The 72,089-nt window shown below is 39.5% G+C and overlaps 3 protein-coding genes across 5 annotated transcripts in view; all 3 read left to right on the top strand.

Annotated features, from left to right (window-relative positions):
* The window catches only part of atp6ap1la (ATPase H+ transporting accessory protein 1 like a), a 98,231-nt gene extending 84,714 nt beyond the window's left edge, over window positions 1-13,517 (top strand). For both annotated transcript variants that reach the window (XM_062037942.1, XM_062037943.1), the window contains 7 exons: window positions 858-880; window positions 948-979; window positions 1,101-1,169; window positions 5,247-5,401; window positions 5,476-5,526; window positions 11,448-11,685; window positions 11,754-13,517. In XM_062037942.1, coding sequence (XP_061893926.1) covers window positions 858-880; window positions 948-979; window positions 1,101-1,169; window positions 5,247-5,401; window positions 5,476-5,526; window positions 11,448-11,685; window positions 11,754-12,011 — 826 coding nt within the window. In that variant the 3' untranslated portion in view covers window positions 12,012-13,517. The remainder of the gene's footprint in view (window positions 1-857; window positions 881-947; window positions 980-1,100; window positions 1,170-5,246; window positions 5,402-5,475; window positions 5,527-11,447; window positions 11,686-11,753) is intronic.
* Window positions 13,518-19,176: 5,659 nt separating this feature from the next.
* Window positions 19,177-37,401, top strand: pde12 (phosphodiesterase 12). The gene is made up of 8 exons (XM_062037935.1): window positions 19,177-19,230; window positions 19,308-20,033; window positions 24,471-24,898; window positions 25,012-25,117; window positions 29,133-29,277; window positions 29,340-29,418; window positions 29,478-29,600; window positions 36,479-37,401. Exons 2-8 carry the CDS (start codon window positions 19,489-19,491, stop codon window positions 36,802-36,804), a joined length of 1,752 nt encoding a protein of 583 aa, XP_061893919.1. The 5' UTR covers window positions 19,177-19,230; window positions 19,308-19,488; the 3' UTR covers window positions 36,805-37,401.
* A 1,865-nt stretch (window positions 37,402-39,266) lies between these two features.
* Window positions 39,267-67,430, top strand: gmppb (GDP-mannose pyrophosphorylase B). Of its 2 annotated transcripts, XM_062037941.1 has the most exons (10): window positions 39,270-39,575; window positions 42,741-42,935; window positions 43,030-43,110; window positions 43,242-43,290; window positions 46,595-46,737; window positions 52,493-52,651; window positions 52,740-52,818; window positions 63,970-64,097; window positions 64,173-64,355; window positions 64,422-67,430. In XM_062037941.1, exons 2-10 carry the CDS (start codon window positions 42,807-42,809, stop codon window positions 64,551-64,553), a joined length of 1,083 nt encoding a protein of 360 aa, XP_061893925.1. In that variant the 5' UTR covers window positions 39,270-39,575; window positions 42,741-42,806; the 3' UTR covers window positions 64,554-67,430. The 2 variants fall into 2 exon arrangements, with proteins under 2 accessions (XP_061893924.1, XP_061893925.1); XM_062037940.1 differs by having other exon boundaries at window positions 39,267-39,575; window positions 64,173-67,430.
* The last annotated feature ends 4,659 nt before the right edge of the window (window positions 67,431-72,089 follow it).

Here is a 72,089-nt window from a genome sequence, read left to right as displayed (position 1 = left end):
GTACTTTTTAAAAAAATGAATCAAATAAAATAAGATAAATAAATTAAAAACATTTTCTTGAATAAAAAAGAAAGTAAAACAATATAAAAACAGTTACATAGAAACTAGTAATTAATGAAAATGAGTAAAATTAACTGTTAAAGGTTAGTACTATTAGTGGACCAGCAGCACGCACAATCATGTGTGCTTACGGACTGTATCCCTTGCAGACTGTATTGATATATATTGATATATAATGTAGGAAGCAGAATATTAATAACAGAAAGAAACAACCCTTTTGTGTGAATGAGTGTAAATGGGGTGGGTTGGTGCACTAATTGTAAGTGTATCTTGTGTTTTTTATGTGGATTTAATAAAAATAAAAAAATAAAAAATACAATTAAACGATACTGATAATAAAAAAACCGATACCGATAATTTCCGATATTACATTTTAACGCATTTATCGGCCAATAATTTCGGCAGACCGATATTATCGGACATCTCTAATTATTATTATTATTATAAAAGAAACCCTCCTAATTTTTAAGGTGTGGCGGCTTTTATTGTGTAAAGTAGTAGCAGGAGTAACTTCTTTATTCGTTTACGGACTCCGGTCAATTTCCTTTTGTCTTCACTTTATTGAACGGCGCATGCAAGTGATGTGGGGGCCACATTTGGGCCTCTGTGCGTGTTTATACAAAGTCTAATAAAGATCGCATTCCACTCGTAATCTAAACAGTCAGCTGGGAAAAACTGATTTTGGGAAAAAAATCCGAATAGGCCTGCAGTGTAAAAGTAGTCTTGAGTCACTTTATGGGAATGTTGAGGAAAAATGATCGGCATTTATTAACCATGAAGTCAACTTTTTCTTCCAGTGGTGCGGCACCTCCTGACCGTGGTGAGTACAACATACTCTCAAGTGTTCATTATCAGTCAAATTGAGTTTGAATGAGTTGTTTCCACAGATGCAGAAGACGTGGCTACAAAAGAACTGCAGGTAGGTTTATATCTATTCTATTTTACAGTACGTACACTTGTACAACAATCTAAGTAAATGTTCATTTCAACCATAAGTCCTTTTAAAAAAAGCTACTTTTGACTCCTTGTCGCCTGTCTAGTCTGCCGATGCACCGCGGAGGAAGTTACTTCAGACGTCCGGAGCTGGCGTTCCTTTCCCGCCCCTCAAGGTTCCGGTATCTCCAGAATGAATAATGACTAGGGATGTCCGATAATGGCTTTTTGCCGATATCCGATATTCCGATATTGTCCAACTCTTTAATTACCGATACCGATATCAACCGATACCGATATCAACCAATATATGCAGTCGTGGAATTAACACATTATTATGCCTAATTTGGACAACCATGTATGGTGAAGATAAGGTACTTTTTAAAAAATAAAAAATAAATAAATAACTAAATTAAAAACATGTTCTTGAATAAAAAAGAAAGTAAAACAATATAAAAACAGTTACATAGAAACTACTAATTAATGAAAATGAGTCAAATTAACTGTTAAAGGTTAGTACTATTAGTGGAGCAGCAGCACGCACAATCATGTGTGCTTACGGACTGTATCCCTTGCAGACTGTATTGATATATAATGTAGGAACCGGAATATTGATAACAGAAAGAAATGGGGGGAGGGAGGTTTTTTGGGTTGGTGCACTAATTCTAAGTGTATCTTGTGTTTTTTATGTTGATTTAATAAAAAAAAAACAAAAAAAAAACAAACAAAAAAAACCGATACAGATAATAAAAAAAACCGATACCAATAATTTCCGATATTACATTTTAACACATTTATCGGCCGATATTATTGGACATCCCTAATAATGACCTCCGCCAAGGGCAAAATATGACACTTTTTAAGTTTGTTTTTTTGGGGGGGGTTGCAGATACAAATGAATCAATGATCAATGATTGTTTTTGCCTGCCTGATCCAACAGATGGCGCTATTTAGTTTATTGCACAACGCTGCCATCAATGGACCGCTCATGAAATCTGTGGTGATATTTCCATTGAACGAGTCAAAGGGAATAGGTATTGCACGGTTACACCGTCGCTTCAGCCTTGGTGGAGGTTTGCACTTTACAGACTTCTATTCAACTTAGGGAATGTTTCTAAATGACATTCACTTTATTGCCAAAAGTATTTGGCCACCTGCCTTGACTCACTTATGAACTTGAAGTGCCATCCCATTCCTAACCCATAGTGTTCAATATGACACCTTTTGCAGCACACTTCTGGGAAGGCTGTCCACAAGGTTGCGGAGTGTGTTTATAGCAATTTTCCACCATTCTTCCTAAAGAGCATTGGTGAGGTCACACACTGATGACATCTATTAAACCAGGGGTGTCCAAAGTGTGGCCCCGGGGGCCATTTGCGGCCCGCAGCACATCGTTGTAAAAATACTAAAACTTTTTTTTTTTTTAAACATTAAAAAGTGGAATAAAAGAGCAAATAGGTGAAATGCAACGAGGAAAAAGTTGCAATGTGTTGACTCTAATAACACCACTTTTTAAAATAATTTCTCAAAAAATAATAATGAATCAAAATTAACGTTGCTATGAATTATTGACTGATTTAAAGGACAAAAAGGACATAAATACAACAAAAATATGAAAATTATATTTTTAAAAAAACATACTAATTATATACTATTATTAATTATAGTAATTATTCTATTGATTGTTATAGTAAATATACTAAACTAATTACACTATATATTATCTGAAGCTGATATAGAGATTTAAGTGTTGAATGAAAAAAAAAAAAAGCCTGACCTTTTTTAGAGTGGGGCACTTTTGGATCCCCAAGAATTTTAGTGGAATTTAATTAATTAATTAATTCATCATCATCAGCCATTGTCAGTCCACTGCTGGACGAAAGCCTCAGCATGTTTCTGCCATAGTGAACGATCTCTAGCTAGATTAAATTAATTAATTAATTTAATTTAATTATTTATAATAACAACTGTCTTTGCTAAAAAACAAAAAAACAAAACAAGAATAATAAATTCTAATCAATTTTGCTATGAATTATTGACCTATTTAGGGATCCAATTACTTCAAATATTCCACTTTGAAAATGTTTTTGGGGAAAAATATTGTATGTTTTGTATTTTAGCCCCAGAAACCAGGGTTTCGACAAAAAGCTCGTAAAAATGTAAAAAAATAATAATAATGAAGTAAAATTAGAGATTCAAGGCTTTTATGAAAAAAAAGAAAAAAAAAAGACTTATTTTTAACCTTTTTTAAGACTGAAACCCTTCTGGGTCCCTAGGACCTAACTTGAGGGAGCCCCAAAAATAAAAAATAAAAAGTGTATATTGTATTGGTTTTGAAAATGAAAAAATATCAAAATGGCCCCCGCCTGCTTTGATTTTTCAGTGTGCGGCCCTCAGTGGAAAAAGTTTGGACACCCCTGTGTTAAACAGACAAAGAAGCAAGGAATTAAACAGACAGAATTCAATTTAGCTCAGTTGAGGACTCTTTTATTTTACTCTTTGTACGGTCTCCCACCACGCTCTGACGAAAGATTGTACGCATCCTCTTTTATTTGAACTTTCCCTGATTACATGGCAACAGCTGTTTTTAAAGGAAGGGGGGGGTCGTAAACAGCCGTCGCCTTTGGTTACAAAACAGTTGAAAGAAAAGGTGCCTGGAGGGGGGTCTCTGCTTTGTAGATCTCGGGTCAAGACAAAATCTTCCTGTGGATTACAATACATCAAAGAAACTGACGCCTTCATGTCGCTTCCCATCCTGCGCAGTGGATGGGAAGCCTTTTGATTGGTAAGATCAAAGACAGCTTCTGTCTGCTCGCCGGGAACTCATTGAAACACAACGTTTTGTGATAACTTAGTGTCATGTCTGTGTGATCATGTTTGGTTTTAGTTATGTTCGGTTTTGTTTTTGGACTCTTTGTGCACTCTTGTTTGTTTTGTCACCATAGCAACCCATTCGTTTCCACCTGTCATGTCGCGCACCTGTCTCACGCTTTGCACTCGCACACCTGTCACTGATCATGTCACTGCTATTTAAGCCTGTCTGTTTCAGCTGATCGTCCTGGTGACATTATCCTAGCATACCATGCTACTTCTGATCTCCTTTCTACCTCTGCTACCTTTCATTCCGAGCCATAGTTCCATGTAGGGATGTCCGATAATGGCTTTTTGCCGATATCCGATATTCCGATATTGTCCAATTCTTTAATTACCGATACCGATATCAACCGATACCGATGTCAACCGATATATGCAGTCGTGAAATTAACACATTATTATGCCTAATTTGGACAACCAGGTATGGTGAAGATAAGGTACTTTTTAAAAAAAATAAATAAAATAAGATAAATAAATTAAAAATATTTTCTTGAATAAAAAAGAAAGTAAAACAATATAAAAACAGTTACATAGAAACTAGTAATTAATGAAAATGAGTAACATTAAGTGTTAAAGGTTAGTACTATTAGTGGAGCAGCAGCACGCACAATCATGTGTGCTTACGGACTGTATCCCTTGCAGACTGTATTGATATATATTGATATATAATGTAGGAAGCAGAATATTAATAACAGAAAGAAACAACCCTTTTGTGTGAATGAGTGTGAATGGGGGAGGAAGTTTTTTTGGGTTGATGCACTAATTGTAAGTGTATCTTGTGTTTTTTATGTTGATTTAATTAAAAAAAACAAAGACAAACAAACAAACAAAAAAAACGATACAGATAATAAAAAAAAACCATACCGATAATTTCCGATATTACATTTTAACGCATTTATCGGCCGATCGGCCTGCCGATATTATCGGACATCTCTAGTTCCATGCCGTAGTTTTCATGCTGTTCAGTGCCAAGTACGTTTTTGTTTATTGTTCATAGTTTCTGCTTTTGTGCAAGTTTTGTTTCATTAGTCAAGTTTGTTCTCCGCGCCTTTTGTTTGCTTCCTTTTTTGTAGTCTGTTAGTGTTTAAAATAAAATACGTACTTACATTCACGCCTTGCCCGCGCCAACTTTCCTTTGCATTCCCGGGAAAACACAACACCCCAATGACCACCTATTGACACTTTGATACAATTATTCTGACACTGATGTGGGTGGAGAAGGCCTGGCTCTCAGTCTCCGTTCTAATTCATCCCAAAGTCGTTCTATCCGGTTCAGGTCAGGACTCTGTGCCCCCCACACCATAATTCCTCCTCCTACTTTTGGCTATATAGTGTATTTTCAGACCGATGTATTTAATCAATAACTTGGGCTCCTGCAGGTGTTGTCTAACGGGAAGCCGTGCATCCTGTTCCAGGCCAGGAAGTTGTCTCTGCGCTACGAGAGACAGAAGCAGGTGGACCTGACCGAGCGAGCGTTTTCTCCTCACAAGGCCGTGGACACGACTCAGTCTGTGTGCCGCCAGGACAAAGCCACGTACGTCCTACGTGGAGCGTTAGCATTTCCTCCGATCCGGTCCGACTCTTTATCAGTTTGTTTGTCCTCACCAGGCTGGTCATGATGTTTGGAGATGTGGACGACTTGAAAGGCCTTTCCATCAGGTAAAGACTGATCCGTCAGTCGCAGTGACTTCAGTTTGGGATTTTTTCCTAATCAATAATGAATGGTCCAGAGAAAGCTAAGATCCCTTAAAGGCCTACTGAAAGCCACTACTAGCGACCACGCAGTCTGATAGTTTATATATCAATGATGAAATCTTAACATTGCAACACATGCCAATACGGCCGGGTTAACTTATAAAGTGACATTTTATAAATTTCCCGCGAAACTTCCGGTTGAAAACGTCTATGTATGATGACGTATGCGCGTGATGTCACTAGTTAAACGGAAGTATTGGTACCCCATTGAAGCCAATACAAAAAGCTCTGTTTTCATCGCAAAATTCCACAGTATTCTGGACATCTGTGTTGGTGAAGCTTTTGCAATTTGTTTAATGAACAATGAAGACTGCAAAGAAGAAAGCTGTAGGTGGGATCGGTGTATTAGCGGCTGGCTGCAGCAACACAACCAGGAGGACTTTGACTTGGATAGCAGACGCGCTATCCGACGCTAGCCGCCGACCGCATCGATGATCGGGTGAAGTCCTTCGTCGCTCCGTCGATCGCTGGAACGCAGGTGAGCACGGGTGTTGATGAGCTGATGAGGGCTGGCTGGCGTAGGTGGATAGCTAATGTTTTTAGCATAGCTCTGTGAGGTCCTGTTGCTAAGTTAGCTTCAATGGCGTCGTTAGCAACAGCATTGTTAAGCTTCGCCAGGCTGAGAATTATTAACCGTGTAGTTACATGTCCATGGTTTAATAGTATTGTTGATCTTCTGTCTATCCTTCCAGTCAGGGGTTTATTTCTTTTGTTTCTATCTGCAGTTAAGCCCGATGCTATCACGTTAGCTCCGTAGCTAAAGAGCTTCGCCGATGTATTGTCATGGAGATAAAAGTCACTGTGAATGTCCATTTCGCGTTCTCGACTCTCATTTTCAAGAGGATATAGTATCCGAGGTGGTTTAAAATACAAATCCGTGATCCACAATAGAAAAAGGAGAGAGTGTGGAATCAAATGAGCCAGCTTGTACCTAAGTTACGGTCAGAGCGAAAAAAGATATGTCTTGCACTGCACTCTAGTCCTTCACTCTCACGTTCCTCATCCACGAATCTTTCATCCTGGCTCAAATTAATGGGGTAATCGTCGCTTTCTCGGTCCGAATCGCTCTCACTGCTGGTGTAAACACCGTCACGTCACCGTCACGTCACGCTACTTCCGGTACAGGCAAGGCTTTTTTTTAATCAGCGACCAAAAGTTGCGAACTTTATCGTCGATGTTCTCTACTAAATCCTTTCAGCAAAAATATGGCAATATCGCGAAATGATCAAGTATGACACATAGAATGGATCTGCTATCCCCGTTTAAATTTTAAAAAATCATTTCAGTAGGCCTTTAACGCTGCTACAGAAAGAAAGAAAGAGAGGAACAATAGGTGAGAGAGAGAGAGAGAGACAAAGAACTCTTCCAGAACTTTATAGATTTTAAGAATGAAAGGAGAAGGGGGAGGAGAAATGAGCAAAACACATTATATCTACACTGCAAAAAGTGAAATCTAAGTAAGATGAAATATCTCAAATAAGGGTGATATTTGCTTATTTTCTGTCTGAAAAGATAAATCTTTTTATGTTCGAGTGTTTTACTTGTTTTAAGTGTTTTGGTCCTAAATGATCTCAGTAAGATATTACAGCTTGTTGCTGAGATTTGATGAGCTATATTGAGTAAAACATGCTTGAAACTAGAATATCAACTGTTGCAAAGCTGTGTCATCAACACTCACAAGTAGAAAACTACTTTTTTTAAAGTCATCATTTCTTATTTCAAGCATGACAAAAAAAAATCATGACTTTGACACAATTGTGTCTCATAATTAAAACAGATGACAGCCAAATGGACTTTGCTGTTTTATTTTCAATGAAACAATAGAAAATAGGTACTCATATAGTAGTACAGTTGGCACAGTACAGTAAACTGACAGTTAAAGGCCTACTGAAATGAATTTTTTTTATTTAAACGGGGATAGCAGATCTATTCTATGTGTCATACTTGATCATTTCGTGATATTGCCATATTTTTGCTGAAAGGATTTAGTAGAGAACAACGACGATAAAGATTGCAACTTTTGGTATCTGATAAAAAAAAGGCTTGCACCTACCGGAAGTAGCGTGACGTAGTCAGTTGAACATATACGCAAAGTTCCCTATTGTTTACAATGATGGCCGCATGAAGTGAGAGAGATTCGGACCGAGAAAGCGACAATTTCCCCATTAATTTGAGCGAGGATGAAAGATTTGTGGATGAGTAAAGTGCAAGTGAAGGACTAGTGGGGAGTTGAAGCTATTCAGATAGGGAAGATGCTGTGAGAGCCGGGGGTGACCTGATATTCAGCTGGGAATGACTACAACAGTAAATAAACACAAGACATATATATACTCTATTAGCCACAACACAACCAGGCTTATATTTAATATGCCACAAATTAATCCTGCATAAAAACACCTGCGTGTTTGTTATGCTAGCTCCTAGCTCCTCTGCTAGCTCCTAGCTCCATAGAACACGCCAATACAATTCAAACACCTGATCAACACACACAATCACTCAGCCCAAAAGACCGTTCACCTAACCCAAGGTTCATAAAGCTTATATATTTTAAAAAAGTTACGTACATACGCAAAAAAAAGTTGCGCACATACGGTCAAGCGATCAAATGTTTAGAAGCCAAAGCTGCATACTCACAGTAGCACGTCTGCGTCTTTGTCATCCAAATCAAAGTAATCCTGGTAAGAGTCTGTGTTGTCCCAGTTCTCTACAGGCGTCTGTGTATCGAAGTCAAAAGTCCTCCTGGTTAGAGTCTCTGTTATCCGAGTTCTTCCATCTTGACTGCATCTTCCGGGAATGTAAACAAAGAAGCGCCGGCTGTGTACTGTTGTGGCTGACTACGTTCGAAAAATACGTCCATTTCGCACCGACAACTTTCTTCTTTGCTTGCTCAGCTTCCTTCTCCATAATGCAATGAACATGATTGAAACAGATTCACGAACACAGATGTCCAGAATACTGTGGAATTATGAAATGAAAACAGCGCTTTTTCGTATTGGCTTCAATGTGGAAGGCATACCCGTGTTCGCCGGTCTACGTCACGCGCATACTTCATCCTCAGAGGCGTTTCGAACCGGAAATTTAGCGGCAAATTTAAAATGTGACTTTATAAGTTAACCCGGCCGTATTGGCATGTGTTATAATGTTAAGATTTCATCATTGATATATAAACTATCAGACTGCGTGGTCGGTAGTAGTGGCTTTCAGTAGGCCTTTAAAGCTGCAAGCAGCGTTGGTCGGGTCCGCATTTTGGCAGGTGCTAGTCCTAGGTGTCCCAATACTTTTGCCCAGTGGTAGTCCTGAGTGAGACCTACATAGAGGTTTTTGTTTCGTGTCTCTACGATATTCGTACTGGGAGTTAGAGGAAGTTGTGTCTGTGTTTTTTTCCTAGGTGCTGCGGCACAGTGGTTCTTTTCTTTGAAGGCTCGTAAAATCAAAACCGTAGCACTTATTACAACGCTTTCGCCAACTTTTAATCAGAAGGGTTCAATCTCTCTCCTGTAGTAGTTTGAAGACAAAACAACAAACGCGCTCCGAGGAGATAATGTTTGATGTTTGGTGACCGCTTTTTAAAAAAAAAATTGTTTTGAAGTGGGGATATCAAACTTCCTGTTGATTTTTGCTGAAGGATTTCAATCTATGAAATGTAGGTCTAAGTAAGACCTACGTAGAGGTTTTTGTTTCATGTCTCTAAAACGTTCCTACCGGAAGTTACAAGCAGTTTTGTCTGTGTTTTCCTCTGAGAAGCAGTTTTGTCTGTTTTATTCAAAAATTGCGCTAGAGCCAGTCCCAGTTCCACCAGTCCCGATGTGTGTAAAAATTTTGGTGAGTTTTGAAGTATTTTAAGGGGGTCAAATTACAGCTCAAAGAGGCAAAAACTTGTGTTTTTAGTCATTTTTTGTGTTGAAGGGGAAATTGCCAACTTCCTGTTGGTTTTTGCCCGAGGATGTGAAATTATGAATTGTAGGTCTAAGTGAGACCTACATACAGGTTTTTGTTTCATGTCTCTACAACCTTCCTAGTGGGAGTTACAGGCAGTTTGTTTTTGTTTTTTTCCTAGGGGGCGCTGGAGCGCAATTTTGATTTTGGGGGTTTGTTTTTTTTTTTTTTTTACTAAAGTGTGCTGTCCCAGTTTTTCTATGTGTGTATAAAATTTGGTGAGTTTTGAAGTATTTTAAGGGGGTCAAATTACAGCTCAAAGAGGCAAAAATGTGTGTTTTTAGTCATTTTTTGTGTTGAAGGGGAAATTGCCAACTTCCTGTTGGTTTTTGCCCGAGGATGTGAAATTATGAATTGTAGGTCTAAGTGAGACCTTTTTCACCACCATGGACCTTTTTCACCACCGCCGACCTTTTTCACCACCGCCGACCTTTTTCACCACCGCCGACCTTTTTCACCACCATGGACCTTTTTCACCACCGCCGACCTTTTTCACCACCGCCGACCTTTTTCACCACCGCCGACCTTTTTCACCACCATGGACCTTTTTCACCACCGCCGACCTTTTTCACCACCGCCGACCTTTTTCACCACCATGGACCTTTTTCACCACCGCCGACCTTTTTCACCACCATGGACCTTTTTCACCACCGCCGACCTTTTTCACCCCCATGGACCTTTTTCACCACCATGGACCTTTTTCACCACCATGGACCTTTTTCACCACCGCCGACCTTTTTCACCACCGCCGACCTTTTTCACCACCGCCGACCTTTTTCACCACCGCCGACCTTTTTCACCACCGCCGACCTTTTTCACCACCATGGACCTTTTTCACCACCGCCGACCTTTTTCACCACCGCCGACCTTTTTCACCACCATGGACCTTTTTCACCACCGCCGACCTTTTTCACCACCATGGACCTTTTTCACCACCGCCGACCTTTTTCACCCCCATGGACCTTTTTCACCACCATGGACCTTTTTCACCACCATGGACCTTTTTCACCACCGCCGACCTTTTTCACCAGCATGGACCTTTTTCACCACCATGGACCTTTTTCACCACCGCCGACCTTTTTCACCACCATGGACCTTTTTCACCACCATGGACCTTTTTCACCACCGCCGACCTTTTTCACCACCATGGACCTTTTTCACCACCGCCGACCTTTTTCACCACCATGGACCTTTTTCACCACCATGGACCTTTTTCACCACCATGGACCTTTTTCACCACCGCCGACCTTTTTCACCAGCATGGACCTTTTTCACCACCGCCGACCTTTTTCACCACCATGGACCTTTTTCACCACCGCCGACCTTTTTCACCACCATGGACCTTTTTCACCACCATGGACCTTTTTCACCACCGCCGACCTTTTTCACCAGCATGGACCTTTTTCACCACCGCCGACCTTTTTCACCACCATGGACCTTTTTCACCACCGCCGACCTTTTTCACCACCATGGACCTTCCGGTTCATGTCTCTATGACCTTCCTAGTGGGAGTTACAGGCAGTTTGTTTTTGTTTTTTTCCTAGGGGGCGCTAGAGCGCAATTTTGATTTTTGGGGTTTGTTTTTTTTACTAAAGTGTGTTGTCCCAGTTTTTCTGTGTGTATAAAATTTGGTGAGTTTTGAAGCATGTTAAGGGGGGCAAAGTAGTGCGCAAAGCTGCGGAATAATAATTAACCTTACCATTTCAATAGGTTCCTTTGTACCCTGTACATGCGAACCCTAATAAAATCCACTTGACATTAACAACGGCAGGGAAGAGACGAGTAAGGAGCACACAGAGGGAGGAGTAACGAGGGCTGGGTGTGTCTGCATGTTTGTATAGTCTGTAAAATCCAGTAGTCTTCAGTCTCAACATGTCTTCCTCACCCAGGCTGCAGCTGTCCAACACCTTCTACGAGGCGTCAGGCCGGTGGTGGTACTCCATGGACAGCCTCTCCCTGCTCTACAACGTCTCCGAAGAGGCCGCGTTCAACGCCAGCGAGGTTTACGCTCCGTCCTCTTCCTCCTACCACTGCGTGCACGTCAGCAGCCTGGAGCGCCACAGCGGCCTGCTGCGGCCCGGCGGCGAGCGCGCCCGCCGCTGGACCGTCACCTTCACGGACTTCCAGGTGACTTCCTCTTTGCCGTCCCCACCCCGGGTGCAAAACGCTGGACAGATTAGAATGTCGGTCCTCAGATTCAGGCGTTCAACGTGACCTCGGGGAGGTTCTCTGCGGCGAGCGACTGCACCACCTTCCTGACGCCGGCCATCTTGATGGGCCTGGTCACCTCGCTCATCCTGCTGCTGGTGCTGGCCTACGCCCTGCACCTGCTCCTCCACCTCAAGCACATCGAGCGCGACGACGACAGCAAGGCCGACGTCTACTTCCCGCAAGACCCGGAACAGTCCGAAGGCTGCTGTGTGGAAAGCCTAGCAGATAAAGATACTCCCTAAACATTTGAATGGGAGAGGCAGGATACTACTTACCGTCTTTTCCAAACTATACTATTTTCCTAAGCTTTGAACCCTGCGGCTTATACAAAGGTGCGGCTTATCTGTGGATTTTTCGTCGCTAACGGCTAAATCACGGAATTAATTAAGCCAGGGGTCAGCAACCCAAAATGTTGAAAGAGCCATATTGGACTAAAAATACAAAAAATAACTGGAGCCGCAAAAATTAAGTCTTATATAAGTGTTATAATGAAGGCAACACATGATGTAAGTGTCTATATTAGCTATAGTAGCCTACTATCAAAATGACTTTAAAAGTCTTATATAAGTGTTATAATGAAGGCAACACCTGATGTAAGTGTCTGTATTAGTTATATTAGCCTACTATCAAAATGACTTTAAAAGTCTTATATAAGTGTTATAATGAAGGCAACACATGATGTAAGTGTCTTTATTAGTTATATTAGTCTACTATCAAAATGACTTTAAAAGCCTTATATAAGTGTTATAATGAAGGCAACACATGATGTAAGTGTCTATATTAGCCTACTATCAAAATGACTTTTAAAAAAGTCTTATATAAGTGTTATAATGAAGGCAACACATGATGTAAGTGTCTTTATTAGCCTACTATCAAAATGACTTTAAAAGTCTTATATAAGTGTTATAATGAAGGCAACACATGACGTAAGTGTCTATATTAGCCTACTATCAAAATGACTTTAAAAGTCTTATATAAGTGTTATAATGAAGACAACACATGATGTAAGTGTCTATATTAGTTATATTAGCCTACTATTAAAATGACTTTAAAAGTCTTATATAAGTGTTATAATGAAGGCAACACATGATGTAAGTGTCTTTATTAGTTATATTAGTCTACTATCAAAATGACTTTAAAAGCCTTATATAAGTGTTATAATGAAGGCAACACATGATGTAAGTGTCTATATTAGCCTACTATCAAAATGACTTTTAAAAAAGTCTTATATAAGTGTTATAATGAAGGCAACACATGATGTAAGTGTCTTTATTAGCCTACTATCAAAATGACTTTAAAAGTCTTATATAAGTGTTATAATGAAGGCAACACATGATGTAAGTGTCTATATTAGCCTACTATCAAAATGACTTTAAAAGTCTTATATAAGTGTTATAATGAAGACAACACATGATGTAAGTGTCTATATTAGTTATATTAGCCTACTATTAAAATGACTTTAAAAGTCTTATATAAGTGTTATAATGAAGGCAACACATGATGTAAGTGTCTTTATTAGCCTACTATCAAAATGACTTTAAAAGTCTTATATAAGTGTTATAATGAACACAACACATGATGTAAGTGTCTATATTAGCCTACTATCAAAATGACTTTAAAAGCCTTATATAAGTGTTATAATGAAGGCAACACATGATGTAAGTGTCTATATTAGCCTACTATCAAAACGACTTTAAAAGTTTTATATAAGTGTTACAATGAAGGCAACACATGATGTAAGTGTCTATATTAGCCTACTATCAAAATGACTTTAAAAGTCTTATATAAGTGTTATAATGAAGGCAACACATGATGTAAGTGTCTTTATTAGCCTACTATCAAAATGACTTTAAAAGTCTTATATAAGTGTTCTAATGAAGGCAACACATGATGTAAGTGTCTATATTAGCCTACTATCAAAATGACTTTAAAAGCCTTATATAAGTGTTATAATGAAGGCAACACATAATGTAAGTGTTTATATCAGCCTACTATCAAAATGACTTTTAAAAAAGCCTTATATAAGTGTTATAATGAAGGCAACACATGATGTAAGTGTCTATATTAGCCTACTATCAAAATGACTTTAAAAGTCTTATATAAGTGTTATAATGAAGGCAACACATGATGTAAGTGTCTATATTAGCCTACTATCAAAATGACTTTAAAAGTCTTATATAAGTGTTATAATGAAGGCAACACATGATGTAAGTGTCTATATTAGCTATATTAGCCTACTATCAAAATGACCATTAGTCACAGACTGACACAACTCTTCATTGACAGAAATGTTGAAATGTAATATTTATTCTACACATTTTTACAACATTGTAAAACATTAGTAAAACTTCTCAGAGGGTGAGATAACTCCTGGAAATGACTGACTTAGAATGGCCAAAGGTATAGATGTGTGTGTCCAAGTTAAAGGAAACATCTTCTAATGGATTTTTTTTTACAATCTTTGCAAGCCGAGTAACGTTTGCTGTGGTCTGGAACAACGTGGAACTCAACTATGAGAAATGCAGCCAATATTACATCCAGATAATGTGTCACAAGACATGCAAATATAAACTAAATACACAGAGGACATAAGTAAAGGAAATTAAATGAGCTCTAATATAGCTACAAACGAGGCACGATGATGCAATATGTACATACAGCTAGCCTAAATAGCATGTTAGCATCGATTAGCACTCCAACAAGTCAATAACATCAACAAAGCTCACCTTTGTGCATTCACGCACAGCATAAAACCTTTGGTGGACAAAATGAGACAAAAAAGGAGTGGCATAAAACACGTCTTTCTGTGGCAGCGTCGGAGAAAGTAAAGAAACTGCGGTGAGTTCAAGGACCGCCGAATCTTGTAGGACAAAACGGTGCTCGCCAAATCCTCCCGTCAGTGAAGCATGTTTAATATAAAGAGTGGGATTTCTAACAAATAGGAAGGTTTGTGTCGTGTTTGTCCTCTTACAGAAACAATATTAGAAAATATATTTTCTCCTCTTCTTTTTCCATTTTGATGTATTTTTGAAAAAGCTACACTAGGGCGGCGCTAAATAGCCACATTGGGCTCTCGAGCCTCTGGTTGCTGACCCCCCGGATTAAGCAAAAAAACCAAACAATGTTCTAGGGTTTTAAGGTATACGGGTACTAATAAAGTAACGCGGTACTAATGAATTAAAAACCGTACTACACTGCTACTGCCTCTGAAAAATACTGGTGCTATTTCTTTTTTTTAATCAACGTCACGGCGCGCTGTCGTCATGACGTTCCGGGGCAGAGAGGCGCATGTTCGGCAACGCGAACGTGCAGAGTACTTACAAGCAGAGACCTTGTGAAGACATAAGATGCAGAATGGACGCATTTTGGCTTAAAAACAAACGATAAATGTGACGTTATAAACGCCGAAGAGATGCTTCAAAACATAGCTAGCTCGCGGCTAACGTCCATTCTTCTTTGATTGTAGTAAGAAACATGTATTGATTGTTAAAATGAAGCCAATAATTATTATTTTTTGTAATCCCCTTTATTTTGTACGGAGCCCCTAAAGGGACATGGGGGAAATTATTTTTTTTATAATTTTGTATTTTTAAAAAAATTTTTTTTAGACATGTATCTCGTGCGCACGAGAAACTTTCTCGTGCGCACGAGAAACTTTTTATAAAATTATTTTTAAAAAAAATTTAAAAAAAATTTGTAATTTTTTTTTTAGACATGTATCTCGTGCGCACGAGAAACTTTTTATAAAATTATAAAAAAATAAAATGAAAAAAAATTTTTTAATTTTTTTTTTAGACATGTATCTCGTGATACATGTCTAAATTTATTTTGTACGGAGCCCCTAAAGGGACATGGGGGAAATTATTTTTTTTATAATTTTGTATTTTTAAAAAAATTTTTTTTAGACATGTATCTCGTGCGCACGAGAAACTTTCTCGTGCGCACGAGAAACTTTTTATAAAATTATTTTTAAAAAATTAAAAAAAATTGTAATTTTTTTTTTTAGACATGTATCTCGTGCGCACGAGAAACTTTCTCGTGCGCACGAGAAACTTTTTATAAAATTATTTTTAAAAAATTAAAAAAAATTGTAATTTTTTTTTTTAGACATGTATCTCGTGCGCACGAGAAACTTTCTCGTGCGCACGAGAAACTTTTTATAAAATTATTTTAAAAATTTTTTTAAAAATTGTAATTTTTTTTTTTAGACATGTAATTTTTTTAAATTATTTAAAAAAAATATATATATATTATAAAAATGTTTTTAATTTTTTTTATAATTTTATAAAAAGTTTCTCGTGTGCACAAGAAACTTTTTATAAAATTATTTTAAAAAAAATTTTAAAAAATATTTATAATTTTTTTTTTACTTTTTCTTTTTTAGACATAGTTTCTTTTTATAAAATTATTTTGAAAAAAATGTATATATTATAAAAAATTTTTTTATAATTTTATAAAAAGTTTCTTGTGCGCACGAAAAACTTTCTCATGCGCACGAGATACATGTCTTAAAAAAAAAAAAAAAAAAAAATTATAAATATTTAAAAAAAAAAATTTTTTTTTAAATATTTATAATTTTTTTTTTTACTTTTTTTTTTTTTAGACATAGTTTCTTTTTATAAAATTATTTTGAAAAAAATGTATATATTATAAAAAAAATTTTAAATAATTTTATAAAAAGTTTCTTGTGCGCACGAAAAACTTTCTCATGCGCACGAGATACATGTCTAAAAAAAAATAAAACAATTAAAAAAATTAAAAAAATATTTTTTTCCCCATGTCCCTTTAGGGGCTCTGTAATTTTGAGATTTTAAGTACCGGTACCAAAATATCGGTATCGGGACAACCCTATAATGTACTCACATGATCTACTTTAAGAAACTGTTCACACTCGAAGTGTTGACAAAGAACAAGGGAGAAGAATCCTGATAAACTTTGTGAACCTTATTTTTTTTTAAAAGAGGAAATCTTATTTATCTCATAAAGAATGAATTAAAAGATCAATGACTTTTCTGTTTTGTTTCATCAGCCGCATTACAGACATGGTTTGGAAACAATTAAGGTACATTTACAAAATATTTCTGTGCAAATAAGCCATTTTGCAATGATTATATCTGCAGATTACAGTCCGGTGCGGCTAATATAGGAAAAAATCCTATAAAATTTTGTGGTTGCCTCTCAAGACCCAGCAATGCATTTTGTCCACTGTAAGGGACGAGCGTTTCACAGCCTTATTCCAGAAGCGAAACACTTGCTGGGCTGTGGAAAGGACATCTTTGGCTTGCTAGTGATGTACAATTTCTTGGAGTTTTTCCAATCAAAGAGAAGACGTGTGTTTTCTAAATACATTATTTGTTCTGCCCCTCAAATAAATGGGAACAAATATAATTTAATAGTTAATTTTTGTCCATTGTAAATGACATAAAACATAAAATAAACACACTGTATGATTTTTTTTTTAATTAATGCAATGTGTTAATAACTCTCAAAGGGATTATACACATGTACTTTTACCTCCATCCAGTTGGGGGCAGTAATGCTTTTTACAGTGCACTTGTATGTGGCCCTCGCTGATTAAAATAGTGTTTTCTAAATAAAGTATTTGTTCTGCCCCTCAAATCAATAGAAAAAAGATCATTTAATAGTTCATTGTTGTCCATTGCAAAGGACATAAAACATAAAATAAACACACTGTATGATTTGTTTTAATGTACTGTATTAGCAGGTATCAAAGGGATTATACACGTGTACTTTTACCTCCATCCAGTCGGGGGCAGTGATGCTTTTTACAGTGCACTTACATGTGGCCCTCACTGATTAAAATAGTGTTTTCTAAATAAAGTATTTGTTCTGCCCCTCAAATCAATAGAAAAAAGATCATTTAATAGTTCATTGTTGTCCATTGCAAAGGACATAAAACATAAAATAAACACACTGTATGATTTTTTTTAATGTACTGTATTAGTAGGTATCAAAGGGATTATACACGTGTACTTTTACCTCCATCCAGTCGGGGGCAGTGATGCTTTTTACAGTGCACTTATATGTGGCCCTCACTGATTAAAATAGTGTTTTCTAAATGAAGTATGTGTTCTGCCCCTCAAATCAATAGAGAAAGGATCATTTAATAGTTCATTGTTGTCCATCCACGCATAAAACATAAAATGAACACACTGTATGATTTTTTTTGTAATTAATGAAACGTATTAATAGGTCTCAAATGGATTATAGCTGTGTACTTTTACCTCCATCCAGTTGGGGGCAGTGGTGCTTTTTACAGTGCATTTATATGTGGCCCTCACTGATTAAAATAGTGTTTTCTAAATAAAGTATTTGTTCTGCCCCTTAAATCAATAGAAACAAGATCATTTAATAGTTCATTGTTGTCCATCCACGCATAAAACATAAAATAAACACACTGTATGATTATTTGTTTTATTAATGTACTGTATTCATAGGTATCAAAGGGATTATAGCTATGTACTTTTACCTCCATCCAGTTGGGGGCAGTAATGCTTTTTACAGTCCACTTATATGTGGCCCTCTCACTGATTAAAATAGTGTTTTCTAAATAAAGTATTTGTTCTGCCCCTCAAATCAATAGAAAAAAGATCATTTAATAGTTCATTGTTGTCCATCCACGCATAAAATATAAAATAAACACGCTGTATGATTTTTTTTTGTAATTAATGAAACGTATTAATAGGTCTAAAAGGGATTATAGCTGTGTACTTTTACCTCCATCCAGTTGGGGGCAGTGATGCTTTTTACAGTGCACTTGTATGTGGCCCTCGCTGATTAAAATAGTGTTTTCTAAATAAATTATTTGTTCTGCCCCTTGAATCAGTAGAAAAAAGATCATTTAATAGTTAATTTTGTCCATTGCAAAGGACATAAAACATCAAATAAACACACTGTATGATTTTTAAAGGGATTATAGCTGTGTAATTTTACCTCCATCCAGTTGGGGGCAGTGATGCTTTTTACAGTGCACTTATAATTTCCTAAATAAAGTATTTGTTCTGCCCCTTAAATCAATAGAAAAAAGATAATTTCATAGTTCATTGTTGCCCATCCACGCGTAAAACGTAAAATAAACGCACTGTATGATTTTTTTTTGTAATTAATAGGTCTAAAAGGGATTATACATGTGTACTTTTACCTCCATCCAGTTGGGGGCAGTGATGCTTTTTACAGTGCACTTATAATTTTGTAAATAAAGTGTTTGTTCTGCCCCTTAAATCAATAGAAAAAAGATAATTTAATAGTTCATTGTTGCCCATCCACGCGTAAAACGTAAAATAAACGCACTGTATGATTTTTTTTCTCGTAATTAATAGGTCTAAAAGGGATTACAGCTGTGTACTTTTATCTCCATCCAGTTGGGGGCAGTGGTGCTTTTTACAGTGTATTTATATGTCGCTGAAGAAGACTGTACAGCTAACTTCGTTGATCACATAAGTATGTTACCGCCTTGTTGCAAAGTTAATATCAAAGTAGCAGATATTCAAATGTTATTTTTTGCTTGTTGAACGTAGACGCTTCAGGTTTAATAGACATAGTTTAAAACACATTTCGCTGACTGACGACACCAGGAAGTAGACGGCCCCTCGCTGACGACACCAGAAAGTAGACGGTCCCTTGCTGACGACACCAGGAAGTAGACTGCTCCCTTTGCCGCCGACTCTCGCTACTTCCGGTGTAGTTCTCGGGGGCTTGATGTTGAAAAAGCTCCCCGCTGCTCTGCTGTGCTTTCCCCGTCGCCTGCTCTCCGTCAGCCGCCTTCTCGGCAGTATGGAGCCGGCGGTGGTGAGGTGCGTCGCCGGGGAGCCCAGGCTGACCATCTCGTTCAGCATGGCGGGCAGCCAGAAGCACATGCAGCGGGAGCAGGACGAGCCTCTGGGCAAGGTCCTGTCCCGCATCGCCTGCAACCTCGCCAAGGGCCAGAGCCAGGCCAAGAAGACCAAGAGGAAGGAGCGGCAGCAGCCCTCCGAAAGCCCGGAGCTCGCCGTGGTCAAGCTGCTGGTGGACGGCGGCGAGGTGGAGGACACGGTGGTCAACTCGGAGGCGTGGAGGGACGGAGCCGTGCTGCGGGTGGGGGACGTGGAGTACTTGGTCAGCAGGAACTCTCCCGCCTTCACCACCGCCGAGCTGCCCGCCTCCCTCTTGGCTGGATTCCCCGTGTGTCCCAAGCTGGAAGTGGAGTTCGGAGACCTGCAAGACTGCGAGTTCCTATGGTTCAAAGAACAAGTCCCAAATATAAGGTATTCAAGTCAAGGCAGTGTTGTTCAACCACTGTGCCGCGGTGAGATCAGAGGTGGGTAGAGTAGCCAGAAATTGTACTCAAGTAAGAGTACTGTTACTTTAGAGATGTATTACTCAAGTAAAAGTAAGGAGTAGTCACCCAAATATTTACTTGAGTAAAAGTAAAAAGTATGTTGTGAAAAAACTACTCAAGTACTGAGTAACTGATGAGTAACCTGTTCCTTTAATGATGACGCAACAAATAATGCACAAAAACATAAAAATAGCAATGAGCAAATTCAGAGCCAGGAATATCTCTTAAGCAACTAAAACAATAATATATATTAAATAATAATACATTAACTTAAAAAAAAATAAGGCAAATTGAGCCACAATAACTTAACAGCACCATAGGCTCAGTAGGCAGAGATTACAAAGGAAAATAACAAGTTAGCCTCTACGCAAACCATAAACTGATAGGTGTGGGCTACACCTGGGAACACACTGTGCACTTCTGATTGGTGTTTCTATGCATGCGTGAGTGTGTGTGTGTGTGTGTGTGTCTATGAGGCTGCAGTGCATTAATAGGTGAGGGCGGACCTACGTCACTTCCGCCTACCAATCCCCTAGCAACCGGGAATTCGTTGAAAACAAACCAGCTCACAGCGAACACAGCATTGACAGAAAAAGCATTTAACGAGCGTTGTGGCTTGGAAGTTGGCGTTAAATCCTTCATTTACGCATTTTTACTTATTCGCATATCGTGTGAAAAAACGAAAATGTATTATTTGCGTCAGACTCGTCTCAGTGAACTTTAAAGCTTCTCAGGCTTAGCTTAGCTTGCTAGTTAGCTTAGCCTGCACGCTACTAAGAAAGAGACGCGGAAGTTATCAACAACAAGATCAAGTGTTAGTGTATAAAATATTGAGAGATTTGAGGGCTACATGTATTGTTTAAGTACAACAAAGGAGAGTTTAAACAGAGAAGGGGGAGGCGGCAAAATAACCTAATAAGGAAAGTAATACCAAGATTACGGGTAAATAATACTGGAATGTCCGGCAAAAAACCCCAAAAGAAAGCAGACTGACCCCTAGTAGCCTGGTCCTTGTAAGTTGTAGCCTTATGAAGGCGCAGTATAGCAGGCGAATAATGTACAAAATATATGTCTTTGTATTGAAAAGTCTTGCAGACAGCATTTTGCAACTGTCTTGAAAAGTTGATTAAATGGCAACATGAAAATTATAGGGTTTATTGGTTTTTAAAAACCCAACTGTTAAGTGCAAATTTAAACGAAACCGGTTTTCGAAAAAAGCTAGCTAGGCTATAGACTATATAGTATATACCGCATGTTATTTTTGTACAACAACAACTTCAGCTGTCAAACGTTATAAGGTACAAATTCAACAAGTACAACATTAGCACGGACGGTATAGCCAAGTTGTGGTTAAGAAGGTGGATTTTTGTTCCTTATATTTACCAGAAACGAAGTGATCCGAACACACGACCCGGGACTTTGGGGGACTCCAGTGAGAACCGTCCTCGTTTTCCCGGTGTAAAGCTGCGAGCCATTTGTCTCGTCTCTGTGGGCTTTTATCGCGCTTTGGCAGAACAAAATACAACCTTTGTTTTCCCTGTTTCCAGTTGTGGTTAGCACAACCAAAAAAAACTCAGTTTTTCTGCATTTTGGAGGCAGAATGACGGGTTTAACCAGCGTAGGTCGACAGGTTAAAGAGTAATGGCAACGGTTTGTTTTCAACGCCAGTCTGGTTGCTATGGCTCGAAGAACCCGTATGTAGCTCAGTTGCCCGGATGTCGGCCCTCACTTATAAATGTCCCCACACGATGTACATTTGACAGTGATTCATAGCAGGGAAGCTAACATCAGCCTACGGTGACAGCCAAAATATCTACTAACGTTACTTACCGCCATGTGCTTCCTCAAATTTGACGTTGAGTTCATGTAAGCTTAAGCTTGTTGTTTTGCCGCTGAAACTTTATGTGCAGTTGATCATGTGACCGCCTGGCTCTGTTTGATTGGTGAAACGGAGTCAAACGTCACCAGTGACTGCATTTGATTGGTGAAACGGAGTCAAACGTCACCAGTGACTGCAGTTGATTGGTGAAACAGAGTCAAACGTCACCAGTGACTGTATTTGATTGGTGAAACAGAGTCAAACGTCACCAGTGACTGTATTTGATTGGTGAAACGGAGTCAAACGTCACCAGTGACTGCAGTTGATTGGTGAAACAGAGTCAAACGTCACCAGTGACTGTATTTGATTGGTGAAACGCAGGCATGCGATAGATCCTACTTTGAAGGTCTGTCTGACAAACCAAAACAAACAAAGCGTGCATTAACAGATGGATAAAAATCAGTAGCGAGCTGAATGTAGATAAATGGAGCGGAGTAAAAGTAGCGTTTCTTCTCTATAAATATACAAAAGTAAAAGTATGTTGCATTAAAACTACTCTTAGAAGTACAATTTATCCCAAAAGTTACTCAAGTACATGTAACGGAGTAAATGTAGCACGTTACTACCCACCTCTGCGTGAGATACAGTCTGGTGTGCCGTTGGAGATTATCTCATTTCACCTATTTGGGGTAAAAAATATGTTTTGCAAACCAGTAATTATAGTCTGCAAATGATGTGTTGTTGTTCAGTGTCGGTGCTGTCTAGAGCAGTGTTTTTCAACCTTTTTTGAGCCAAGGCACATTTTTTGTGTTGAAAAAATGCGGAGGCACACCACCAGCAGAAATCTTTAAAAAACGAAACTCAGTTGACAGTAAAAACTCGTTGTCACAATTGTTGGATATGACTTTAAACCATAACCAAGCATGTATCAATATAACTCTTGGGCTGTATTTATCAAGCTTCTTAGAATTACTCCTAAGAAGTCTGTTAAGAGTTGACTTAAGAGTAAAGAAATTCTTCACTGAAAGCTGCACTTAAAAGTTAGTTATCAAGCGTCTTACTCACACTTTCAGCGAAGTGTAGGACTGAATCTTAAGTGTCACACTCAAAGCTGAATTACATCATTACTATGTGCCGTAAACGCAATTTTAGATGACGTCATTTCTGTGTCCATAGAAATGACCAATCACGGAAGGGAATCCCTTGTCTAAGAATAAAGAAATATCTTAGAAATATTAAAGTGGACAATAGGAGCGTATATTTTGACAATAAACTACAAAATAATACACAACAAACAAACAATATTGGCAATGAATCAAAAATAAATGTTTCCTTTTCTTTCCAATTCATTAATTAGGCAACTAATTTGAAACTGGTGTTGTTGCAGATGAGATGACGCCCCTTATTAAATCTGTGACAAAAATAATACCTGCTTTGTCTAAACGATACCGTTTGATCAGTTGCTCGTCATCAAACAAAGCCAGGACATCGTTCCGCTCCCTGAACGTTCGCGCACGTCTCTCTCGCCTCAGTGCCATCCCCCGCTGGCAACTCCTAACCACTTAGGACACCTCTGAAGGTCTCTTAAATATCGTGGAGAGTAGGAGTGATTCTTAGACTTAAGAAAGTTGATAAATAGCTTTTATTCTTAAGTTTCAGAGTAGGACTAAATTTCGCAAATTCTCAGTACTTAAGTGTAAAATGGCACTCCAAGACGCTTGATAAATACGGCCCCTGGTCTCAAAGTAGGTGTACTGTCACCACCTGTCACATCACGCCCTGACTTTTTTGGACTTTTTTGCTGTTTTTCTGTGTGTAGTGTTTTAGTTCTTGTCTTGCACTCCTATTTTGGTGGCTGTTTCACTTTTTTTGGTATTTTCCTGTAGCAGTTTCATGTCTTCCTTTGAGCGATATTTCCCGCATCGACTTTGTTTTAGCAATCAAGAATATTTCAGTTGTTTTTATCCTTCTTTGTGGGGACATTGTTGATTGTCATGTCATGTTCGGATGTACATTGTGGACGCCGTCTTTGCTCCACAGTAAGTCTTTGCTGTCGTCCAGCATTCTGTTTTTGTTTACTTTGTAGCCAGTTCAGTTTTAGTTTCGTTCTGCATAGCCTTCCCTAAGCTTCAACGCCTTTTCTTAGGGGCACTCACCTTTTGTTTATTTTTGGTTTAAGCATTAGACACCTTTTTACCGGCACACTGCCTCCCGCTGTTTCAGACATCTACAAAGCAATTAGCTACCGGCTGCCACCTACTGATATGGAAGAGTATTACACGGTTACTCTGCCGAGCTTTAGACAGCACCGACACTCAACAACAACAACACATCATTTGCAGACTATAATTACTGGGTTGCAAAAAATATTTTTAACCCAAATAGGTGAAATTAGATAATCTCCCACGGCACACCAGACTGTATCTCACGGCACACATGGTGGTTGAAAAACACTGGTCTGGAGCTCAGCATAGTAACCATGTAATACTCTTCCATAACAGTAGGTGGCAGCCGGTAGCTAATTGCTTTTTTTTCCCGTTGCAGTGCTCAAACCTCCGGCGACGCAGCCGTTGAAGACATGGCCTGGACAGAAGTAGGACGTGCCAGAGTCTACGTCCCCACCAATCGGGACATTGGCTGCAGGCTCAAACTCTGCTGCACGGCCAAAGATGGACGCCGCAGAGGGCAGCTCAAAGAACTGGTCTCGGCCAGTGCCATCGAGGCCGGACCGGGCGTGTGCACGTTCGACACCCGACACGCGTACACGGCCAAGCAGGTGGACTGGCCGTCTGTGAGGGTGGTGTCCTACAACATCCTGGCCGACATCTACGCCCAGACAGAGCTGTCCAAGACTGTGCTGTACCCCTACTGCGCCCCCTACGCCATGCAGCTGGACTACAGGCAGAACCTGATCAAAAAGGAGCTGGCAGGATACCACGCTGACATCATGTGTCTGCAGGAGGTTGACAAAGGTCACTTGTCATGTCTATGGAATAGTTTGACTTATTAGACACAAGCAACAGGAACATTCTGTCAGATATCCTGTCATGTTTTTCCTGACGTTGTCGTGTCTTTATTGTTACAGGTGTGTTTTTGGACAGTCTGACCCCGGCCCTCGATGCCTTCGGCCTGGATGGCGTTTTTAGGGTTAAAGAGAAGCAACATGAAGGACTGGCGACTTTCTATCGCAGGTTTGCTACAATTTGTTCTTTTTATCATGGGAAGTAGTGTCAATTGAAGTGATCAATCATCCAACAGCTGTGTATCGAAACTTAAAGCAATATATTTTATATGTTAAACTTCCCAATATTGGCCCTAAAAATATCCCCTGCAGAGAAAAATATTATACCCCTTGTCTTAGGGCTGGGTGATGTATGGAATATACTCGATATATCGCGGGTTTGTCTCTGTGCGATATAGAAAATGACTATATCGTGATATTGGAGTATAGATAGATAGATAGATAGTACTTTATTGATTCCTTCAGGAGAGTTCCCTCAGGAAAATTTAAATTCCAGCAGCAGTGTACAGAATTGAGATCGAATTTGAAAAAGTAAATAATGGGGGTATAAATGGAAACAAAATAGAGAAATATTGCAATAGAATAAAAACAAAAAGCATCAATGAGAATACAAATATAACAGTAAAATAAGAATATAACAAGAGAGAAACTAGGCCGGGGGTCGGCAACCCGCGGCTCTAGAGCCGCATGCGGCTCTTTAGCGCCGCCCTAGTGGCTCTCTGGAGATTTTTCAAAAATGTATGAAGAATGGAAAAAGATGAGGGGGAAAAAAAATCTATTTTTTTGTTTTAGTAGGGTTTCTGTAGGAGGACAAACATGACACAAACCTCCCTAATTGTTATAAATCACACTGTTTGTATTAAACATGCTTCACTGATTCGAGTATTTGGCGAGCGCTGTTTTGTCCTACTAATTTTGGCGGTCCCTGAACTCACCGTATAGTTTGTTTACATGTATAACTTTCTCCGACTTTCTAGGACGTGTTTTATGCCACTTCTTTTTCTGTCTCATTTTGTCCACCACACTTTTAACGTTGTGCATGAGTGCACAAAGGTGAGTTTTGTTGATGTTATTGACTTGTGTGGAGTGCTAATCAGACATATTTGGTCACTGCATGACTGCAAGCTAATCGATGCTAACATGCTATTTAGGCTAGCGATATGTACATATTGCATCATTATGCCTCATTTGTAGGTATATTTGAGCTCATTTAGTTTCCTTTAAGTCCTCTTAATTAAATGTATATCTCATGACACATGTAATATGGCTTTTAATTTTTTGCGGCTCCAGACAGATTTGTTTTTGTATTTGTGGTCCAATATGGCTCTTTCAACATTTTGGGTTGCCGACCCCTGAACTAGGCATTAGTGACCATGTTATGAAAACGTATTACACTGTTATTGTTTTGCATCCCCCGTCATTCTAGTACCCCCCCCTCCCTCCCAGAGAGGAGTTGTACAGTCTAATGGCGTGTGGGACAAAGGAGTTTTTTTAGTCTATTAGTCCTGCTCTTGGGATGAAACAGTCTAGCACTGAACAGGCTCCTCTACGTTCTCACGCAGTTGCTTTTAGCTGCGGGCATTACACTACATCAGTGGTTCTTAACTAGGGATGATACTCAAAACCGGTTTTCCCGGATTGTTCGATAAGAAAAGAACAGAGTCCTCGGACTCGAATCCCTTTTTGAGAACCGGTACCCGTTATCGAGACCACTATAGTAAAGAAAAAGAGTTGGTTCTTTATTCGAATCCCTCGGAAGGAATCCCGTCCCGACCAGAAATGCTCCGTGTGACATCACAAGAAATGGCGTCACGTAGCTCAGTCATTAGGCGCAGATAGCGAAAGCAGGAAAAAAATGGACGGGAAAAAGCGCTCCAAGGTGTAATAAAGTTCAAAACAAAAGGTATAATCCAATGAATAACTTTACTGGGAGATTTGAGCAAACACATGAAGAACACTTTTACGACCAACCGGAAACATAGCAACCAGGCTAGCAACGCACCTCCTTTACGGCAGCTGTCGCAACGTTCTTAACACAACCGCAGCACATACATATATGACATCTCCCTTTTTTAACTTTTGTTTTTCTTTCCTTGTAAACAAAACAAAATCACACTGTATATGTGTTGTCTGTCTAATTATAAATAATGCAGACGAGGCGTGTTGGCTGAGTTCTTGACGTTTACTTTCACAGCGTGCTCATTCTTAGCTGCCGGGTGACGATATGCAACACTTTTCGGGGCTACCGCGCATGCTCGTCACTCCCGTTGCATGCTGGGTAGTGTAGTTGTTATATTCCCTAGCTCAGGGGTCGGCAACCCGCGGCTCCGGAGCCGCATGCGGCTCTTTGACCACTCTGATGCGGCTCAGCTACATACATGCCGACCCCCCCTGATTTTCCCAGGAGATTTATGGATCTCAGTGTCTCTCATAGATTGCTCCCAGGGAAAAAAATAATCCTATTTCCACTCAAATTTCCAAACAAAAGGGCATGCCCTAATTGCACTGCAGTGATTGTCCTCTATAGCATACAGCGTGCCAGTTCTGCCACATGTTGCATGTTGTTATTACTTGTACACACAGGAGACAGCAAAGCATACTTAGTCATCAGCCACACATCTTACACTGACGGTAGCCGTATCAAACAACTTTAACATTGTTATGTTACAAATATGTGCCACACTGTGAACCCACACCAAAAAAGAATGAAAAACACATTTCTGGAGAACATCTGCACTGTAACATAACATAAACACAACACAACCATTACCCAGAATCCCATGCAGCCCTAACTCTTCCGGTCTGGATTATACACCCCGCTACCTTACAACCCCCCCCACACATCAAACCCCCCCCCCCCCCTCTCCTTGCGTTGGTTGAGCGGAAGAGTTAGTGCTGCATGGGATTCTGGGTATTGGTACCGTCAGTGTAAGATGTGTGGTTGCTGAGGTAGTACGCCTTGCTGTCACTTACGTGGACAATCTGGAACTGCATTCTACGTGTGGTCAACAGGTGCGCTGTTAGGCCAGCCTGTAGAGGGCGCAAAATGCAGAGTCATCACGCTCTGATATTTGGGTGTCTCCCGTTAAAAGTGAGAGGATTGGCAAGTATGACGCCATCAAGCGTCATTCGTTCAAAACTCGCGGGCTGCGCTAACATCAAATGTCCACATTAAAGTGCGTGCCGGTGCGCGTGTCGGAGACCCCTGGTTAATATAGCACAAAGCATTTAAGCTCTGTATGCAGTGTTTTTCATTTTAAATTGTACATTTTTTTTTGTGGCTCCGATCACTTTCTTTAATTTGTGAAACTTGCCAAAATGGCTCTTTGAGTGGTAAAGGTTGCCGACCCCTGCCCTAGCTCATAACATCGTTCCCCCTATAAAGAAATAATGTTAACTCAATAAAGTGTATTTCTTTTTTTAGCTTTAACTTTTAATTTTTTAGCATTGTAACCACATTTGCAAATAGCTTTTCTCTTCATAGAATTTTCTTTCAATAAAGAAATAAGGTGCAAAAATGTCAAAGCATCATAACAAACAGTTATGTCAAATAGCAGCAGAATTGCACTTTTTGGAGAGCTGTATTATTTTCAGTTTTGTGCCCAAGGGACTGGTTTTATTTAACACTATATTATTATTTATACAACTATAGTGATCACAGAGACAGGTTGTTTTTGTGTTACTGTATATATTTGTTTTTCTGAAAAATCCCACTTAATATACTTTGGGTAACAACAGTCAATATTTATTTATTTTATTTTATTTTTTTGGGGGGGTAACAGTCAATATTTATTTATTTATTAGATTAAATTGTTTTCTTATATAATAAAAGTGAGCTTTTGTTAAACCAAATATTGTGTGTTTTTTTCCATATACAACAACCTATCTGGACTCCATAAGAGAATCGATAAGGAATCGGTTCGATAAGAGGATTCAATAATATAGCGCTAATTGAAATAAAAATTCGATTAATTGTGCATACCAAGTTATGTGTATGGCTGCGGAATTAGAGAAAAAAGTGTAAGATTAGCTGAAAAAGTTAGCATGTAAATGTTAGCATGGTAACATGTTTCACATACCTAGTTATATGACTGTAAGGTGTATGACTGCGGAATTAGAGAAAAAAAAGTGTAAAATTAGCTGAAAAAGTTAGCATGTAAATGTTAGTATTTTTTTCCCGGTAGGACAAAATTGAAGCTGCTGAGTCGCCATGACATCATGTTGAGTGAGGCGCTGACCTCTGACCCCATCCACGGCGAGCTGCTGGAGAAGGTCTCCGCTAACAACTCCCTGAAAGACAAGATGGTCAAGAGGTCCACTACCTTACAGGTGCCGACACGCTTTTTATTGTTGTCCTTCCTCCTTGTGACACTTGACCCCCCCGACTGCAGGTCAGCATACTGGAGGACCTCAGCCAAGCCGGCAGGAAGGTGTGTGTGGCCAACACACACCTGTACTGGCACCCTCAAGGTACAACCATGGTTATGTTCCGTCTCTTCTTCTTCAAGCTGACTTCCTCTCCTCGAAAGGGGGGAACGTTCGCTTGGTGCAAATGGGCGTGGCCATGCGACACCTGAGTCATGTGATGGAGGAGGTCGCGCCAGGAGCCCCGTTGGTGTTTTGTGGCGACTTCAATTCCTCTCCGACCTCAGGTGACGCCACATTTTAGGCTCCTGTGTATCGCCATCTTCTACGTGACGGCATTTTCGGTTCACAACATCAACACTTCTCATGTTGTTGTCTTGTACATGTTGTTATGTTACAGCCTTATTCCAAGATGGAATAAGTTCATTTTTGTCCTCAAAATTCCACACACAATACCCCATCATTTTTAATTTTGTAAATGTAGTAAAAATAAAACAACTAAAAAATGCCATGCACATAAGTATTGACAGCCTTTGCTCAATACTTTGTTGATGCATCTTTGGCAGTAATTACAGCCACAAGTCTTTTTTGAATACGATGCCACAAGCTTGGCACACCTATCTTTAGACAGTTTCACCCATTCCTCTTTGCAGCACCTCTCAAACTCCATCAGAGTAAATAGGATGTCAATCAATCAATGTGTACTTACAGGGCTGGCCCGTGGCATAGGCCGTATAGGCAAATGCTAATGGGGCGCCACGCCAGTGCCACAAATGTTGGAGGGGAAAAGAAAAAAAAAAGTTGGTACTATTATTTCTAAATACATAAAATAATCCCACGTTAATTAAAATGCAAAGTATAGCCTATTTAATAGAAATATTATTTGTTACAACATTACGCCCCCCCCAATTTGTTTATTTTTGTTGTAGACTGAAAACATTTGGGTTTGACATGAAAAGATGAAAATGGGACAAGAGATCAACATTTCAGCTTTTATTTCTAGGTATTTACATCTGGATCTGATACACTACTTAGATCAGGGGTCACCAACCTTTTTGAAACCAAGAGCTACTTCTTGGGTACTGATTAATGCGAAGGGCTACCAGTTTGATACACACTTAAATAAATTGCCAGAAATAGCCAATTTGCTCAATTTACCTTTAACTCTGTTATTATTAATAATTAATGGTATTTACACTTAATTGAACGGTTTAAAAGAGGAGAAAACACGAAAAAAAATGACAATTACATTTTGAAACATAGTTAATCTTCAATTTCGACTCTTTAAAATTCAAAATTCAACCGAAAAAAAGAAGAGAAAAACTAGCTAATTCAAATCATTTTGAAAAAATTAAAAAAAATAATTTATGGAACATTAGTAATTTTTCCTGATTAAGATTAATTTTAGAATTTTGATGACATGTTTTAAATGGGTTAAAATCCAATCTGCACTTTGTTAGAATATATAACAAATTGGACCAAGCTATATTTCTAACAAAGACAAATCATTATTTCTTCTAGATTTTCCAGAACAAAAATTTTGAAAGAAATTGAAAAGACTTTGAAGTAAGATTTAAATTTGCTTCTACAGATTTTCTAGATTTGCCAGAATAATTTTTTTGAATTTTAATCATAATAAGTTTGAAGAAATATTTCACAAATATTCTTCGTCGAAAAAACAGAAGCCACAATGAAGAATTAAATCAAAATGTATTTATTATTCTTTACAATAAAAAAAATTAATTTACTTGAACATTGATTTAAATTGTCAGGAAAGAAGAGGAAGGAATTTAAAAGGTAAGGTACATGTGTTTAAAAATCCTAAAATAATTTTTAAGGTTGTATTTTTTCTCTAAAATTGTCTTTCTGAAAGTTATAAGAAGCAAAGTAAAAAAAATTAATGAATTTATTTAAACAAGTGAAGACCAAGTCTTTAAAATATTTTCTTGGATTTTCAAATTCTATTTGAGTTTTGTCTCTCTTAGAATTAAAAATGTCGAGCAAAGCGAGACCAGCTTGCTAGTAAATAAATACAATTTAAAAAATAGAGGCAGCTCACTGGTAAGTGCTGCTATTTGAGCTATTTTTAGAACAGGCCAGCGGGCTACTCATCTGGTCCTTGCGGGCTACCTGGTGCCCGCGGGCACCGCGTTGGTGACCCCTGACTTAGAATATAGCCCCTTTTGTTTCAACCTACCCATTTTTCATGAGAGCAAAAGTATTGGAACATGTGACTGACAGGTGTGTTTTGTTGCCCAGGTGTCTTCAAATTACATTGATTATTCAAACAATAAATAGCACAGAATGTCTGAGCTCAGGTTCAGATTGGGTAGGATAGGTTTTGCCTGTGCAGACTGCATTTAGAGGTGGAAGCAACATGAAAACCAGAGAGCTGTCTATGGGTGAAAAGGAAGCAATTGTGAATCTGAGAGAAGATGGACAATCAATCAGACATTGGCCATAGCCAGTACCACCATTTGGAATGTCCTGAAGAAGAAAGAAACCACTAGTGTACTAAGCAACAGACGTGGAACAGGTAGACCAAGGAAAACATCAGCAGTTGATGACAGAAACATTGTGAGAGCTATATAGAACAACTGTTAGTGACATCAGCAACAACCCCCAGAGGGCAGGAGTGAAGGTATCACAATCTAATGTTGGTAGAAGACTTCATGGACAGAAGTACAGAGGCTACACCAGAAGATGCAAACCACTCATTAGCAAGAAGAACGGGAAGGCCAGGCTGGAATTTGCCAAAAGGTACAGAGATGAGCCTCAAAAATTCTGGGAAAAGGTTTTATGGGACTGATGAGACAAAGATTAACTTTTTTCAAAGTGATAGAAAGGTGAACATTTGGAGAAAGAAAGGATGAGCTCATGATCCCAAACATACAAGCTCATCTGTGAAACATGATGTCATGTCTGGGACGTCATCTTCATTGATGATGTAACACATGATGGCAGCAGCAAAAAGAACTCAGAAGTCTACAGAAACATTTTGTCTGCTAATTTAAAGAACGATGCAACCATGCAGCAAGATAACGACCAAAACAACAAAGGAGTTGATCAGGGGCAAGAAGTGGAAGGTTTCAGACTGGCCAAGTCAGTCTCCAGACTTAAAGCCAATAGAGCATGCATTTGACCAGCTGAAGAGTAGACTGAAGGGAGTAACCCCCCAAAACAAACAACTGAAAGAGGCTGCGGTGAAAGCCTGGAAAAGCATCACAAAAGAGGAATGCAACAGTTTGGTGATGTCATCAATGCTCACAGGCTTGATGCACTTATTGAAAGCAAAGGATTTGCAACTAAATATTAAGTCTTATTCACTTTAATCTATTTTATGTTTATATGTTCCAATACTTTTGCTCACCTAAAAATGTTGTGTTCCGTTACAAATAATGCTATCTTCTAAGTAGTGTATCAGATCCAGATGTAAATACCTGGGGCCGTACTTATCAAGCTTCTTAGAGTGCCATTTTACACTTAAGTCCTGAGAATTTGCGAAATTTAGTCCTACTCTCAAACTTAAGAATAAAAGCTTTTTATCAACGTTCTTAAGTCTAAGAATCACTCCTACTCTCCACGATATTTAAGAGACCTTCAGAGGTGTCTTAAGTGGTTAGGAGTTGCCAGCAGGGGATGGCACTGAGGCGAGAGAGACGTGCGCGAACGTTCAGGGAACGGAACAATGTTTTGTTTTTGTTTTTATGACGAGCAGCTGATCAAACGGTATCGTTTAGACCAGGGGTCGGCAACCTTTACCACTCAAAGAGCCATTTTGGCAAGTTTCACAAATTAAAGAAAATAATGGGAGCCACAAAAAAATGTTTTTAATTTAAAATGAAAAACACCGCATACGAAGCTTTAATTGCTTTGTGCTATGTTAACCAGGGGTCTCAGACACACGCACCGGCACGCACCTTAATATGGAAATTTGATGTTACAGCGGCCCGCGAGTTTTGAATGAATGCCGCTTGATAGCGTCATACTTGCCAACCCCCTTATTATTTCCGGGAGACTCCCGAAATTCAGGGCGTGATGGCACTGCTTTTGGCGCCCTCTACAGTCTGCCCAAACAGTGTACCTGCCCGACCACATGTAGAATGCAGCTTGAGCTTGGTCACGTAAGTGACAGCAAGGCGTACTAGTTCAACAGCCACACAGCTTACACTGACGGTAGCTGTACAAAAACAACTTTAACACTGTTACGTTACAAATATGCGCCACACTTTGAACCCACACCAAAAAAGAATGACAAACACATTTCTGGAGAACATCTGCACTGTAACACAACATAAACACAACACAACAAATACCCAGAATCCCATGCAGCCCTAACTCTTCCGCTCAACCGACGCACGGAGGGGGGGAGGGTTGATGTGTGGGGGGGTTTGGTGGTAGCGGGGGTGTATAATCTAGACCGGAAGAGTTAGGGCTGCATGGGATTCTGGGTATTGGTTGTGTTGTGTTTATGTTGTGTTACGGTGCGGATGTTCTCCAGAAATGTGTTTTTCATTCTTTTTTGGTGTGGGTTCACAGTGTGGCGCGTATTTGTAACGTAAGTGTTAAAGTTGTTTTATACGGCTACCGTCAGTGTAAACTATGTGGCTGATGAGTAAGTATGCTTTGCTGTCTCGTACATGTGCAAGTAAAAGCTACATACAACATGTGGCTGGGCTGGCACACTGTTTGTAAATGCTAGTATAAAGGACAATTACTGCAGTGCATTAATTTAGTAATTAGAGTGAAAATAGGATTATAATTGCCATGGGTGTTATCTATGAGAGTCACTGAGATCCATAAGTCTCCTGGGGAAATCGGGGGGTCGGCAAGTATGCAGCTGAGCCGCATCAGAGTGGTCAAAGAGCCGCATGCGGCTCCGGAGCCGCGGGTTGCCGACCCCTGGTTTAGACAGAGCGGATATTATTTTTGTCACAGATTTAATACTTTTCGATTCCTTGTTGATTTCTGCATGTGGCTGCAGTGGGCTAGTATATATAGAGCCACCCACACCAGTTTCAAATTAGTTGCCTAATTAATGAATTGGAAAGAAAATGTTATGACAGTAGCGTATGTGTGTGGCCGTGAGGTGAGTGACGTCAGTGAGTGTGTGGGCGATAGAAGAGAGGGAGCGGTAGCGTGAGTGCCGGCGGGGACTAGTTTGTTTTGTATTATTTTGTAGTTTATTGTCAAAATATACACTCCCATTGTCCACTTAAATATTTCCAAGATATTTCTTTATTCTTAGACAAGGGATTCCCTTCCGTGATTGGTCATTTCTATGGACACAGAAATGACGTCACCTAAAATTCCGTTTACGGCACATAGTAATGTCGTAATTCAGCTCTGAGTGTGACACTTAAGATTCAGTCCTACACTTCGCTGAAAGTGTGAGTAAGACGCTTGATAACTAACTTTTAAGTGCAGCTTTCAGCGAAGAATTTATTTACTCTTAAGTCAACTCTTAGCAGACTTCTTAGGAGTAATTCTAAGAAGCTTGATAAGTACGGCCCCTGGAAATAAAAGCTGAAATGTTGATCTCTTTTCCCATATTAAACTTTTGATGTCAAACCCAAATGTTTTCAGTCTACAACCAAAATAAAGGAACTGGCCCCACCGTTCCAATACTTTTGGAGGGCATTGTATATCCCTAAATCACAAGTGTCTCAAAGGCCACAGCGACATCCACATCTGGGCAAGAAAAAACTCAACCCAATGGGATGACAATGAGAAACCTCGGAGGGGACCGCGGATGTGGAAGGTTTTCCTCTCTCCACAGAAAAATGCAGTATTTCTGACAGAGTGACCATCAGGTTCTTGGTCACCTCCCTGACTAGACTAAGATGAACGCATTAATGTACGAAGACGTCCTGCTTCCCATCCAACCTGACAGAGCTTGAGAGGTGCTGCAAAGAGAAATGGGCAAAGATAGGTGTGCCAAATTAAATTTGCAAAAAAAAATTACAAAATAAGTAAGTCGTAAGCAGTAAGCAGTAAGTCGGACACGTTTCCAGTGAGGGTAGGACTCCGCCAAGGCTGCCTTTTGTCACCCATTCTGTTCATAACTTTTATGGACAGAATTTCTAGGCGCAGTCAAGGCGTTGAGGGGATCCGGTTTGGTGGCTGCAGGATTAGGTCTCTGCTTTTTGCAGATGATGTGGTCCTGATGGCTTCATCTGGCCAGGATCTTCAGCTCTCACTGGATCGGTTCGCAGCCGAGTGTGAAGCGACTGGGATGGGATTTAGCACCTCCAAGTCCGAGTCCATGGTTCTCGCCCGGAAAAGGGTGGAGTGCCATCTCCGGGTTGCGGAGGAGACTCTGCCCCAAGTGGAGGAGTTCAAGTACCTCGGAGTCTTGTTCACGAGTAAAGGAAGAGTGGACCGTGAGGTCGACAGGCGGATCGGTCTTCAGTAATGCGGACGCTGTATCGATCCGTTGTGGTGAAGAAGGAGCTGAGCCGGAAGGCAAAGTTCTCAATCTACTGGTCGATCTACGTTCCCATCCTCACCTATGGTCATGAGCTTTGGGTTATGACCGAAAGGACAAGATCACGGGTACAAGCGGCCCAAATGAGTTTCCTCCGCCGGGGTGGCGGGTCTCTCCCTTAGAGATAGGGTGAGAAGAGCTCTGCCATCCGGGAGGAACTCAAAGTAAAGCCGCTGCTCCTCCACATGGGAGAGGAGCCAAATGAGGTGGTTCGGGCATCTAGTCAGGATGCCACCCGAACGCCTCCCTAGGGAGGTGTTTAGGGCACGTCCGACCGGTAGGAGGCCACGGGGAAGACCCAGGACACGTTGGGAAGATTATGTCTCCCGGCTGGCCTGGGAACGCCTCGGGATCCCCCGGGAGGAGCTGGACGAAGTGGCTGTGGAGAGGGAAGTCTGGGTTTCCCTGCTTAGGCTGCTGCCCCCGCGACCCGACCTCGGATAAGCGGAAGAAGATGGATGGATGGATGGAAATTACAAAATATTTTCCCATTGTCATTATGGGGTATTGTGTGTAGAATTTTGAGGACAAAACCATTTTGGACTAAGGCTTACATAACAAAATGTGGAATAAGTGAAGCAATGTGAATACTTTCCACTGTACATTGTTCAACACACGTCACTCCTGCACTACCTGTTTGGACATGTTTTTTTTCCCCAACCTGTTGTCCTGCCTCAGGTGTGCTCCAGCTCGTCACAGAGGCCACGGTTCCCCAGCAGCACGAGGACTGGAGCAGCTCGGGTCCGGAGGAGTCGTGCCCGATGGAGCTGCCCTCCACGCTCCCCCCCTTGCTGAGCGCCTGCGGCCCGCTGGCCTACACCAACTACGTGGGTGGCTTCCAAGGCTGCCTGGACTACATCTTCATCCAGCCGGAGAGGATGCAGGTGGAGCAGGTGATCCCTCTGCCCAGCCACGAGGAGGTGACCACTCACACGGCTCTGCCCAGCGTGGCGCACCCGTCTGACCACATCGCGCTGGTCTGCGACCTGCGCTGGAACCCCTGACCTGTGAGCGCCCGGGTCAAACGCGTCCAAGAAATGGACCCAAGTCACATTTGAGCAACTAAATTATCTCATTTAAAGAGCTTCAATGTCTGAAGTTGTTATTTAAAGTTCTTTTAATCACTGATATTCAGTGTTTATTTATAGATTAGACTCAATTCTCAACGAAATAGATGGCAACTTATCATTAGTTTGTTTCGACATTAACCAAGCGTTACTCACTGGTCCCTTTATTTGAAATAAATGTCCCTAAGTACCACTTTTAAGTCTGCACACTTTTTTTGTTTACAATCTGTTGGACTAAACAATTGTAATAGAGTAACAGTCTTGTCAATGTGGTTACAGGCTGCCGGGCTTCTGGAAACATTCGCTGCCCAACACTACGACTTTATTCTCATGACATTCCAAATTCATTCTTATCGTACAATTGGGGCGGCGTGGCTCGGTTGGTAGATCGGTCGTGGTAGCATCTTGAGGGCTCCAGGTTCGATATCCGCTTCTGCCATCCTAGTCACTGCTGTTGTGTCCTTGAGCAAGACACTTCACCCACCTGCTCCCAGTGCCACCCACACTGCCTTCATACTTGCCAACCCTCCCGGATTTCTCCCGATTTCCAGCCGGACTTAAGGCACGACCCCGCCAGGTCCGTGCGGACCTGAGTGGGGACAGCCTGTCGTCACGTCCGCTTGGCCAACCAAAAAGTAACCACAGAACATATAGTGTTCTGTGGTTACTTTTTGGTTGGCCAACGGTTTACGTTGTATTGCGCACCCTGACGGCAAGTGTGGCAGTTGGTTCTGAAGTATGAAGTAAAGAGACGTAACTTCGTCACCTCGCCTGGTTATTGACTCCAACCCAGAATATTACACTGCACATACCTACGCTCCTTCAAAGGCTGTGCTACTGACATCGAGTAATTTGCATAATTTTCTCTAAAAAGGCTCAAAAAATGTATACTTACTAATTAATAATAACAGTTTTCTTTTAAACGTCCATCCATCCATTTTACAATATAATTACAACACTTTATGTACATATTTATATACAGATTTGAACAATAAGTTATTCACTGAAATATATTTATTAATTGTGGTTCTTACAAAAAATATATCTTATAAAATATAAAAGCTAAAATGTCTCTTAAAGCTCTGCCCCTTTACTTAGTGCATACTAAATCATTTAACTTTAGCCTACTACTACAACCATATTATTTACCAGCAACATAAAGTGAAACAGAGGCAGAGGTGTCCTGCCACAGTTGGTAACAAATAAACAGAAAACAGTAGTGGTCAAATACAAATAAGGCAACAAAAGAAGTATCCTACACTTCTCTTTTATAAAGTAAATCTGAACAGCCTAGATGGGCATCTACATCAACTATATGATTTGCCTGAGAAGCTGGACAGGCCAAAAAAAATAAAAAATAAATTTAATTTTTTTTTATTTGTGGCGGACGTAATTCTTTCGTGGCGGGCCGCCACAAATAAATGAATGTGTGGGAAACACTGGTATATATATATATATAAAAAATAAAATACACACATATATATATAGCTAGAATTCACTGAAAGTCAAGTATTTATTTTATTTATTTATATATATATATATTAGGGCTGCAACTAACGATTAATTTGATAATCAATTAATCTGTCGATTATTACTTCGATTAATCGATTAATAATCGGATAAAAGAGACAAACTACATTTCTATCCTTTCCAGTATTTTATTGAAAAAAAAACAGCATACTGGCACCATACTTATTTTGATTATTGTTTCTCAGCTGTTTGTACATGTTGCAGTTTATAAATAAAGGTTTATATTAAAAAAAATGCGCATGCGCATAGCATAGATCCAACGAATCGATGACTAAATTAAAAGCCAACTATTTTTATAATCGATTAGTTGTTGCATCCCTAATATATATATATATATATATATATAAGAAATACTTGAATTTCTGTGAATTCTAGCTGTATACTCCTCCCCCTTAACCCCCCCATAAGTATTTTGACGCGCTCATTATGAAAAATAATAAAGCTACAAAAGCACTTGTTACTAGACCTATTTTCTAAAAAAAAATATAGATATATATATTTCATCCAAATTTGTACATTACAACTATCAGATTACGCAAATGGCTGCCTTTTTTTTACGCAGTGTCACATGTTTTCAGAACACAGCTCTGGTCGCCACGCTGTTTTTCTCCCATTGGTCAGAAGTAGTGAAGAGGCGGGGCCAGAGCGTACCATTCGCGCCCTTGTTGAGGGGTGTAAAGATAGACTCAATTAAAGTTTACGGAGAACGTATGACAGTTTTGGACCACTTTTACCCTAAAAAAATGAATAATATTAACTAAGTTAATCATTTTGGATTTCTGTGACCACAAATGAGTTTAAAATTCTTACGAAGCCGGTGGGTACCATCGAGTGAAGTTAGTGACGACAAGCTACGGCTCATTGTAAAGTGCAACATGTTTAGTCAAGCCTAACCGGAAGTTCTGTATTTGTGCCATAAGTGAACCCTTTTTAAACTTATTAATGAGAAGTATATGTTGTTGTTATTATTTTTAAGTACGTACCTGTGTTGTTAGTCTATTGTACGTTCGTTGCGTCCGCAACATTGTCGTTTTATTTTGTAAAGCAATACCGCATAAACAGGTTTAATAACTTTAGCCTTGACACCGAGCGGTCAAACCGGAAACTAAACAACAAAGTGGAATTTGAAGCATCTTACGTGTCACTAAGCAGAGAGAGCAGCCGTGGACCGCAGCAACGTGAGTTTAAAAACATTTTTTACAGCAAATTTTAAGTCGGCAAGCAGGAGCACCAGTGAGAGATTATATTAATAGTTCATTATTACTTGTTAGCCACTTTAGCTAACATGAACTCCCCTCAGTCCTCTGCCATAATTATTTGAATGGACTCTTCGAACAACTGCAGTCCGGATTTAAACATGGAAATGTTTATTTATAGTTTTCATCCATTTTTCTACCGCTTGTCCCTTATGGTTACCCAAACAGGTGTAAAAGAAAGGGCACCTCTATCCTCCTTCAAAACCGCACTAAAAGAACACCTCCAGACAACTTCAACCCTAAACTAACACCCTCCCTTCCACATCCCACCTCCCCGGATTGTAAATAATTGTAAATAATAAGCGGGAGGCAGTGTGCAGGTAAAAAGACATCTAATGCTTAAACCAAAAATAAACAAAAGGTGAGTGCCCCTAAGAAAATCATCGAAGCTTAGGGAAGGCTATGCAGAACGAAACTAAAACTGAAATGGCTACAAAGTAAACAAAAACAGAATGCTGGACGACAGCAAAGACTTACTTATTCTTATTCTTTCTGATCTCTCTCTCTATGCCCACTACTTTCTGTACATATCCTACCAAGTCAGTCCTACACTGTTCCAATGTCCATTTCTCTGATGATGCAATTGTTGATGACTGAAGTGTTGATATCAACCAAACCTAACCCCCCCACCCCCTTCCACATCCCACACCCCGGATTGTAAATAATGTAAATAATTCAATGTATATACTCTGATGATTATCTTGTGTGACGATAGTATATATCTGTATCATGAATCAATTTAAGTGGACTTAAACAAATTGAAAAACTTATTGGGGTGTTACCATTTAGTGGTCAATTGTACGGAATATGTACTGTACTGTGGAATCTACTAATAAAAGTTTCAGTCAATCAATCAAAACCCGGTTGGTCCAAAAGAACCTTGTTCCTTTGTGTTTCTAGCATCCATCCCACTCTGTTTGTGGCAAAATACAATAACATACAACCAGCTAGGGCTGGGCGATATGGCTGAAAACTGTATCATGATAAAAGTTATTTTTATGTTAGTAGATATCGATAAATATTGATATTTCTTATGATCCATGGAAAATATATTAAATGTCAACATTTGTATTTCAAATGGGACCTTCCTCTGATTGGAATCCCCTCAGCTATCAGGGCGGAAAGGAAAGAAAGTGTCAACACAACTAGGGATGTCCGATAATGGCTTTTTTGCCGATATTCCGATATTGTCCAACTCTTAATTACTGATACCGATATCAACCGATACCGATGTATACAGTCGTGGAATTAACACTTTATTATGCCTAATTTGGACAACCAGGTATGGTGAACATAAGGTCCTTTTTAAAAAATAAAAATAAAATAAATACATTAAAAACATTTTGAATAAAAAAGAAAGTAAAACAATATAAAAACAGTTACATAGAAACTAGTAATGAATGAAAATTTGTAAAATTAAGTGTTAAAGGTTAGTACTATTAGTGGAGCAGCAGCACGCACAATCATGTGTGCTTACGGACTGTATCCCTTGCAGACTGTATTGATATATATTGATATATAATGTAGGAAGCAGAATATTAATAACAGAAAGAAACAACCCTTTTGTGTGAATGAGTGTAAATGGGGGAGGGAGTTTTTTTGGGTTGGTGCACTAATTGTAAGTGTATCTTGTGTTTTTTATGTTGATTTAATAATAAATAAAAAAAACGATACCGATAATAAAAAAAACACCCCAAAAGGGAGAGGCGGTAGAAAATGGATGGATGGATGGATACTGATAATTTCCGATATTACATTTTAAAGCATTTATCGGACGATATATCGGACATCTCTAAAAATAACCTCTTTAAATCAAGCTGAAACAAATAAGACATATGTATTAAATCATTGATAAAGTGTAGCAAAATGAGAAAATGTAAACATAAAGAAACAACTATTTTCAGCAGGTTTACAGCCAGGAAGTTACGTAGTCCGTGTCACTGTCAGTGACTACAGTCGGTCGCTACATCTGTAAGTGCGAGCTAAAACTCTACTATGCAAAGCCAAAGCCATTCATCAACAACACCCAGAAACGCCGCCGGCTTCGCTGGGCCCGAGCTCGTCTTAAGATGGACTGATGCAAAGTGTAAAAGTGTTCCGTGGTCTGACGAGTCCACATTTCAAATTGTTTTTGGAAACTGTGGACGTCGTGTCCTCCGGACCAAAGAGGAAAAGAACCATCCGGATTGTTATAGGCGCAAAGTTCCAAAGCCAGCATGTGTGATGGTATGGGGGTGTATTAGTGCCTAAGACATGGGTAACTTACACATCTGTGAAGGCACCATTAATGCTGAAAGGTACATACAGCTTTTGGAGCAACATATGTTGCCATCCAAGCAACGTTATCATGGGCGCCCCTGCTTATTTCAGCAAGACAATGCCAAGCCACGTGCTACAACAGCGTGGCTTCATAGTAAAAGAGTGCGGGTACTAGACTGGCCTGCCTGTAGTCCAGACCTGTCTCCCATTGAAAATGTGAAGGCTAAAATATGAGAAGGGAGACTGTTAACAACTTAAGCTGTACATCAAGCAAGAATGGGAAAGAATTCCACTTCAAAAATGTGTCTCCTCAGTTCCCAAACCTTTACTGTGTTGTTAAAAGGAAAGGCCATGTAACACAGTGGTAAAAATGCCCCTGTGCCAACATTTTTGCAATGTGTTGCTGCCATTAAATTCTAAGTTAATGGTTATTTGCAAAAAAAAATTAAGATTCTCAGTTCGAACTTTAAATATCTTGTCTTTGCAGTTTATTTATTTGAAAATAAGTGGAAAATTATTTTCAAATCATTGTATTCTGTTTTTATTTACGAATTACCAACTTCACTGGTTTTGTACACACACATATATATATATATATATACTGTATATATATATATACATATATACACACATATACACACATTTATATTTACACATGTGTATGTATGTATAAATATCTCTATATTTTATATATATATATATATATATATATATATATATATATATATATATATATATATATATCGAACACATTTTTTTTAATTGATATGGATTATCCTTTTATCGGCCTGACAAGTTGTCTCAGTGACTCTCCTCTTGCCACCCTAGGTCATTTCCATAGTCTTCATTGATGAGCCCAGGTTGCCCCGGTAACGGTCGACAGAGACAGCGAGCATGAAGGCTTTGATTTTGGTCGGAGGTTACGGTACGCGCCTGCGACCGCTCACCCTGAGTGTCCCCAAGCCTCTGGTGGACTTCTGCAACAAGCCCATCCTGCTCCACCAGGTGGAGGCGCTGGTGAAGGTACGGCGAGCGCCGTGGCTCTTTGTCTCCTCGAGGCGTGACCGGTGAGCACGTTATTCTTTTCCTAATCGTGCATACGTGTGTGTGTGTCCAGGCCGGGGTTGACCACGTGGTCTTGGCGGTCAGCTACATGTCCGAGCTGCTGGAGAGAGAGATGAAGATCCAGGAGCAGAGAGTAGGACGACTAAACTTATCACGCTGATTAGAATCTTCTTGTTAGCGGCACCACTTAGTGTATACACCAGACCAACTTATAAAGTGACATGGATAAAATGTACTTAAATGTCTCTTTTTGTTCCTCCTCAGCTTGGCATTCGTATCTCTCTTTCACATGAAACGGAGCCTCTTGGAACGGGTGAGTTTGGATTCTCTGTAGATATTTGACAAATAGGCTTGGATAATTATGTTTAAAGGCCTACTAAAAGCCACTACTAGCGACCACGCAGTCTGATAGTTTATACATCAATGATGAAATCTTAACATTGCAACACATGCCAATACGGCCGGGTTAACTTATAAAGTGACATTTTAAATTTCCCGCGAAATATCCTGCTGAAAACGTCTCGGTATGATGACGTTTGCGCGTGACGTCACGGATTGTACAGGACATTTTGGGACAGCATTGTGGCCAGCTATTAAGTCGTCTGTTTTCATCGCAAAATTCCACAGTATTCTGGACATCTGTGTTGGTGAATCTTTTGCAATTTGTTCAATGAACAATGGAGACGGCAAAGAAGAAAGCTGTAGGTGGGAAGCGGTGTATTAGCGGCCGGCTGCAGCAACACAAACACAGCCGGTGTTTCATTGTTTACATTCCCGAACGATGACAGTCAAGCTTTACCATTGGCCTGTGGAGAACTGGGACTACAGAAACTCTTACCAGGAGGACTTTGAGTTGGATACGCAGACGCGGTACCGTGAGTACGCAGCTGCGGCTTCCAAACATTTAATCGCTTGCCCGTACATGCGTGCCGCTACGTGCATGTCACGTACGTAACTTTGGGGAAATATATGTGCTGTATGAACTTTACAGAGGTGAACGATACTTTGGGCTGTGGGATTGAGTGTGTTGTGCGGGTGTTTGATTTGTATTGGTGGGTTATATGGACGGGAGGGGGGAGGTGTTTGTTATGCGGGATTAATTTGTGGCATATTAAATATAAGCCTGGTTGTGTTGTGGCTAATAGAGTATATATATGTCTTGTGTTTATTTAATGTTTTAGTCATTCCCAGCTGAATATCAGGTCCCACCCGCCTCTCACAGCATCTTCCACTGCCCTCTAGTCCTTCACTCTCACTTTCCTCATCCACGAATCTTTGATCCTCGCTCAAATTAATGGGGAAATTGTCGCTTTCTCGGTCCGAATCGCTCTCGCTGCTGGTGGCCATGACTGTAAACAATGTGCAGATGTGAGGAGCTCCACAACCTGTGACGTCACGCTACTTCCGGTACAGGCAAGGCTTTTTTTATCAGCGACCAAAAGTTGCGAACTTTATCGTAGATGTCGTGTGTAAATCCTTTCAGCAAAAATATGGCAATATCGCGAAATGATCAAGTATGACACATAGAATGGACCTGCTATCCCCGTTTAAATAAGAAAATCGCATTTCAGTAGGCCTTTAACATGAACAATCGCTTTCTGAATGCCAGCATAGCATTTATCAATGAATCCACAATCAACGGTACACAAACATTTCGGTTCGGTACGTACCTCGGTTTAGAGGTCACGGTTCGGTTCATTTTCGGTACAGTAAGAAAACAACAAAATATACATTATTTGGTTATTTATTTACCAAATTTGTAAACAATGGCTTTATCCTTTTAACATTGAGAACACTATAATAATTCTGTTAATCAACATTAAACTGCCTCAAGTTGTTGCTCAGATTAAATAAAATGACAAAACTTTTCTTGTACTTATAAAAAGGGCAACATTAAACAGTTTCTAGTCAACTCATCATGCTTAATTTATTACAGCATTTGGGAAGCCTGTAGTTGATTTTTATTATGTAAATGTTATATTTTGATCAACATGTGATAGCAGGGACCCTGCCATTCAAAACTAGGCTGCTGCATTACTAATGATTAATGTAACTATAGCTGAAAAAATGGTACAATAGCAATAGGAGAGACTATTCATCCCTGAACACCATGGAGTTCATGTAGACCAGGGGTCACCAACGCGGTGCCCGCGGGCACCAGGTAGCCCGTAAGGACCAGATGAGTAGCCCGCTGGCCTGTTCTAAAAATAGCTCAAATAGCAGCACTTACCAGTGAGCTGCCTCTATTTTTTAAATTGTATTTATTTACTAGCAAGCTGGTCTCGCTTTGCCCGACATTTTTAATTCTAAGAGAGACAAAACTCAGATAGAATTTGAAAATCCAAGAAAATATTTATAAAACTTGGTCTTCACTTGTTTAAATAAATTCATTAATTTTTTTACTTTGCTTCTTATAACTTTCAGAAAGACAATTTTAGAGAAAAAATACAACCTTAAAAATGATTTTAGGATTTTTAAACACATATACCTTTTTACCTTTTAAATTCCTTCCTCTTCTTTGCTGACAATTTAAATCAATGTTCAAGTAAATTTATTTTTTTTATTGTAAAGAATAATAAATACATTTTGATTTAATTCTTCAATTTAGCTTCTGTTTTTTCGACGAAGAATATTTGTGAAATATTTCTTCAAACTTATTATGATTAAAATTTAAAAAAAATATTCTGGCAAATCTAGAAAATCTGTCGAATCAAATTTAAATCTTATTTCAAAGTCTTTTGAATTTCTTTAAAAAATTTTGTTCTGGAAAATCTAGAAGAAATAATGATTTGTCTTTGTTAGAAATATAGCTTGGTCCAATTTGTTATATATTCTAACAAAGTGCAAATTGGATTTTAACCTATTTAAAACATGTCATCAAAATTCTAAAATTAATCTTAATCAGGAAAAATTACTAATGATGTTCCATAAATTATTTTTTTAATTTTTTCAAAAAGATTCGAATTAGCTAGTTTTTCTCTTCTTTTTTTCGGTTGAATTTTGAATTTTAAAGAGTCGAAATTGAAGATAAACTATGTTTCAAAATTGAATTGTCATTTTTTTCGTGTTTTCTCCTCTTTTAAACCGTTCAATTAAATGTAAATATTATTAATTATTAATAATAACATAGAGTTAAAGGTAAATTGAGCTAATTGGCTATTTCTGGCAATTTATTTAAGTGTGTATCAAACTGGTAGCCCTTCGCATTAATTAGTACCCAAGAAGTAGCTCTTGCTTTCAAAAAGGTTGGTGACCCCTGATGTAGGCTTTATGATGCACTTACATTATTATATCAACTATCAGAGACAGAAACTCTTCATTTAACATAATGTCCTTTTTTGCTGCTTCAACACAGCTCAATCAACACAGAAAAAGGTAAAGTGAAATAACAGACAGACAGGGCTTTGCTGTCCGTAACACACACACACACACAAACACACACACACATTATATTTTAAACAAAAGTGGGCCTGGCCATGAATCTTGGTGTTCTCCACTTGTACTTGATGGCCAAAAGTATGTGAGGTTCCTTTGATCCGAGCGCCGTATATTTCATGACTACAGACTATAGTCAGTTTATGGATCAAATATGAATTATTCTCACCCTCTTGGAACAGCGGGTCCGCTGGCGTTGGCTCGGGAGCTGTTGGAAGTCGACAATGAGCCCTTCTTCGTCCTCAACTCGGACGTCATCTGTGACTTTCCCTTCCAAGATCTCCTGCAGTTCCACCGAAACCACGGCCGAGAGGGCACCATTGTGGTGAGAGTTATTTCTCCGTGCTTTATTTTTCGGACTATAAGGCGCATTTTAAAATTCTTTCATTTTCTCAAAAATCAACGGTGTGCCTAATGTACGTATTAAGTCTGGTTGTGCTTACCGGCCTCAAATAAATTTTATTTGGTACATGGTGTAATGATATGTGTGACCAGTAGATGGCAGTCACACATAAGAGATCTGTGTGGACTGCAGGTTGATGCCTCCTATTCAATAAATGAGCTAGCAAGTACCCAATAGAACATTACAGGACTTTAGCCACACCGCTTGATGGTTTGTCGGAGCATTACGGCTACCATATTCAGACGTACTGTGCTTCAACATACGGTGTTATTATGGTGTGTATAAGGACACCAAAATGGCACCTATTAGGAGACATTATCTGGCGTTTTGTTTTGCAATATTATGCAAAACCAACTTTTCTTACCTTTTGCTACCTGCTGATGTGTATTTGGGATCTGCATAAGTCCTGAAAATGTGCGCGCGTCCGGCATTGTAGTCAATGAGTTCCTTCTTTTTCTCTATCCTCTTGTTGTGGGGCATTCATCCTCCCTTGTTGCCATTTCTAACTTATTTCTGTCGGTAGACTCGCTATGGAAGCGCTAAAAACTACAGGTACGGCAAGGATGACGGGGAGACGACGCTGTCGAAGTGGAGGCACGTAAATAAGTCCGTCTACTAAACGGCGTATTCTGAAGAGACGGACAGAAAACGGCTTGAAAATAGTTTTTAAAACATTATCCATGCAACATTTAGACCAAAGAACCACCATTACATGTTATGTAGACCACAAAGAAGTCTTTTAAATGGAGAAACATTTCATAATATGACCCCTTTTAATGTGCTTTTTGTATGAAAATAGACCCGCTCATTGGCAATGCGCCTTATAATTTGGTGCGCCCTATGGTCCAAAAAATACTTTCCTGTCCAGAAATTCATAATAAGACCCCTTTTAATGCGCTTTTTGTATGAAAATAGACCTAAATAGAGCTGCTCATTGGCAATGCGCCTTATAATCCGGTGTGCCCTATGGTCCGAAAAACACGTTCCTGTGAAAAAATTCCTAATATGACCCATTTTAATGTGTTTTTTGTCTGAAAATAGACCTAAATAGACCCGCTCATTGGCAATGCGCCTTATAATTCGGTGCGCCCTATAGTCTGAAAAATACGTTCCTGTGAAAATATTCATAACATGACCCCTTTTAATGAGCTTTTTGTATGAAAATAGACCTAAATAGACCCGCTCATTGGCAATGCGCCTTGTAATTCGGTGCGCCCTATGGTCGGAAAAATACGTTTCTGTAAAAAAAATTCCTATTATGACCCCTTTTAATGTGTTTTTTTTGTCTGAAAATAGACCTAAATAGACCCGCTCATTGGCAATGCGCCTTATAATTCGGTGCGCCCAAAGGTCCGAAAAATATCCTGTCAAAAAATTCATAACATGACACATTTTAATGCGCTTTTTGTATGAAAATAGACCTAAATAGACTCGCTCATTGGTAATGCGCCTTATAATCCGGTGCGCCATATGGTCCGAAAAATACATTCTTGTGAAAAAAATTCTAATATGACCCCTTTTAGTGTGGTTTTTGTATGAAAATAGACCTAATTAGACCCGCTCATTGGCAATGCACCTTGTAATTCGGTGCGCCCTATGGTCCGAAAAATCCGCTCCTGTCAAAAAATTCATATGACCTCTCTTAATGCGCTTTTTGTATGAAAATAGACCTAATTAGACCCGCTCATTGGCAATGCACCTTGTAATTCGGTGCGCCCTATGGTCCGAAAAATCCGCTCCTGTCAAAAAATTCATATGACCTCTCTTAATGCGCTTTTTGTATGAAAATAGACCTAAATAGACCAGCTCATTGGCAATGCGCCTTATATGTCGGTCCGAAAAACACGTTCCTGTCCAAAAATTCATAATAAGACCCCTTTTAATGCGCTTTTTGTATGAAAATAGACCTAAATAGAGCTGCTCAATGGCAATGCGCCTTATAATTCGGTGCGCCCTACGGTCTGAAAAATATGTTCCTGTGAAAAACTTCATAATATGCTCACTTTTAATGCACTTTTTGTATGAAAATAGACCTAAATAGACCCGCTCATTGGTAATGCGCCTTATAATCCGGTGCGCCATATGGTCCGAAAAACACGTTCCTGTGAAAAAATTCCTAATATGACCCATTTTAATGTGTTTTTTGTATGAAAATAGACCTAAATAGACCCGCTCATTGGCAATGCGCCTTGTAATTCGGTGCGCCCTATGGTCCAAAAAACACGTTCCTGTGAAAACATTCATAATATGACCCCTTTTAGTGCGCTTTTTGTATGAAAATAGACCTAAATACACCCACTCATTGGCAATGCGCCTTATAATTCGGTGCGCCCTATGGTCCGAAAAACACGTTCCTGAGAAAAAATTCCTAATATGACCCATTTTAATGTGTTTTTTGTCTGAAAATAGACCTAAATAGACCCGCTCATTGGCAATGCGCCTTATAATTTGGTGCACCCTATGGTCCGAAAAACACGTTCCTGTGAAAAAATTCCTAATATGACCCCTTTTAGTGTGGTTTTTGTATGAAAATAGACCTAAATACACCCGCTCATTGGCAATGCGCCTTATAATTCGGTGCGCCCTATGGTCCAAAAAATACGTTCCTGTCCAAAAATTCATAGTATGACCCCCTTTAATGCGGCTTTTGTATGAAAATAGACCTAAATAGACCCGCTCATTGGTAATGCGCCTTATAATCCGGTGTGCCCTATGGTCCGAAAAATATGTTCCTGTGAAAAAATTCATAATATGACCCCTTTCAATGCGCTTTTTGTATGAAAATAGACCCGCTCATCGGCAATGCGCCTTATAATTTGGTGCGCCCTATGGTCCAAAAAATAAGTTCCTGTCCAAAAATTCATAATAAGACCCATTTTAATGTGCTTTTTGTATGAAAATAGACCTAAATAAAGCTGCTCATTGGCAATGCGCCTTATAATTCGGTGCGCCCTATGGTCCGAAAAACACGTTCCTGTGAAAAAATTCCTAATATGACCCCTTTTAGTGTGCTTTTTGTATGAAAATAGACCTAAATACACCCGCTCATTGGCAATGCGCCTTATAATTCGGTGCGCCCTATGGTCCGAAAAACACGTTCCTGTGAAAAAATTCGTAATATGACCCATTTTAATGTGTTTTTTGTCTGAAAGTAGACCTAAATAGACCCGCTCATTGGCAATGCGCCTTATAATTCGGTGCGCCCTATAGTCTGAAAAATACGTTCCTGTGAAAAAATTCATAATAAGACCCCTTTTAATGCGCTTTTTGTATGAAAATAGACCTAAATAGAGCTGCTCAATGGCAATGCGCCTTATAATTCGGTGCGCCCTACGGTCTGAAAAATATGTTCCTGTGAAAAACTTCATAATATGCTCACTTTTAATGCACTTTTTGTATGAAAATAGACCTAAATAGACCCGCTCATTGGTAATGCGCCTTATAATCCGGTGCGCCATATGGTCCGAAAAACACGTTCCTGTGAAAAAATTCCTAATATGACCCATTTTAATGTGTTTTTTGTATGAAAATAGACCTAAATAGACCCGCTCATTGGCAATGCGCCTTGTAATTCGGTGCGCCCTATGGTCCGAAAAACACGTTCCTGTGAAAACATTCATAATATGACCCCTTTTAGTGCGCTTTTTGTATGAAAATAGACCTAAATACACCCACTCATTGGCAATGCGCCTTATAATTCGGTGCGCCCTATGGTCCGAAAAACACGTTCCTGAGAAAAAATTCCTAATATGACCCATTTTAATGTGTTTTTTGTCTGAAAATAGACCTAAATAGACCCGCTCATTGGCAATGCGCCTTATAATTTGGTGCACCCTATGGTCCGAAAAACACGTTCCTGTGAAAAAATTCTTAATATGACCCCTTTTAGTGTGGTTTTTGTATGAAAATAGACCTAAATACACCCGCTCATTGGCAATGCGCCTTATAATTCGGTGCGCCCTATGGTCCAAAAAATACGTTCCTGTCCAAAAATTCATAGTATGACCCCCTTTAATGCGGTTTTTGTATGAAAATAGACCTAGATAGACCCGCTCATTGGTAATGCGCCTTATAATCCGGTGTGCCCTATGGTCCGAAAAATATGTTCCTGTGAAAAAATTCATAATATGACCCCTTTCAATGCGCTTTTTGTATGAAAATAGACCCGCTCATCGGCAATGCGCCTTATAATTTGGTGCGCCCTATGGTCCAAAAAATAAGTTCCTGTCCAAAAATTCATAATAAGACCCATTTTAATGCGCTTTTTGTATGAAAATAGACCTAAATAAAGCTGCTCATTGGCAATGCGCCTTATAATTCGGTGCGCCCTATGGTCCGAAAAACACGTTCCTGTGAAAAAATTCCTAATATGACCCCTTTTAGTGTGCTTTTTGTATGAAAATAGACCTAAATACACCCGCTCATTGGCAATGCGCCTTATAATTCGGTGCGCCCTATGGTCCGAAAAACACGTTCCTGTGAAAAAATTCGTAATATGACCCATTTTAATGTGTTTTTTGTCTGAAAGTAGACCTAAATAGACCCGCTCATTGGCAATGCGCCTTATAATTCGGTGCGCCCTATAGTCTGAAAAATACGTTCCTGTGAAAAAATTCATATCATGACCCCTTTTAATGAGCTTTTTGTATGAAAATAGACCTAAATAGACCCGCTCATTGGTAATGCGCCTTATAATCAGGTGTGCCCTATGGTCCGAAAAATATGTTCCTGTGAAAAAATTCATAATATGACCCATTTTAATGCGCTTTTTGTATGAAAATAGATCCGCTCATCGGCAATGCGCCTTATAATTTGGTGCGCCCTATGGTCTAAAAAATACGTTCCTGTCCAAAAATTCATAATAAGACCCATTTTAATGCGCTTTTTGTATGAAAATAGACCTAAATAAAGCTGCTCATTGGCAATGCGCCTTATAATTCGGTGCGCCCTATGGTCCGAAAAACACGTTCCTGTGAAAAAATTCCTAATACGACCCATTTTAATGTGTTTCTTGTCTGAAAGTAGACCTAAATAGACCCGCTCATTGGCAATGCGCCTTATAATTCGGTGCGCCCTATAGTCCGAAAAATACGTTCCTGTGAAAAAATTCATAGTATGCCCTCTTTTAATGCACTTTTTGTATGAAAATAGACCTAAATAGACCTGTCATTGGCAATGCACCTTATAATTTGGTGCACCCTATGGTCCGAAAAACACGTTCCTGTGAAAAAATTCCTAATATGACCCCTTTTAATGAGCTTTTTGTATGAAAATAGACCTAAATAGACCCGCTCATTGGCAATGCGCCTTGTAATTCGGTGTGCCCTATGGTCCGAAAAAGAGGGTCCTTGGAATTTGTTATATATTATATAAAAATATAATATAATATATCAGTATATATTGTATACTGTATATATAATATGTAAATATTACAGATGTTATATTTTTATATTGCTACTATGGTACATTTATAGGGTACTTTATAACTTTTGTTTTCGCCCTCTTTTTGTGCCCTTGTGTGCATTATCCTTTCCATCCTTACCCTTTCCATCCTTCCTAACTGAGCTACTGTGTGGAACAATTTCCCTTGTGGATCTATAAAGTGTGTCTAAGTCTAAGTGAAAGAAGCCCGTCATATAAACGGGTCGACCATGGCTAACATTGGTTTTCTGCGTAGGTGACGCGGGTGGAGGAGCCGTCTAAATACGGCGTGGTGGTGTTTGAGGCGGACAGCGGCAAGATCCATCGCTTTGTGGAGAAGCCTCAGGTCTTTGTCTCCAACAAGATCAACGCCGGCATCTACATTTTCAATCCCAGCATGCTCGGCAGAATTCAGGTCCGTAAAACGCCATGAATGTTTACAAGGACTGTGCCCTGCGTGCAGCAGACCTGGTATAGACACTAACTTGTGTGTGTTTGTGTAGCTCAGGCCAACATCCATAGAAAAAGAGATTTTTCCCGTCATGGCTGAGGAGGGACACCTGTACGCCATGGAGCTGCAGGGTAACTATGTTGACTTGCTCTTTTCCACTCTTTCATTCTCACAAAATGGCCGCAGAAGTAGACCTGGCATTCATTGGCCTGTGTTGTTTGCACAGAGCCCAACAAAGCATTGCTGTAAGTGTGTGTGCTTTCTCACAGCCACACAACGTCCTGCGATCAGACACTCAGACGAGAAGAAGCATTGATATGATTTGCTGCGATATACAGTACAGGCCAAAAGTTTGTACACCTTCTCATTCAATGCCTTTTCTTTATGTTCGTGACTATTTACATTGTAGATCACATCACAACTATGAATGAACACATGAGGAGTTATGTACTTAACAAAAAAAGGTGAAATAACTGAACACATATTTATATTCTAGTTTCTTCAAAATAGCCACCCTTTGCTCTGATTACTGCTTTGCACACTCTTGGAATCCCCCCCAATGGGCTTCAAGGGGTAGTCACCTGAAATGGTTTCCACTTCACAGGTGTCATAGTTTTGATGCCTTCAGTGACGATCTACAATGTAAATAGTCATGAAAAGAAAGAAAACGCATTCAAATGAGAAGGTGTGTCCAAACTTTTGGCCTGTGCTGTATACTTGAAATGTAGCGAAATTAAAATTCTTGGCCGCGACCGATAAAGAGAAAACCACGCAGAAAATAAACTATGCACATTATTATTGCGGTAATCATTTTAACCTCACTGAAATCATGACGTTGCCATTGCACAAATTATTTGTCAGGTTCAAACATTGATGACATCTATTAAACAAGACAAGGGGCAAAGAATTAAACAGAGACAGAATTCAATTTGGACTCAATATATTGAGGAGAGTCGTCTGTACACTGTACCCTTATACAGTATCTCAGCACGCTCTGCCAAAAGATTGCATGCCGCCTCCTTTTATTTTGGACCCTCCCCGACCACGTGGCCACCTTTGACAAAGGACAAAGGTCGCAAAAAGTTCACAGAAAAGGTCGTAAACAATTCACAGGAAAGGTCAGTTCAAAAAGAGTTCACAAAATAGTTCAAAAAGAGTTCGTAAAATACTTCAAAAAGAGGTCGTCTGGAAATTGGGCAGATCCTGTCATCTCTCCGCTCTGAAGTCCTTGGGCCAGAACAACATCCTTCTGTTGATTACCACACATGAAAGAGCACAGGAACACCTTCATGTTGCTCCCCCCCCCGTACATAGTGGAGTTTTACGATCCGTACTCTTGGTAGGTTTCAAAGACAGCTTTTGTCTTCTTGTCAGGAACTCATTTCAACACAAAGTTTTTTGTGATAACTTACAAACAATTATTCTAACATTATTGTTTATAATAATAAAAAATAATAAAATTATCATAAAATTATGACAATATTAATTTGCCACTGGTATTACGACAATATAGGATCAAAATGATAATGTACCGGACCAAATTCTGAATGGCGCCACAGGCTGAGTCGATGCGTTTGGGGGTACTTGCGTTTTCTCTGCGGTGGTGTGCTCACACCATCACAATGGCGATCGGAATGTTTGGATTTCAGGTGATTAAACCCGGCATGGGGTAGGTCTTCGCAGAGAAACACCCCCTTGATATTTCCACATTGCACGTTTGATGTACCTATATGAACATTTCATATCATTACCACCAAAATGATCACAGTTGTCATTACTGGTATTATCGAGGTATTGTATGTGCTGAAAATGTCATTGTACACACAAAGTTCATTTTTTAAATACATTTACACACGGTTGGAAAAGCCACTATTTTGCATGGTTTGTGTTTCTTATGCTTCACTGATCTTATTTTAGTCTTATATTATGGTTTTGTCTGTTTTAAAGGCTCAACTTTTATTGCGTTAAATATCGGTTTGTACTGTAGCGCTTTAAGATTTATGCAAATAAAAACTGCGCAACAAATAAAATGTATTATTATTATTTGTTATTTCTGTCGGGCGTTGTGGCGTCCTACTCTGTTCAGCGGTACATGAACGCACCGTAAAAAAAAATAAAAAAAATAAAAAAATCCGATTTGGTCCACTTTGGCATGCAATGTAAACATAGTCTTTTTTTACACACGCAGATCTGTTTACACACACACACAGATCTGTTTACACACACACACACACACACACACACACGCACACACACACACAGATCAGATTAGGATAGGCATTCGCAAATTGTGCTACAATAATACTTGTATGTTTTTCAGAAATATTGAAGTATGGCCACATCGCAGACATTCATTACCTGTCAACATTTCTAAATACGTACCATTTGTGGAAAAAAAAGATTTTTATTTTAATTACAAATCACCTTTAAATCAATAGAAATAAATAAATAATCCATGGCCTAGAAGGGAGTCGAACCTACGTCCCTTGCATCACCAGTGTGTTGCTAACCACTGTAATCAATATGTCTGCGAGGGAGTGGATTCAATATTTGGTTAGTGAGGAACATTGGCGTTGTTAGGCCTATTTTAGGGGGGCTTAAGCCCCCCTAAATAATTTGGTGTTAAAAAATAAAAAAATCTTTTTTTTTAAATTTTTTTAAACAAATACATGCCGACACATTCATTATAAAGTGGCCCGAATATGAGTTTAAATAAATAATCATATAACCTGTCATTATTCACTCAGTTTCCCCTCACTTCATAGTGTAAGGTAGAGAGCCCCTTTAGTGTGTCGCTATCCAATCCATTCCACTTGTTCATATAGAAAATGCCCACATCACTCAAAATCCAGTCCGCATTTTCTCTGCGATCTTGCTTGCGGTCCTGCAGGTGTACGAAGCACATTAGCACACAGCACTGCAGAACAAGAACCTTGTGTCTGCAATTGTAAATAATTTAGTTTTTAAGTTTTGTGTTTCTTGTAGAATCTATATAAAGTAATATACATGAGCCTATTGTTAAAATAATGAAAACAACATCATTAAATATTAGGGATGTCCGACAATATCGGCCGATAAATGCGTTAAAATGTAATATCGTAAATTATCGGTATCGGTTTATTTATTATCTGTATCGGGGTTTTTTTTCTTCTTTTTTTTTGTTTTTTTATTAAATCAACATAAAAAACACAAGATACACTTACAATTAGTGCACCAACCCAAAAAACCTCCCTCCCCCCATTTCTTTCTGTTATCAATATTCTGGTTCCTACATTATATATCAATATATATCAATACAGTCTGCAAGGGATACAGTCCGTAAGCACACATGATTGTGCGTGCTGCTGCTCCACTAATAGTACTAACCTTTAACAGTTAATTTTACTCATTTTCATTAATTACTAGTTTCTATGTAACTGTTTTTATATTGTTTTACTTTCTTTTTTATTCAAGAAAATGTTTTTAATTTAGTTATCTAATTTTATTATTTTTTTTAAAAAGTACCTTATCTTCACCATACATGGTTGTCCAAATTAGGCATAATAATGTGTTAATTCCACGACTGCATATATCGGTTGATATCGGTATCGGTTGATATCGGTAATTAAAGAGTTGGACAATATCGGAATATCGGATATCGGCAAAAAGCCATTATCGGACATCCCTATTAAATATATTTGTTTTATTGTATTGTTACATTAATAGCTGTTGTATTATTATAGGATGGCTTGTTAAACATTTCATAGGATTTTCAGAGGGAGGAAAAACCAAAACATTTAATATAAAATGTAAAATGAATAAATACATAAAAAGAAAAAGAAAAAAAATGGTTAAAAGCCATCGTCCCAGGGAGGATTTAATTTCGTCCCGTGCATTTTTATTACCGTCCCCGGGACGACGGGACTACATTAATCTCAAGCCCTGGAAGTTACATTTTATTGTTTGCATTATTTGTTTCAGAATTGCACTTTGAAGATGGTCCCTCAGCTATTTGACAGCTTTGGCTCTTTTTCAGATCAGCAGACGGACTCTAAGTCTTTCTTATTTACAGTATATATACCGTAATTTCCGGACTATAAGCCGCTACTTTTTCCCCTCGTCCTGGTCCCTGCGGCTTATACAAGGGTGCGGCTTATTTGCGGCCTGTTCTTCTCCGACACCGACGAAGAGGATTTCGGTGGTTTTAGTACGCAGGAGGAAGACGATGACACAATGATTAAAGACTGACTTTTCATATAGCGGTAGGCTGGTTATTTTGATAACGTACAGGCGAGCACTTTGTATTACTTTGCACCGTTGTATTATTTGTACTCTGCACGAATGCTGTTCGCCATGTCAAAGATGTGAAAGTTTGATTGAATGATTGAAAGATTTATTGTTAATAAATGGGACGCTTTGCGTTCCCAAACAGTCATCTCTGTCCCGACAATCCCCTCCGTGGTAGCAGGAACCCCTATATACTACGCTAATTACACATCAAAACCCTGCGGCTTATAGACGGGTGCGGCTTACCGTAATTTCCGGACTATAAGCCGCACCTGACTATAAGCCGCACCAGCTAAATTTAGGGGAAAATACAGATTGCTCCATATATAAGCCGCACCCGACTATAAGCCGCAGGGTTTTGATGTGTAATTAGCGTAGTATATAGGGGTTCCTGCTACCACGGAAGGGATTGTCGGGACAGAGATGACTGTTTGGGAACGCAAAGCGTCCCATTTATTAACAATAAATCTTTCAATCATTCAATCAAACTTTCACATATTTGACATGGCGAACAGCATTCGTGCAGAGTACAAATAATACAACGGTGCAAAGTAATACAAAGTGCTCGCCTGTACGTTATCAAAATAACCAGCCTACCGGTATATGAAAAGTCAGTCTTTAATCATTGTGTCATCGTCTTCCTCCTGCGTACTAAAACCACCGAAATCCTCTTCGTCGGTGTCGGAGAAGAACAGGCCGTAAATAAGCCGCACCCTTGTATAAGCCGCAGGGACCAGAACGAGGGGAAAAAGTAGCGGCTTATAGTCCGGAAATTACGGTATATATGGAGCAATCTGTATTTTCCCCTAAATTTAGCTGGTGCGGCTTATAGTCCGGAAATTACGGTAAATGTTTCTCATTTCTATTCAGACTTCCATACAGTATATATTTAATTTCCTTAACGGCTTGCCATAATATATATATATAAATATATTATATACAAGCCAAATTATCCCGATCCAGATATTACTTTATTTCAAGTAATTAAGTAATATTTCCAGGGCTTGAATTTACAACCATTTAGTCACATATGTGCCCAAAATGTAATCTGTGCAACTTCAAAATATTTGGGAACAAACAATTATAGTATTGTGAGCTAAAGTTGTGGCATTAGCCTCTATGTTGTGAATGGATAACATAGAGGCTAATGCCATGACTTTCATTGTGTTTCAGTGTATCTTGAAGGATCATGCAAGTCATTGTTTCTTGTTGATGCTGTAAACAAAATGTCACTGTGCTAACCCATGTTTGTTGTTGTACTGAACACACATTGAAAATAAACCCACTGAAATAATAATAATAATCCAATCCAATCCAATCCACTTTATTTATATAGCACATTTACACAACAAGAATGTTTCCAAAGTGCTGCACAGCCATGTTAAAAACAATATTAAAAACAATATTATGCTACACCAATGACTGAATAAAAACAAAGAATAAATGAATAGAAAACCAATACAGAGAAAATATAAAAAATAAATATGATTAAAAGCGATTTTTAAAGGGTAAAACCAATTAAAACAGTAAAATAGACATCAAAATGTATTAAAAAAAACACACAGGACAACAGAGGACAGAAGACCACACAACTCACGTAGTGTTAAAAGCCAAAGAATAAAAGTGGGTCTTAAGACGAGACTTAAAACACTCCACTGTGGGAGCAGTTTGAACATGGAGGGGCAGAGTGTTCCAGAGTTTAGGGCCGACCACAGAGAAGGCCCTGTCTCCCCTGGTTTTAAGTCTCATCCTGGGCACCACGAGCTGGAGCTGGCTCTCGGACCTCAGAGCGCGCGCAGGAGTGTAAATTTGGATGAGGTCCGAGATATACTGAGGTGCCAGTCCATGTAAAGCTTTAAAAACAAACAGCAAGGATTTAAAATCAATTCTAAAATGAACAGGGAGCCAGTGCAAACTCCGAAGAATTGGGGTTATATGCTCACGTTTCCTGGCCCCTGTTAAAAGTCGTGCTGCCGCGTTCTGGACTAACTGCAACCGGGAGAGAGCTTTTTGGCTAATGCCAGCATAAAGTGCATTGCAGTAGTCCAGGCGACTTGAAATAAAAGCATGCACGACTTGTTCAAAAAGTTTAAAAGATAAAAATGGTTTTACCTTTGCTAAAAGACGAAGATGATAAAAACACGATTTTAAAACGCCATTGACTTGTCAAATTTAAAATCGCTGTCTATAGTGACGCCAAGGCTGGTGACTTTGGGACGCACATGATTTTGCAATGGTCCCAAGTCAGTGAGGGCCGGACCAAAAACTGAAATTTCCGTTTTTCCCTCATTCATTATTAAAAAATTCTGGGCTAACCAAGCCTTGACATCACATAGACAGTTGAGAAGGGGTGTCAGGGGGCCGTGGCCTTTTGAAATTGGCATATAAATTTGGCAGTCATCTGCATAAAAGTGATAAGACACTCCATGTTTCTTAAAAATCTCTCCAAGAGGGAGAATGTACAAGGAAAACAGAATGGGGCCTAGAATGGATCCCTGGGGGACACCACAGTAAAGCGGAGCAGAAGAAGAGGTGGCGTCCCCCAGCCTGACAGAGAAGGACCTCTCTGACAGGTAGGATCTGAACCACTCTAATGCAGTCCCCCTGACACCCACACAGTCTCTCAGGCGCTCTAAAACAATTGTGTGGTCGACTGTGTCAAAGGCAGCTGTAAGATCTAAAAGCACTAAAATGGCAGAGCTACCAGAATCGGACATTAAAAGCAAGTCATTAAACACCTTTAAAAGTGCAGATTCTGTACTGTGCAAAGCCTTGTATCCAGACTGAAATGGATCTAAAGTGCTATTTTCATCTAAAAAAGGCTGCAGTTGCGCTAAAACACAATAACAATAACAATGATTAATTTCTAAGTCTTTGTTAGCCGTTTGTGAAGTTTTGTGCTCGTGCGCTACGTTCGCTCGCATCCTGTGCATCTCCTGGGGGCTAAGCCCCCCCTGTCCTTAAAAGCTAGTGACGCCCCTGGTGAGGAACTCTGATATAGTGTAAATAAAAACTATTCTAAAAACTATGGACCAGCGGACCTGATCGCAGCACCGGGAGAGGATTTAGTCTTTTAATGGACAGTAAAATACGGGGGAAAATCAGGACTGGGAAAGAAAGACAAAAAAATGATTTTTTTGCAAAAATGTCAACATAACATCTGGTTTTGTCATTGTTGTGTCGATGATAAAAGTTGTTTGACCAAATTTTTTCGCCTGCACAAAAATGTGCTGCATCACTGATAAACACAATGTGTCCAGTTGTTGTTGTTGTTGTTGTTGACATGTGCGCTCGCTCCCCACAGCTCACAGCTCCAGACGACGTAAGTGCTCTTTAATCCCAGCAGACACTGTGGTGAGGAGCACTGGATCAGAACCTGTGCTAAACAGCAGGGTTCTGTTCCGGTCTCCTCGAGATGTCCCGCCCCTATACTTTACTAGCACCGTCTAGCACTGGAGTCGGCAACATTTACTACGCAAAGAACCGTTTTTGCCCCATCTTCCAATAAAGAGAAATAGTCCGGAGCCGTTTATAAACTTCAATAAAAATATAATCTATACTAATATGGACTTGGACTGGAGTCACATTAGTGAGACCCACCAGAGGTCTTTTGACTCCTGATTCAGGTCCAAGTCCCTGAATCTGTTCCAAACCTTTCATCAAACCCTCTGGTTGAGGTTGCCGACTCAAGTCTAGACGTTTGATCGCAGTCTAGGTTGAAAGAATCACTTGATTGAAGTACAGTGTTTTATTTTCCTTTATTCAAACACAATGTTATAATGACCAATAATAAGGGCGACAGGTGATCAGATAACCACAGCCCCAGCTGGGCAATCTACTCACCTGCCGCTGGCTTCGAGGCCAGTCCTTACACACCCGCAGGCCCGCAGACCACGCCCCCCTCCACAATATACTTGTTAGATAAAACCCCTGCCTTGTTTTTAATGAATACTTAGGCCTATTACACTACTGTTTTTTTAACGTTGGTCATTCGGGTGGTACTTGGTGAGCCTATAGTGTTTTCTGAGGTGGTACTTGGTGAAATAAGTTTGAGAACCACCGGTGTCAGGTTCAAACACTGATGACATCTATTAAACAAGACAAGAGGCAAAGAATCAAACAGAGACAGAATTCAATGTGGTTCAGTGAGGAGAAACGTGCACATCTGTACCTTTTGAACAGTGTCATTACGTTCTGCCAAAAGAGTGCACGCCTCCTTCTTTAATTTTGGACCCTCCCCTCCCCACCACTGTTTCCAAAGGACAAAGGTCGCAAAAATTTCACAGAAAAGGTCGTAAACAATTAACAGAAAAGGTCAGTTCAAAAAGAGTTTGTAAAATAGTTCAAAAGAGGTCCATAAAATAGTTTAAAAAATACCGTATTTCCTTGAATAGCCGCAGGGGCACTAATTAATTTAAAACCTCCTGTCACTCCGGTGTTTACCGGAAGCCTGCGGGATGGCCGTGCATGCGGTAATTATTTTAAAACCTCTTCTCACTCCGGCGTTTACCAAAAGGAATCCGGTAAATTTAGGCGTGCGCTTTGAGTGTGATGTAAGCATACCATCATGAAAAGCACATTTAATAAAAAAAAAACATTATTATGATCTTACCTGTACTTATAAATGGAGTCCATTTGCAGCTCCTTCTGACCAAAAGCATCGATAACTTGTTTATAGAAGTCTTCATTACTTTCTTTCTTCCGTTTTAAAAGTCTCTCTGTCTCGATGGAGATATTCCTTTAATTATTACCTCCTGCTTCCATTGAAAGTCCAGTTTAGAAAACTGTTTTATTTTAGATACCGGTATGTAATCCTCCTTGTTAAAAGTTCAGGCAGAGGCTGCGTGTGTTCACTTCTTCTGCAGTACCGGAAGTCGCAAGAAGGATCACTAGCGCGGCAGCGCCCTCTACCACCAGGAGGTTTAATGACTCATACAGTATTTGACACACGCAGCTACGGTATATTAATAAAACATAGCTGCTTACTGTTCTTTTTAGCATACTGTACCGGTATTCAATAGCTTGGACCTTAAATCCTACTGAATAGCTCTTTATCTGTTTTCCTTTGTGCGATTGTAAACTACTGAAAGCAGCTTCCTCCATTTTGAAAATGAGGACAGGTAAAGCGTCACTCGTGACGTAACGAATTTGACCCGGTGGAAGTTCTAGCCATGTGCTAAATATTTTGCGAAACGAGTTTGACCCGGCGAAAATTATAGACATGCGATAATAAAATTAATATTTTGCGAAACGAATTTGATCCGGCGTCAATAATGAACCGGCGATAAGGCCAAGCATGCGTTAATTATTTTGAGAAACGAGTTTGACCCGGCAGTAATTCTAGACGTGCGAATACTATATTCCCTGCGCCAATTCAAGGAAATACGGTACTTCAAAAAGAGGTCGTCTGGAAATTGGGCAGATCCTGTCATCTCTGCGCTTTGAAGTCCTTGGGTTAGAACAGGGGTCGGCAACCTTTACCACTCAAAGAGCCATTTTGGCAAGTTTCACAAATTAAAGAAAATAATGGGAGCCACAAAAAATTTTTTTTAATTTAGAATGAAAAACACCGCATATAAAGCTTTAATTGCTTTGTGCTATGTTAACCAGGGATCTCAGACACACGCACCGGCACGCACTTTAATATGGAAATTTGATGTCAGTGCGGCCCGCGAGATTTGAATCAATGGCGCTTGATAGCGTCATACTTGCCAACCCTCTCATTATTTCCGGGAGACTCCCGAATATCAGGGAGTGATGGCACTGCTTTTGGCGCCCTCTACAGCCTGCCCAAACAGTGTACCTGCTCGGCCACATGTAGAATGCAGCTTCAGCTTGCTCACGTTAGTGACAGCAAGGCGTACTAGCTCAGCAGCCACACAGCTTACACTGACGGTAGCCGTACCGTATAAAACAACTTTAACACTGTTACGTTACAAATATGCGCCACACTTTGAACCCACACCAAAAAAGAATGACAAACACATTTCTGGAGAACATCTGCACTGTAACACAACATAAACACAACACAACAAATACCCAGAATCCCATGCAGCACTAACTCTTCCGCTCAACCGACGCACGGAGGGGGGGGGGGGGGTGTTGATGTGTGGGGGGGTTTTGTGGTAGCGGGGGTGTATAATCTAGACCGGAAGAGTTAGGGCTGCATGGGATTCTGGGTATTGGTTGTGTTGTGTTTATGTTGTGTTACAGTGGGATGTCCTCCAGAAATGTGTTTTTCATTCTTTTTTGGTGTGGGTTCACAGTGTGGCGCATATTTGTAACGTAACAGTGTTAAAGTTGTTTTATACGGTACGGCTACCGTCAGTGTAAGCTGTGTGGCTGATGAGTAAGTATGCTTTGCTGTCTCCTACGTGTGCAAGTAAAAGCTACATACAACATGTGGCCGGGCTGGCATGCTGTTTGTAAATGCTATAGAGGACAATTACTGCAGTGCAAATAGGGCACGCCCTTAATTTAGTAATTAGAGTGAAAATAGGATTATATTTGCCCTGGGAGTTATCTAGGAGAGGCACTGAGATCCATAAGTCTCCTGGGAAAATCGGGGGGGTCGGCAAGTATGCAGCTGAGCCGCATCAGAGTGGTCAAAGAGCCGCATGCGGCTCCGGAGCCGCGGGTTGCCGACCCCTGGGTTAGAACAATATCTTTCTGTTGATTACCATACATTACCTTCATCTTGCTTCCCCCCCCCTCCACAGTGGAGTTTTACGAGCCTTACTCTTGGTAGGTTTCAAAGACAGCTTTTGTCTTCTTGTCAGGAACGCAATGTAATACAAAGTTTTTCTGATCATTTAGAAACAATTATTCTAACAACTGGTCTAGGTCCTTGACTAGGCTCCAGCTCTGTGACTTATTGACTGTGTCGAATCAGCGATGTCATGTGCCAGGAACCTGCCAGTCACATGACCCCTGACTTCCTGTCAATCACATGAGCGTGCGGTTGAGTAGGTGACAAGAAAACTGGTCGTCTTGTCTCAAGGTGTCCATGTCTGCAGGTTTCTGGATGGACATCGGTCAGCCCAAAGACTTCCTGACAGGAATGTGCATGTACCTGCAGTCGCTACGGCAACACGCCCCAGAGAGGCTGCGCACGGGGCCCGGGTTCCTCGGCAACGTTCTGGTGGTCAGTTCCCCTCCTTGAAGCGCCATCCAAACCAGATTAGGCATGAAAGTCGGTCATGCTTGTTCCGTCCCGCAGGACCCGACCGCTCAGATCGGCGACAACTGCACCATCGGGCCCAACGTGACCATCGGCGCCGGCGTGGTGGTGGAAGACGGCGTGCGGATAAAGCGCTGCACGGTGCTGAAGGCGGCCAGAGTCCGCTCGCATTCCTGGCTGGAGAGCTGCATCGTGGGCTGGAGCTCCTCCGTGGGCCAGTGGGTGAGTGGAGGTCGAGCCTCGGCGCGACCCGACGTCCCGTCCTCACGTCTCGCCGTGTGCCGCCAGGTCCGCATGGAGAACGTGACCGTGTTGGGGGAGGACGTCATCGTCCACGACGAGCTCTATCTAAACGGCGCAAACGTTTTGCCGCACAAATCCATAAGCGAGTCGGTGCCGGAACCGCGGATCATCATGTAGCGTCATCGGGACGACCGTCTTCTCCTATGAACATCCTAACTAATTCAGAATGAGTCCATGGTACCGAGGAGGAACCAGAGAAACCTTTATTTTTTTTCCCCTTTTCGTTGTGGTTTTGAGCCGCACTTGCCTGTCTTCCAGGCTCAGATCATGTGACGGAGGCGTCAGGAAGGACCATAGTTCAATGTCTGAGCTGTGAACACCACTTTAATACAAGAAGGCTCTTTACAGAGTAAAGGACCGCGCTTCATTTATGCACTGAACGGCGACTGATTACTACCCTTTTTTTTTTTAGCTCCGTTGTAGGGTGAGCTGCCGTCATTACTTGGTTTGGCCACTAGGGGGCAGCAGAGCAATATAGAATAGAATAGAAAGTACTTTATTGGTCCCTGGGGGAAATTCAGCACCACAGTTCGCTCACAATAGACCAGGGGTGTCCAAACTTTTTCCACTGAGCGCCGCACACGTAAAAATTAAAGCATTTTGATATTTTTCATTTTCAAACCATAACAAAATATATGGATGTATTTATTTATTTTACCTTTAGGGGTCCTGGGGGCCATAAAGGGTGTCAGTCATTAAAATGTTAAAAATAAGTGAAATTATTATAATTTTTTAAATTATTTAACACTTACAGTAAATCTCTATAATAACTTCAAGTTGATATAAAGTAATACAAAATTTAAAAAAATAAGGTTTTATGTTGTTTTTTTTGTTTTTTTTAATGAATTTATTAATCAATCAACAAAACAATACACAACAATACCACAATAATGCAATCCAATTCCAAAACCAAAGCCGTCCCAGCAATGTTAAGAATAACAACAAACAAAAAAGCAATTGAGAGCAATTGAGGACACACAAACATGACACGGAACAATACAAATGTAGTGAAACAAAAATGAAAATTATCGACAAGAGCATCAATATTAGTAATAATTTCAAAATAGCAGTGATTAAAAAAAAACCTCATTGATATTATCATTAAAAACATTAATAAAAAATAATTAAAAAATTAGAACTGAACAATAGTGTCTTATGGCTTTTCTGTCAAAACTGAAACTGAAATATGCAGTATTTAGTAATTAGAGCCCTAAAATATCAATAATGCAGGACACCATTGATTTTAATTCTTTAATATTTTTGAGTAATCACAGTGAAAAGATCAATAAAATACCACTAAATATATTTGGGATCCAAAAGGTGCCCCCACTCGTAAAGTGATGCATTTTTATTAGGTTTTTCTTTTACTTTCAACACTTAAGTTAGGAGATCAACTTCAGATATATCTGTCCGTTTTACGTTTGAACTATTATTTTGTTTGTTTTATGCGCTTTTGTCAAAGAAAACGTTGATGTTTTTATATGGCAACTACGCAATATATGCAATATTTACCACATAAAACATTTTAAAGTGAAATATTTGAAGTAATTGGAGCCTTGAAAATAATTCATTATAACATGGATTTTTTTGTCATTATTATTTTTTTTGATCAATGGCAAAAAAAGAAAAAGAAAACAGCCTGCATGGCAGCTTTTGTGTCAACATTGCAACTTTTTCTCGTTAGATTTCACCTCATTCCATTTTTTTTAATGCTCTTTTTTATTTTTGCAATAGCATTTCCAGAATGTGTAGCGGGCCCGTAAACAATTAGCTGCGGGCCGCACTTTGGACACCCCTGCAATAGACAATAAATGCTATACAGCATTATTCACATGTGAATAATATAAATATATATATATTCTACATTTAAGTGCAGTCAAAAAGGAACATATGCATTATACAGTCTGATGGCTGTCGGTATGAAGGACCTCCTGTGTCGTTCCGTGTTGCATTTTGGGAGTCTGAGCCTTCCACTGAACGTGCTCATTCTCTCCGCCAGGTCCGAGTGTAGTGGGTGGGAGCTTTGCTAGACTCCTCCTCTCTGACACCACCGCCAGAGAGTCTAGCTCCACTCCCACCACGTTACTGGCCTTCTTTACCAACTTGTCCAGCCTGTTTGCGTCCCTCGCTCTCAGTCCGCTGCCCCAGCAGGCCACGGCGTACACGAAGGCGCCCGTCAAGCAAAAGTCAATGTTACCAAGAGAAATGATAAAAAACAATAGTTCCTGGGTCCAACTGCCATCATATTTTTTTAATTCAGCCTTTTTTTGAACTAACTCAGTGGTTCTTAAACTTTTTTACCACCTCAGAAAAAAAACATTCATGTACAGTAGCAAAGTAAGCCTAAATATTCATTAACAACAAGGCAGTGGGTTTTTTTTAACAAGCACCGTAAATTCCGGACTACCGTATTTTTTGGAGTATAAGTCGCTCTGGCCGAAAATGCATAATAAAGAAGGAAAAAAACATATATAAGTCGCACTGGAGAATAAGTCGCATTTTTTGGGGAAATGTATTTGATAAAAGCCAACACCAAGAATAGACATTTGAAAGGCAATTTAAAATAAATAAAGAATAGTGAACAACAGGCTGAATAAGTGTAAAAAAAACCTACAGTATAATATATAACACATTCCAAAAAAACTGCGACTTATAGTCCGAAAAATACGGTACTTAGTCCATAAGTAACAAACGTGTACTTCATGTTTAGTGACATGCTAATTCTTAATTTTACACTTTTTTTCCCCCAAATTCCATTGTATGTTATACTCTTCTGACACCACCAGATGGCAGTATAAGTGTCCACATAAGTGGCCATAAGACCCCAATTCAGTAGTGCACACAATTTTGGGAATAAGAGCTAAAAGGTGCTGTCCACGCATGTGGCCACTAAGGCCTTTAGAGGTTTTTAATAGTCTAGTCATCTAGCACAGTGGTACCCAACCTTTTTGTAACTGCGGACCGGAGGGGGGGGGTGTATGTTTTTTTCTTTGTCATAAAAAAATACAATCGTGTGCTTACGGACTGTATCCCTTGCAGACTGTATTGATATATATTGATATGTAATGTAGGAAGCAGAATATTAATAACAGAAAGAAACAACTCTTTTGTATGAATGAGTGTGAATGGGGGAGGGAGGTTTTTTGATTTGGTGTACTAATTGTAGGTGTATGTTGTGTTTTTTATGTTGATTTAATAAAAAAAAATATATATATATATATTTTTCAATTTCTTGTGCGGCCCGGTACCAATCGATCCACGGACCGGTACCGGGCCACGGCCCGGTGGTTGGGGACCACCGATCTAGCAGACGACGTGAATTATCCAGGGCAATGACCTTTAATTATACTCCGAATGGAGGTATGCGCAGCATTGACTTATATGACCCAATGAATGAACAACCTTCCCTAGTCATGATGCAAAAAAAAAAATCCAACCAACACAAAATGTACAAAGACATGGTCACACACAACACAACACGACATTTGTGGGCGTTAGAGATGTCCGATAAATACTTTAAAATTTAATATCAAAATTTATTGGTATCGCTTTTTTTTTTTTTTTTTTTTTTTTTTTTTAAATTAAATCAACATAAAAAACACAAGATACACTTACAATTAGTGCACCAACCCAAATTTACAACATTTACGCTCATTCACACAAAAGGGTTGTTTCTTTCTGTTATTAATATTGTGGTTCCTACATTATATATCAATATATATCAATACAGTCTGCAAGGGATACAGTCCGTAAGCACACATGATTGTGGTCCACTAATAGTACTAACCTTTAACAGTTAATTAGACTCATTTTCATTCATTACTAGTTTCTATGCAACTGTTTTTATATTGTTTTACTTTCTTTTTTATTCAAGAAAATGTTTTTAATTTATTTCTCTTATTTTATTTTATTAATTTAAAAAAAAAAAAAAGGACTTTATCTTCACCATACCTGGTTGTCCAAATTAGGCATAATAATGTGTTAATTCCACGACTGTATATATCGGTATCGGTTGATAATTAAGAGTTGGACAATATCGGATATCGGCAAAAAAGCCATTATCGGACATCCCTAGAGGACATTATAAAAAAACGTCCATGCATCATAAAAAATTCAAAATTCATTTAAATTAAATACAAAGCATGATGACAAAATTCCAAACACTCTCCACACTTCTCAAATGTTTGGCGCATTTTAGCTGCTTGATATTTCGGATCGATTACGAAACTTTAAGGAGGTCGTCACGGAAATAAACAAGGTCAAACTTTCACATACTCATAATATGCAATTATATAATTATATATCCATCAATTTAATATACTATGCATACATATAGGATATGTTACTTTACATGCACCTCCACCACACTTTTTTTTAGCCCAATGCGCCCCCAAGTCAAAAAGTCTGGACACCCCTGCACTAGATGGCGCCCGCGTACCACTCGGGGTAGTAGGCGTACCACTCGGGGTAGTAGGCGCACCACTCGGGGTAGTAGGCGTACCACTCGGGGTAGTAGGCGCACCACTCGGGGTAGTAGGCGTACCACTCGGGGTAGTAGGCGCACCACTCGGGGTAGTAGGCGTACCACCCGGGGTAGTAGGCGTACCACTCGGGGTAGTAGGCGTACCACTCGGGGTAGTAGGCGTACCACTCGGGGTAGTAGGCGTACCACTCGGGGTAGTAGGCGCACCACTCGGGGTAGTAGGCGTACCACTCGGGGTAGTAGGCGTACCACTCGGGGTAGTAGGCGTACCACTCGGGGTAGTAGGCGTACCACTCGGGGTAGTAGGCGCACCACTCGGGGTAGTAGGCGTACCACTCGGGGTAGTAGGCGTACCACTCGGGGTAGTAGGCGCACCACTCGGGGTAGTAGGCGTACCACTCGGGGTAGTAGGCGCACCACTCGGGGTAGTAGGCGTACCACCCGGGGTAGTAGGCGTACCACTCGGGGTAGTAGGCGTACCACTCGGGGTAGTAGGCGTACCACTCGGGGTAGTAGGCGCACCACCCGGGGTAGTAGACACAGTTTGAGATTTACATGTCAATCATATCTTGCTATGTCCGCTGATCTTCCTTGCATGTTCATTGGTGAATTGTCTTCAACGCTATGCAGCTGTGGTTGCACTGCAGTGAAAAGACACTTCCTGTTACTCCCAGTCTGACTTGGAGGTGGGCCGGGCGGTAAAGAAAGGTCCTTTTTTTGATGAGCAGTAGAAAACGGAGCTTTGATTATGTGAAATGTCAGTAGGCGAATCTTTCATTCGTCTTTTAAGGCGGAGGGACTCGTAAGACCTGTACTGTACTGATGAGTAAACCCCGTGTGGCAAATCCTGAACGCAGTTTCAGACCTTGGAATCTCCTTGAAGGTCCACCGTGTTGCCTTCAAGGAGCGTCTGCACTGACGACGCCACCATGTTTGTTGACTGATTAACTTTGTGAACATGAAGTGTAACATAACTCTTCCAATTGTCTTATTTCTTTGTGAAATGGTAAATTCCACTGGTGTGTGCAGGAGTCGAGTCTCTTTCAGACCTCAGACTCTGCAGCGTGTGTGTGTGTGTGTGTTCTTGTATTGCTACCCTTCTTGAGACATGAAGAAGGAAAAGTATCTTCCATATGAGGAGGTGTGAACAAGTGATGACATAACAATAACATTGCATCTAATAGACAATGTCTCATTTGTGGTGACATCTATGTAAATGAGGGTGGTCCCAAAAAGGAGAGATTTATATAATTGACTGTGTGTCGCTTTTAAAAGTGCTCCCCCTCTGGTCAACATATGAAATAACAAGTGTGTAAAAAAATTTGAAGTGCTCCCCCTCTGGCCAACATATATAATAAGTGTGTGTAGGAAATTGTGACCAAAATGTATTAAAAATAAATGAATAAACATTTCTGTATTTTTGCTTATAAAGTTGGTAACAATTTCTCATATGCTTTCTGTCTCTGTAATATTGCAATTTTTTCTCGTAAAATGATTACGTTTTTTAGTAAAATTATTACTTTTTAACGCAAAATGGTGACATTTGTCATAAATTTCTGACTTTTATCCCAATATTGCGAATTGTTTTGTTGTTCTTGTAAAATAGTGACATTTTTTTGAGTAAAATGTTGCCTTTTGTCATAATTTTGCCAAGTAAAATTCCGATTATTAATATAATATTGCCAAAATTTAAAAGCTTTCTTATAAAATTGTGACTTTTGTCAAGTAAAATGACGACTCTTTTCATAAAATTGCCAAAATGTTAAGCTTTTCTTGTAAAATTGCGACTGTTAATGAGTAAAATTCCAACTTTTATCATCATATTGCACAAATGTTCAGTTTTTCTTGTCAAATTTTGACTTGCGTTGAGTAAAATGACGACTTTTGTTATAATACTGCCAACATTCAAAGTTTTTCTTGTGAAATTGTGACCTTTTTCTTGTGAAATTCCATTTTTCAGAGGTCTCAAGAAGGTAACAAATACAAGAGTGTGTGTGTGTTTGTGTTCTTGTATTTCTACCCTTCTTGAGACACGAAGAAGGAAAAGTATCTTCCATATGAGGAGGTGTGAACAAGTGATGACATAAATCATGGTCCCAATAACATTGCATCTAATAGACAATGTCTCATTTGCACCCCTGCTGGTGACATCTATCAAAATTAGGGTGGACCCAAAAAGGACCTGAAAAATGGAATTTCACAAGAAAAAGGTCACAATTTCACAAGAAAAACTTTGAATTTTGGCAGTATTATAATAAAAGTTATCATTTTACTCAACGCAAGTCAAAATTGGACAAGAAAAACTGAACATTTGTGCAATATGATGATAAAAGTTGGAATTTTACTCAATAACAGTCGCAATTTTACAAGAAAAGCTTAACATTTTGGCAGTTTTATGAAAAGAGTCGTGATTTTACTCGACAAAAGTCACAATTTTATAAGAAAACTTTTAAGATTTTGGCAATATTATAATAGGAATTTTACTTGGCAAAATGATGACAAAAGTCATCATTTTACTCCAAAAAAAATGCCACTATTTTACAAGAACAACAAAACTATTCACAATATTGGGATAAAAGTCAGAAATTTATGACAAATGTCACCATTTTGCATTAAAAAGTAATAATTTTACTAAAAAACTTAATAATTTTACGAGAAAAAATTGCAATATTACAGAGACAGAAAGCATATGAGAAATTGTTCCCAATTTTATAAGAAAAAATACAGAAATATTTATTTGTTTATTTTTAATACATTTTGGTCAAAGGGTGCACATTTCAATTTTCTTTTAAAAGTGCTCCCCCTCTGGTCAACATATGTAATAACGAGTGTGTAAAAATTTGAAGTGCTCCCCCTCTGGTCAACATATGAAATAACAAGTGTGTGTAGGAAATTTAAATGCGCCCCCTTTGGCCAAAATGTATTAAAAATAAACAAATAAATATTTCTGTATTTTTTCTTATAAAATTGGGAACAATTTCTCATAGTCTTTCTGTCTCTGTAATATTGCAATTTTTTCTCGTAAAATGATTACGTTTTTTTAGTAAAATTATTACTTTTTAACGGAAAATGGTGACATTTGTCATAAATTTCTGACTTTTATCCCAATATTGTGAATTGTTTGTTGTTCTTGTAAAATAGTGACATTTTTTGGAGTAAAATTATGACTT

Source organism: Entelurus aequoreus, linkage group LG26 (assembly GCF_033978785.1).
Source record: "Entelurus aequoreus isolate RoL-2023_Sb linkage group LG26, RoL_Eaeq_v1.1, whole genome shotgun sequence".
Taxonomy (NCBI): domain Eukaryota; kingdom Metazoa; phylum Chordata; class Actinopteri; order Syngnathiformes; family Syngnathidae; genus Entelurus; species Entelurus aequoreus.
The sequence above is the reverse complement of the archived record's forward strand: the minus strand, read 5'-3'. Positions and strand labels throughout refer to the sequence as shown.

Coding starts and splice junctions, on each gene's coding strand:
- pde12 (XM_062037935.1), top strand. CDS start 19,489: ATGTTGAAAAAGCTCCCCGCTGCTCTGCTGTGCTTTCCCCGTCGCCTG. Junction 24,899..25,011: donor TCTGCAGGAGGTTGACAAAG/GTCACTTGTCAT, acceptor TTATTGTTACAG/GTGTGTTTTTGGACAGTCTG. Junction 25,118..29,132: donor CTGGCGACTTTCTATCGCAG/GTTTGCTACAAT, acceptor TTTTCCCGGTAG/GACAAAATTGAAGCTGCTGA.
- gmppb (XM_062037940.1), top strand. CDS start 42,807: ATGAAGGCTTTGATTTTGGTCGGAGGTTACGGTACGCGCCTGCGACCG. Junction 43,111..43,241: donor TGAAGATCCAGGAGCAGAGA/GTAGGACGACTA, acceptor GTTCCTCCTCAG/CTTGGCATTCGTATCTCTCT. Junction 52,652..52,739: donor GCATGCTCGGCAGAATTCAG/GTCCGTAAAACG, acceptor GTGTTTGTGTAG/CTCAGGCCAACATCCATAGA.